The 59,685-nt window shown below is 41.4% G+C and overlaps 2 protein-coding genes across 5 annotated transcripts in view; one reads left to right on the top strand and one right to left on the bottom strand.

The window, feature by feature from the left end:
* The first annotated feature begins 596 nt into the window (after positions 1–596).
* Positions 597–46,743, top strand: MCM10 (minichromosome maintenance 10 replication initiation factor). Of its 4 annotated transcripts, XM_045793944.2 has the most exons (20): positions 597–735; positions 3,216–3,307; positions 4,991–5,332; positions 6,329–6,430; positions 6,572–6,709; positions 8,521–8,695; positions 10,764–10,929; positions 12,495–12,662; positions 14,467–14,583; positions 22,447–22,646; positions 24,309–24,409; positions 25,069–25,179; positions 25,265–25,385; positions 27,212–27,440; positions 28,521–28,662; positions 29,294–29,412; positions 31,148–31,261; positions 33,474–33,619; positions 44,905–44,947; positions 45,034–46,743. In XM_045793944.2, exons 2-20 carry the CDS (start codon positions 3,301–3,303, stop codon positions 45,115–45,117), a joined length of 2,625 nt encoding a protein of 874 aa, XP_045649900.2. In that variant the 5' UTR covers positions 597–735; positions 3,216–3,300; the 3' UTR covers positions 45,118–46,743. The 4 variants fall into 4 exon arrangements, with proteins under 4 accessions (XP_045649900.2, XP_045649901.2, XP_045649902.2 ...); XM_045793945.2 differs by lacking the exon at positions 14,467–14,583; XM_045793946.2 differs by lacking the exon at positions 33,474–33,619 and having other exon boundaries at positions 45,034–45,120.
* A 12,670-nt stretch (positions 46,744–59,413) lies between these two features.
* Positions 59,414–59,685, bottom strand: part of UCMA (upper zone of growth plate and cartilage matrix associated) — a 10,982-nt gene continuing 10,710 nt past the window's right edge. Inside the window, exon 5 of the mRNA XM_045793952.2 lies at positions 59,414–59,685. This exon is cut by the window's right edge and continues 479 nt beyond it. The gene's annotated coding sequence lies outside the window, so the exon portion shown is untranslated.

The following is a 59,685-nucleotide window of genomic DNA, read 5'->3' as shown; positions in this document are numbered from 1 at the left end:
GACCACAAATTCCTCTGTAAAGAGTGGTTTCTACTGCATCCAAGAATGTCATCTAGACTTCAAGTCTCATTTTACAGATGGTGAAGCAGAATCCCAAAGGGATAAGTTAGTTCGCCAAGGTCAGACAGAATTAAAAGTGAACCGGATTTTTGTTTTTGAGTCCAGTCATCTCAGTTGAACACAAAAGGTTGTGAAATAGCCAACCAGCTTTTTCAGACCTCTCTAGGCCAGTCCAACCACAGGACATTTGTGAGTGCAGGAGAAACATCTGGAACGTGCTCCCTGTTTAAGTGTGTTTGTGCAGGCTTCTTGGCCTCAGGCGTTACCCTCTACCTCGTAGAAAGATAATGAGGCTCAGAAGGATTGGATGACACAGTGCCAGAGAGCGTCAGGAATTCAGTTCCGACCTTCTCTAAAAATACCCTACAGGACGACTTAAACTTCCCGGCGCTGGGGGGCGCCAGAGCACTTCATTTTGTCTAAAGGAGCCCAAGGCTTCACCAACCGGAAATTCACTTGCCCCCAACAAAGAGGGCGCCCCGTCACGTGGGCCAATCAGATTGCTCTACGCAAGGTCGACATTTCGCCCTTTCTTCCAGGTAGTCCGCGCCAAGAACGCTGTCGTAGCTAGTCAGCGCAGCCTTACGTCGGCGTGCGTCTGGCGTCAGAGGCAGGGTGGAGTCAAGTTGGAATTTTGGCGGGTCTGGCTGTAGGACGGGAACCGGCTCGAGCAGGGTAAGAAGCCGGGCTCTGGGTGCGCGGGAGAGGGGCCGCCGCGCGGGTCTGCGGGAGAGTTTGGAGAGCTCCGAGGGCGAGAGGCGCGGAGCCCGGGGAGGTCCGGCGGGCGAGACTGGAATTGGGCGAGCGCGGTGCCTGAGCGGCCGGGTGGGCGCCTGGTGAGGAGCGACCGAAACGTAGGGGCGCCGCACAACTGCGCCGGGGAGCTTTCAGCCTTCGGGCCGTCCTCTCTACTTCAGGGGCCAGGTTTGGGGTTTTTCCCTAAAGGAACCTTTTAAGATGCCTGCCAAGCGCGTGCCGTGTAGACTTTTATTTGTTCGTTCATTTTTTTTAATTCACGATTTGCTAACAGTCATTGAATGTGTGCCCTATGCAGGCCTCCAAACCTCAATTATTTATGAATTACTTGTGCCCGCACGAAACTTAGAATCTAAAGAGAGTGACAACAAACAAGTACACCACAGTGGAAAGTGCAGCAGAGTCGCGAAAAAGATGAGGTGTGAGAGGGCGCCAACGGGCCGCTCAGATAGGGTGGTCCGGAAGGCTCAGAAAACTCGCTGCCCACGGGGAGCCTGAGGGGTGCGAACGAGCTGGGGGAGCGCGCTCTAAATGCCCGAGGCCCGAGAGCGCTCGGTGCGTTCCGGAAGTTGAAGGCAGGCTAGTCTGAGCCGAAGTAGTCGAGGGAGAGAGCATCCGTTTCCTCACAGACTTTTACATTTGGTTCAAGCAATGAAAAATCACTTCAGAGGTTTTTTTTTTAAACGTCTTATTCATTTATTTATTTGAGAGAGAGCGAGTGGGAGAGGGAAAAGCAGACTCCCCACTGAGCGGGGAGCCCCACATGGGGCTGCATCCCAGGATGACGAGATCATGACTGGAGCCAAGGCAGATGCTTAAGGAACTGAGCCACCCAGGCGCTCCCATTAAAGACTTTTTTTTTTTTTTTTTAAAGATTGTACCCATTCACTTGACAGAGAGAGATAGCAAGAGAGGGAACACAAGCAGGGGCAGTGGGAGAGGGAGAAGCAGGCTCCCCGCTGAGCAGGGAGCCTGAGGTAGGGCTCCATCCTGGGACCCTGGGATCACCACCCGAGCCAAAGGCAGACGCTTAATGACTGAGCCACTCAGGCGCCCCTAAAGACTTTTATTAAGGGAATGCCACAATCTGATTTACATCCCTAGAAGATTATTAAGGAAAGAAAAGGTTACTCTGGCAGCTGTATGGAGAAGAGAGAGACAAAAAGACCAATACCAGAATCTCATGGAGTTGTTAAGGCAAAAGATTAAGCAAAATTTTTGAGACCCAATAGCAGTTGTTGGGTGGTCCTGGAAGTGAGGGTGAGGTAGAGCACACAGCTTTGGGGGAGAGGGGCAGTTGGTTATAGAGACGGATACAACAGTTTGATAACCCTCAGGAAGCTTACAATCCAGCAGATTTCCCAGGAGACAACACAGTGTGGTGCACAAGGTAGTTCCATGGAAATATTTGTTGAATAAATAAAAAGAAAGCATCATAATTAATACTTGACATTGGACATACCAAGTTCAGCTGTAAAGCTCATATTAATTAAATAATAATGTAGAAAAATTTATACTTTTTTCTTGCAGTTATTAAAATCAAATGAGGGGCGCCTGGGTGGCACAGCGGTTAAGCGTCTGCCTTCGGCTCAGGACGTGATCCCGGCATTATGGGATCAAGCCCCACATCAGGCTCCTCTGCTATGAGCCTGCTTCTTCCTCTTCCACTCCCCCTGCTTGTGTTCCCTCTCTCGCTGGCTGTCTCTATCTCTGTCAAATAAATAAATAAAATCTTTAAAAAAAAATCAATTAAATGAGGGCGCCTGGGTCACTCAGTCGGTTAAGCATCTGCTTTTGGCTCAGGTCATTGATCTCAGGGTCCTGGGATGGAACCCCGCATTGGGCTCCCTGCTCTGAGAGGGAGTCTGCTTTTCCTTCTCCCTCTGCCCCTCCCTGCTTGTGCATACAAGTACTCTCTCTCTCAAGTAAATAAATAAAATCTTTTTTAAAAAATCAAATGAAAAAAAGGAAAGTGCACAAAATAATATGAACTTACCCTACTTAGCTCTGCCAACTCTGAATTTTGCTGAGTAGCATTGAACTGAAATCCTGATGTGACTAAGGCTGCAACTAAGTAGAACCACACACTAGACTGCTATAAGGTAGCTGTCACGTGTCACAGTGAATAAAATAGGATAATAGCCCTGATATTTAGACCATCCACAATGGTACTTGTTCAGTCTGTCCCGTCTATGTAATCTATACCTCAACTGAGTTTCTATGATCATAGTTTGAAGTCAAGATAAAGGGCGATGGTGTTGGTGGTGGGAATGAGAAATGGTCAGATTCTGGATGAATTCTGAGCTTCAAGCCCATATTTATGAGATGCTAGATTTGTTACGAATGCGATGTGAGAGAGGGAACAATCAAGGGTGACTTTTCTGATGTTGATTTCATAGGGTAGCCAAGATTCGACATTACTGCCATCTTCTAAGCACCTGATTCTCCTTCCAAGTTCTTGATCACAACTGTTCCCTTGACAGCATGGATGGTAAGTTCTTTTGGTTTTATGGAAAACCACCCTTTTGTCCCCAGACTTGTTATTTATTCTACTTGCAAAATATTGAAAATAGGTATACCTCACCCTCAATTATTGTGTTATGCAACTTGAGAAGAGAAGATCTCACTTCAATCAGTGAGTGTTACTTGTTGTAATCAGGTGGGATTTTATCTCCTGGCAGCTGTGATTGTCTTTCACAGTAATGATGGTTGGCATGTACTTATAGTGTGCCAAGCACTGTTCTAAGGTCCCTACTTATACTAACTATCTTAGTCCTCCAAGCAGCTGTATTTTTTAGACTGGAAGACAGATGTTTAGTAATTTGTCACAGGTGAGACTGCCAGAGCAGGGGTTTGAACCAGGCAGTTTGACTTCAGAGGTCACAATTAATATTGAAATCTGTTGAAATGGTTTTAGTCTAGCTCTGGATTAAACTCTTATAGTCCTTTCTGATTTTATACCCTGCCCTTTTCAAAAAAGTAGAACCAGGGACGCCTGGGTGGCTCAGTCATTGAGCGTCTGCCTTCATCTCAGGGCGTGATCCCAGGGTCCTGGGATTGAGCCCCACATTGGGCTCCCTGCTCTGCTGGGAGCCTGCTTCTTCCTCTCCCACTTCCCCTGCTTGTGTTCCCTCTCTCACTGCCTGTCTCTCTCTCTGTCAAATAAATAAATAAAATCTTTTAAAAAAAAAAATTTCAAGTGACGTATCAGGTATTGGTAAGGTGGTAGGAAGAAATGGTACTTGAATACAGTGCTATTGAGGGTTTAACCACTTTGGGAGCAGTTTGACAGTATCGGGGGAAGTTGGAAAATGTGCATACCCAACAGTCTTCCACTTCTGATAGGTATTCCCAGGAAACTCACACATATTGCAAGACACATTCATGGTTGCTGCATAGTTTGTGGTGGGAAAGAACTGGAAATAGCCCATATGTCCTTTATTGGATTAAAAATACGGGTTAACAAAATGTGATAGTCTTACTATGGAATGCCATCTAGCAACTGAAAGTAAACTAGAACTATATGTTTTGGTTTAGATCAATTGTACATGCGTTGTTGAATGAAAAAGTATGAGAAATAGAATAGAGTGATATACCAACATTATGATATTTATTGCAATGGGGCATGGAGGCAGTGCAAGGAATTGGGCTAAGATTTGGCACAATAAACTTAATAGACTTTTTTTTTTTTTAAGTTAATCTAACGTAAAGACAAGAACCAAGCATGACAAATGGCTAATTCTGGGTGATGAAATATAAGTACATTTTATGTAATTCTTTGTACGTTTTCTACACTTGTAATTTTTTTCCCTCAAACAATTAAAAAGAGCCTTCATGTATGTTTAGTGTGTTTTTGGGTTATTCCCTCTATGGGTTGGGTTTCTTGGGAGTTGGCATGCAGGCAGTTGCTCATCAGCTGAAGTAGCACAGGTAGAAAGATGCAGCCCCGTGCATGGCCCCCTGGGTTCACTGAGCAGATACCAGCCCCTTCCTCCTTAGCCCAGTGCCCTCTAAGCACCTGGGAAGAGGAAGATGGACACAAGAACAACAATTTTACCAGGCAAAATGAAAAGAGTCATTTCAGTTGCCTTATTAATGGTGACTGTTTTAATTCAGTGTGCTTGTCATTGTTGGCTTTTCTCAGGTAGGTTTACTTTCTGTCCTTTCTCCCCAGGGGAGGAAGATGATTTGTCTCTGCTGACTGCACTGCTGGAGGAGAATGAGTCTGCCTTGGACTGTAGTCCAGAAGAGAGTCACCCCTTGAGCCAGGAGGATGGCGAACCTGATGCATATGACGAGCTCTTTGATGCGGATGGTGACGGTGAATCTTACTCAGAGGAGACTCCTGATGGAGAGCTGGGAGAGACTGAAGAACGAAAGGAAAATTTGGCCACTCTCTTTGGAGATATGGAAGACTTAACAGATGAAGAAGAAGTTCCCACACAGCAATCACCTAAAAATAGAGTCCTCCCTGCTCCTGCTCCCAATCAGGGGAAAACTAATCAAGAGTTGCAAGGTGCCCTAACTACATGCTTTTCTAATTTCTTCAAAATAGACTGGAGAGCGCTGACAGTTTTCACCAAAATAGCTGCTAAGTCAGGGTGGAGATAAATGACTTGGCCAACCAAAAAAAAAAAAAAGTGGGAATTAGTAGATAAGACACTTAGGGCCAGCATTTCAGCATGCAGCGGCCCCCTGTCCCAGTGTCAGCCAGCTGTAATTGGTCCTTCCCAGAATGGCTCCTGCATCTTTTGTGCCTGTTACAGAAAAATCTTACTTAGAGATTTATATGCTTGTGGAGCCAGGGGTAGGATTGCAAGCTTCTCTTCATTCTATTTGGACAGGAGACCATTTCTTTTCTTTATTAAAGATTTTATATATTTGACAGAGAGAGACACCGCGAGAGAGGGAACGCAAGCAGGGGGAGTGGGAGAGGGAGAAGCAGGCTTCCCGCTGAGCAGGGAGCCCGATGCGGGGCCCGATCCCGGGATCATGGGATCGTGACCCGAGCCGAAGGCAGATGCCCAATGACTGAGCCACCCAGGCGCCCCAAGAGACCATTTCTGAACAGAAGCTTTGAGGAGTGCCCTTATTTGTGATATTGTCTCACATATTTTGAAATTCTAATCAAATTCAGTGGTTGGCTGTTTCTTCTAATAGGGAAGCCAGCATTTATTGTATTAATTATGGTATTCAGTTTATGAGATAACAAGTTTTTAGGTGTCAGGGAATGATTATTAACTGGGGATATGTATCTGATGTTTGTCAGTAGTACCAATTCATAACTAATTTAGGTATTAAAGGCTTGATTATTGAAAATGCAAATTTTATTTCTCTGAGGGACCTCTCTGAAGTGCAAAAGTTAATGGTAGTTCTCAGCATGTGATTATATTGTGGGTCTCAGGGTTTCAAGGTGGGGAGTGGACACCAAAAATAATTCCAACATTTTTATAATATTGTATAATATTTTTTTCTGCTGTGGATCTTAAATCAATATATTTTTCTTTCCTAGATGAATTAAGGAAGTTGCAAGAACAGATGAAATCCTTACAAGAACAGCTAAAAATAGCAACAATTAAGCAGCCTGCAAGTCCACCCCTTCTGCCTAAATCTGGTAATCAAACTGTAATTCTAGGAATAGTATGCAATTCCATTATTAAGAAATTATAGCATTATTTCTGCATCTAGCTGCTGGTAAAATAGCTTTTGAGCCCCTTTCTAAATTTTCTTTGTCAATTTCTTTTTCTTTTAATAGAGATGTCGCCACGCCCCCCTCTTAAAGAGAAGAAAGTTCAGAGAATTCAGGAGTCGACTTGCTTTTCTGCAGAGCTTGATGTCCCTGCTCTACCAAAAAACAAGCGGGTGGCTCGGACACCAAAGGTTTCACCAGCAGGTGTAGTACTCGAGGCCTTCCTGGTTTTTCACTACTCTTACTCTATTTAAAATTCAATTTGGCACTATCATATCTGTCTGCTGGGGGCACTGTCATATCTGTTGGTTGGGGAGGGCCAGGGGTCTGTCTTATCTGCCCATTGAGAAAAGTAAGTTTGTTGGGAATGAGAGCCATATGCTGTATTTTGTAATCTTGCTCTACATCTCAAGAGTGCTTAGAAAATCCTTAGGTAAAGAGAAACTGTATTTACTAAAACAATGAGTTGAATTTTTTAAAACTCTATAGCCTTATAGTTGACTTGAATTGTAGTAAGTATAACCACTGGATTGAGTTCTAAATGCTAATCCAGAGAATGAATCTTTGGGCCTCTGAGTTCGAGGCACAGATTCCTTTTAAAATGACCAAGTTTTATTTGAAGCCAGGTTGTATTAAAGCAGAGGGTCCATTCTTTAGAAAAGACTTCTTTGCCTGGAGTAGAGATGTATATTCAAATATAGTTCTAGTTCAGCGCTCAGTTAAAATGAAAAATATGTATGAGCCCTATGTATTGATTTTGTTGCATTGCCCCGGTTTGTGCATGGTAATAATGCTTTGGAAGATCTAAGACAAAATGGTTACTCAGAGTAAGCAGCATATTATTGACCACTCATGTTCAAAAAGGCCCTTTTGAATAGCAGTGGCACATGACACGAGAGCAGAAAATAACGGCGTCTCCATGTTCACATTTGACATAATTATATATTTCATGTATCCACTTATGAATGGCATCCTTCCCTTTAGGACCTTTGGCATTACCAAGGTATTTCATTAGGTAGTGTCCAAAGTTTAGTTTTGAGGGGGTGAGGCATGGGCAGGCTTTCTAGAGATTCTAAAGTTCTGGAGTTGTCCTGACTCCCAGCTTGGGAGCTGTGACCCAATGTCTCTTTGAAGGTAAACACCACAATGTTATTTCAGAGAAAGTGATATTTGTTAAGGATAATATCCAAGTTTTCCGACCTTTAGGAGCATTATCAAATACTTTTTTTTTTTTTAATGATTTTTTATTATATTATGTTAGTCACCATACAGTACATCCCCGGTTTCCGATGTAAGGCTCGATGATTCATTAGTTGTGTATAACACCCAGTGCACCATGCAATTCAAATACTTCTAAAGTAAGAAAACTAGCCACACTGGGGATGTTTAATGCAAGCAAGTCAGAATACCCTGGTCCCCCTAGTTACCCACCACCACCACCACAAATAAAATGAAATGGAACGGAATGGAATGAGATGAAACCAGACACAAACAAACAAAAGGGAGCTAACTTTGGGTTTTCTTTAGGTAGAAGTTGATCTGCACACAAATCACTAATCATTGGTTCCTGAAGGAGGGCCCTTACTTCCTCGTGGAGTCTACCACAGAGCTCTGTGTATGGGAAATACTCAGTAAATGTCATTGCACAAAGGAACTGTGTTTGAGAGCAGCACTGTAATACAGCTGCCCCCTGCTACATTTGGCTTTTTAAGTTTAAATTAGATTAAATAAAATTAGACATTCATTTCTTTGGAAACACTAATCCATTTTAAGTGGCTGGTGGCCCCCGTATCGGACAACATTGGTGTATAACCTTTCTGTTGTCACAGGAAGTTCTTTTGGGTTACACTGCAGAGGTTTGGAGGGTAGTACAGAAATGGTCTTGTGGGCTTCCTTTGTTCTCAAGATTTGGTTATTGCATATGTTGATTTAAAAAGAACCAATTCTATAAAAACAAATTTTGTAAGGATCAGTGTGATTTTTCCTTTCACTTAACTTTTATGATAATTTTCTAGAGTCCAAAAGCTCGTTTTCAAGGATGACAAGTACACTTCCCCAACCACTCCGAACTACTCCTGGAAACAAACCTAGTGGGTTGACCAGAGATCAGAGCGCAGGGACCCCCAGGAGTTCTGGAGAACCAGCTCAGACAATGGTCTCCGTGGAAGCCTTCTCGGGCCTGAGGCTCAGGTCAGTAAGTATAAAGACCTCTCACTCTGTTTTCATGGCCCACTTGTCATCCTTCCCAAGGATTGAGCCTTGTAGAAATAATGTGTCTGTACAGCAGATCTACTTAACACCACCAGCTCTTGAATTTGGCAAAACTTGGCAGTAAGACGAGCCATAGCATTCAGTACAGTTTGCATGTGAAGTGTTTACAGAAGCCTTTTTCTTGTTTACATGAGGAATAAAAGATAATGTATCTGTAAAAAGGAAGTGGACAAATAAATAAGAGTTATTTAATGAGAAACAGTGATAGAGACTATTTTTAAATCCATAAAGGTATATACAGTTTAGCCAGAATAGTAGTACCTTCTTGTAATACTAATGTTAAGAAAAGTATCTGTGCTCTTTTTCCTTCTCATAACTTTTAAGGCAAATTTATGCCCTTTACTTCAGTTATAACTGTGGGGAAATTAAGATACTCGGTTAAAATAGGAATAAATCCCAGGATCAGTTCAGTTAAAAGCCTTTTAAATCTTCTTTGCTGCATACTGCTACTCCATTGTATCTCTGTTAATCTGTCGAAGCCGCGGGCAGAGCAGTGATCCTTACTCTGAGACCAGATTGCTTTTCGTGCAGTCCCTCTGAGTAGCTAAGTGCAATCCCTCTAGGACAGCTAACCCTTGTCAATCTAAACTAAAACTGCTAGGGTCTTAAATTCTATATTATTGAGTAGGGGGAGAACGAGTAGGTGTCAGAGTCTATTGTAAAGACTCTGGACTCCAAAATCAGAAGAAAGTACTCAATTACATCTGAGACAATCTGTGGGATGAGATGCAGTAAAAGCTGTGGTTCCCACTGAGGGCACCCTGGGTTTTTGTTTTTTTTTTCCAAGGTAAACATCCCCCTACCAAGATGGTCCTGCCTGCCCCAGTGAGTTCGCAGTTGAAATTCCCCACAGAGAAAGATGGTGCTAATGGGAGTGCACTGCACACGTGGATTGAGTGGAGGTACACGAAAGTCAAAACTCCTCAGCCAGAGCTGCTGAGCGGCCTACAGACTTAGGGGACTGCACAATTGTTTGAGTCTCTTTGTAATTATTCTGGCCCTGAAAATACTCCAAAGGGCAGTAACATGAGAGTAACCTATTCACTCAGGAATCAGGTCACGAAAAGGATTTCTCCACCTGCATCAGTGTTTTTCTCCTGAATATTTTTCATTTCTTCAGAGTTAGCTTTATGACTTTCTCTTCCTAAAGACCTTTGAAATAGTTAAATGTCATGTTTTTTCTGTTTTTCTTTTGTCGTTGAACATATAATATGATCAAGTATGGAATAGGTATTAATATTCTCCTAGACAAAAACAACCTTTACAAATCCACAAGTGTTTGGCCAGTCATTAGGAGTAAGAATATATTAACTGAAGCTGGATTCGAAGCCTCTATTTATTGTTAAATAAAAATGTTGGGTTAAAAAAAAGCCCAATTAGAAATTGGAGACCCTGTGAAATTCTGGCAGAATTGGTGAAATTTAAATATCTTTTTTTTTTTAATTTTTAAGATTTTATTTATTTATTTGACAGAGATAGAGAGGGAACACAAGCAGGGGGGAGCTGGAGAGGGAGAAGCTGACTCCCTGCTGAGCAGGGAGCCCAACGTGAGACTCGATCCCAGGATGCTGAGATCATGACCTGAGCTGAAGGCAGATGCTTAATGACTGAGCCACCCAGGCGCCCCATAAATATTTTTAATATTAATTCATGTTTTGTATTAAAGTCAGAAGAGATTACTTTTAAAAGACAAGTGTAACATACATTATAATTTTTAAGACCTTAAAGAGTGTGCGATCTTTCTTATTTTCTGTATAAGCTCCAGTTCTCTATCCAAGGAAGCATAAACTAGCTTTAAAAATTATCTTATTTTTTTATCTGCCATAAAAATCTTTGCCTTATCCATACTACATAACAAAATCCCCCTTAGAACAGGTACTTCAGAGAAGATTTCTGCCCATAACATCTTTTCTAACCAACCTGCTACAGTGCCAGGTAATCTCTTATTAGAATTATAATCAAATCATTGCTGGTTTCTTGACCTCAGGCGGCCTCGAGTGTCCTCCACAGAAATGAACAAGAAAATGGTTGGCCGAAAACTGATCAGACTGTCTCAGCTCAAGGAAAAGATGGCAAGTGAGAAGCTAGAAGAAGTAGACTGGGTGACTTTTGGAGTTATATTGAAGAAAATCACTCCACAGAGTTGTAATAGTGTAAGCCATCTTACTGATTTCTTAGCTGCTCTATCACAAGCTGACTGTGGGTGCTTGTGTTCTTGATTTCTCTACCTTAAGCCCATCAGTATTTTATTTTGAAAAAGCTGCTAGTAAGTTCACAGATTGCCTCACCATCATTGGATTGCTATCTGGAGGTTAAATACATAAAGAATGTCCTACTTATGAAAGATCTGGTATACAGAGTCCTTGGACTTTTCACTGTATCATTCCTGCTGCATTTCACTTGTCATTGTTTTGGGGGTGCATGTGGTGACCCCTGTGACACTGTCATCCCGTTTGTGGGGGAGAGGCCAAGTTCCCAGATGCTCATGAGAGCATGCCTAGAAGGAAGAGGTCAATCTCAGAAGTTCTGAAATTGCCGACCTGTGCCAGCGCAGTGGATATTACAAAAGATCTAAAGGTTTTAAAATCGCACTTGGTAACGGGAGGTAACAGAAAGATGACTTTGTGGCCTGGCAAGTCAGAAAACCTGGGTCCTGAGCCTCAATTTCCCTAGCTATGTGAACTTAGGTTGACCTTTCATATTTAAGGACTTCTACTTCCTTCTTTGTAAAAGGAAGGAATTGGCTTTTGGTTATATCAGAATTCTCTCCCAGCTCTCAAATACTATGCTTAATCATGCTCAGTCTTGATTTCGTTCTCTAATTGAGATCTTGGTCAACCCAAGATTGTTCTGTGGATCCTGATCTAGCCCTCTGACTGTCAAGGTGAATGTGAACACATCTGGTTCATTTGATTAAGTTCTTAATTGTGTCACAAGTGGCTATAATGACATTGAAATAATAGGTGTGAAATCTTATCTGGACCCTTCCAAGAAAGGCATTGTACAAATCCATGGAAGCATAGTTATGTAACACTTGAATCCAGTCAATACCTCACCATAACCTATAACCACCCCTGTTCTGGGATCCCTGTGTGAAATAGCTTAATTCAATATTCAATTTATTTTGTTTAAAAAAAAAACTGTGAAAGTGGAAGTTTTTTATAAATGGTCGGCATTTTGAGTTGCATTTCTTCAGATATATAATACTTCTGAAATTTTACAATTAAACATAGATAGTTGTCTTTAAATGATGCTTTTGTTTTTCTTCTAGGCAAAGATTGAATAGCACAGAGCTGATACCTTTTTATTAATATTAATAATATAATAATCAGGGATAAATAATAGATTCACTAAATTTACATCAGTAAGTTATTAAATGCTAGTGCCAAAACTTCCACTAGTCCTTTTAATATTGTGTGTGTTTGTGTGCGTGCACAGTTAGAAGGCCGTGCTATCCCATTGACTATTTAGACCTGAGAATTAAAGACTTCACTAACATGTGTCCTACTGGCTTGCCTGACTTCACCTTCATTTCTAAAATGAGATAGGTAATAAATACTAAAGCCTAGAGAGAGGACTAATTTATAATGAATAGACATTCTCAAGATTATATAGTCAGGGTAGTTTATATGTTTCCACAGTAGAGCACTTGAACCATAAATGGAGACAGTATAACCCATTGTGCAAAATTTATTAAAAATAAAAATATTTGTTTCAGGGGAAAACATTTAGTATCTGGCGACTGAATGATCTCCGTGACCTGACACGGTATGTGTCATTGTTCTTGTTTGGAGAAGTTCACAAAGAACTCTGGAAGACTGAACAGGGTACTGTCATAGGGCTGCTCAACGCTAACCCCATGAAGCCCAAGGATGGTTCAGATGAGGTAAGAATTGTTTCCATGGTTTCTTTCTGTCTGTCTTTCCTTCCTTCCTTCTGTCTGTCTGTTCCTCTTTCCTTCTTTTTTTCCTTCTTTCTTTTCTTTTTTCTCTTTCTTTCTTTTCTTTTTTCTCTTTCTTTCTCTTTCTTTCTTTCTTTCTTTCTTTCTTTCTTTCTTTCTTTCTTTCTTTCTTTCTTTCTTTCTTTCTTGCCTTTGTTCCTTTGCTCTTTCTTTCTTCCTTCCATCCTTCTGTCCTTCCTTCCTTCCGTCCATCTTCCTTCCTTCCTTCCCTCCTTCCCTTCTTGTCTTTACAGCTTAGCCAAGTTCTATCAAAAACTGGTCTACCTCCAGATACTGAATCATGCTTTTATATATCTCCATTAATCTGATTTTTTGTTTGTTCCTCACCACCAATATTCTGAATTTCCATCTACTCTTAATGTTTCATAACAGCTTTTTTCATTAAATATTTTCACATTAGTTCCAAGTTTCCTGGAGTTTTTTGAACTGTTCTGCTCAGGTCTCCTTTTTTTTTTTTTTTTTTTTTTTTTTAAAGATTATTTATTTATTTATTTATTTGACAGAGACAGAGTCAGCCAGCGAGAGAGGGAACACAAGCAGGGGAAATGGGAGAGGAAGAAGCAGGCTCATAGCAGAGGAGCCTGATGTGGGGCTCGATGCCAGAACGCCAGGATCACGCCCTGAGCCGAAGGCAGATGCTTAACCGCTGTGCCACCCAGGCGCCCCACTGCTCAGGTCTCCTTACATCTCTTTCATAGATCTCCATTGGCGGCATCGAGCAGGCAGGATTTTATAGTTGGCAGGACTTTGCCCTGTTAGTTGTATAGCCATAGCTGCAACTTAGAATCAGAGTGATTTCATCTTCTCAAGCAGCAATAGAGTTTTCCCTGCTGTTGCAGACTGAGATCTGTGAGAGGCAAAGTTATTTCTTTTCTTCCTTTCACCAGAGAATGGCAACAAATCTTCATCTGTTGGTTCAAATGTGTTTGGCTACAAGTAACAGAAAAACTTCCCTACAGGTTTTTGTTTTGTTTTGTTTTTTTAAGATTTATTTATTTATTTTAGAGAGAGAGAGAGAGAGAGGGCACGAGCGGGAGGGGCAAAGGGAGAGGGAGAGAGAATCTTAACTGGAGCTGGATGCGGGGCGGGTGTCAATCACGACACTGAGATCACAACCTGAGCCAAAACCAAGAGTCAGATGCTTAACCGACACCACCACCCAGGTGCTCCACACTACAGTTTGTTTTAATGGTTAACATTGGGGTTTGTTTATCTTCTATAATAAATAATCCCAACAAGGCAATGTAGTGATGTCAGGGCCAGCGTCTGTGAGCCTCTCAGCCTTCTCCTCTTGGTCACTGGATGGCTTTGAAGCTCTTGCCCTCACATTACCATTCAGTGCAGGAGTGAGCCTGCCCCACCCTGTCTGCTTTGGTTGGGAACCCTTGTGTTAGTCTCGTTGGCCAGAACACAGCCCCATGACCATTACTAGCTTTAAGGGATGCTGGGAAAATGAACAGGATCTATCACCTGAGGCTGAGCATTGGCCAGCCCAAATGAAATCCAGATTCTACAGCAGAGACGCAGGAGAGAATGGATACTGGGTAGAGAATTGAACATGTCTTCTATACCTCCCATTCCTAAAGCTGTTTTGCAGGGTCCTGGCTTCTAATTCCTGTAGACTACTAACGCCTTGCTAACTCCCACCAACCAGCCTCGTACTCATTCTTGCTGATGAAAGGCCATACCTTTGCTGGCTTTTAACTCCTGCCCTGTGTCTTCTCTGCAGGTATGTTTGTCTATTGATCATCCTCAGAAGATCTTAATCATGGGTGAAGCTCTTGACCTGGGAACCTGTAAAGCAAAGAAGAAGAATGGACAGCCATGTACACAGACTGTTAATTTGGTTGGTTTCTGCTCTGTTGGGATGGTTCCTGCTGAAGACAGGATCTAATGGGAATAGAGCGTAGATAGCGTAGCGGTAACAATCAATTTGGAACAGAGTTTCCTACACAACAGGAAGCACCAAAGTAAGAAAATTCAGTGTGTGGTTAGTAACTGCCAGTTTAAAAAAGTGAGGACAAGGGAGGGATTTAACCTCTCAGGAAAGTGATCTTTTACTGCCAACTGATTAGGAGGTATAAGGAAGATGGAATTTTAGTTTCTCCTCATTCTGAACAGTGCCAGAGCTCAAACACTATGATGAAATGCACTAAAAACCTTATTTTAGTCTCTGAACGCCAACATATATTTTTTAGAACTTTTTAAAAAATAATAGTCATGATAACTTGAGATATGTCACATACCATGCTTCACCCTTTTAAAGTGTACAGTTCAGTAGGTTTTTTTTTTTTTTTTTATTAATAATGATTTTTTATTATATTATGTTAGTCACCATATAGTACATCCCCGGTTTTCGATGTAAGGCTCGATGATTCATTAGTTGTGTATAACACCCAGTGCACCATGCAATATGTGCCCTCCTTACTACCCATCACCGGTCTATCCCATTCCCCCACCCCCCTCCCCTCTGTAGCCCTCAGTTTGTTTCTCATAGTCCATAGTCTCTCATGTTTCATTCCCCCTTCTGATTACCCCCCCTTTCTTTATCCCTTTCTTCCCCTACTGATCATTCTAGTTCTTATGTTCCATAGATGAGAGAAATCATATGATAGTTGTCTTTCTCTGCTTGACTTATTTCACTAAGCATTATCTCCTCCAGTGCCGTCCATGTTGTAGCAAATGTTGAGAACTCATTCTTTCTGATTGCTGAGTAATATTCCATTGTATATATGGACCACAACTTCTTAATCCAGTCATCTGTTGCAGGGCATCTCGGCTCCTTCCACGATTTAGCTATTGTGGACATTGCTGCTATGAACATTGGGGTGCATATGGCCCTTCTCTTCACTACGTCTGTATCTTTGGGGTAAACACCCAGTAGTGCAATGGCTGGATCATAGGGTAGCTCAATTTTTAACTTTTTAAGGGACCTCCACACGGTTTTCCAGAGTGGCTGTACCAACTTGCATTCCCACCAACAATGTAGGAGGGATCCCCTTTCTCCACATCCTCTGCAACAATTGTTGTTTCTTGCCTTGTCTATTTTTGCCATTCTAACTGGCGTAAGGTGGTATCTCAGTGTGGTTTTGATTTGAATTTCCTTGATGGCTAATGATTTTGAACATTTTTTCATGTGTCTGTTAGCCATTTGTATGTCTTCATTGGAAAAGTGTCTGTTCATATCTTCTGCCCATTTTTTGATTTGTTTATTTGTTTCTCGTGTATTGAGTTTGAGAAGTTCTTTGTAGATCTTGGATACCAGTCCTTTATCTGTAGTGTCATTTGCAAATATATTCTCCCATTCCGTGGGCTGCCTCTTAGTTTTTCTGACTGTTTCCTTGGATGTGCAGAAGCTTTTAATCTTGATGAAGTCCCATAAATTCATTTTATCTTTTGTTTCTCTTGCCTTTGGGGATGTGTCATGAAAAAGGTTGCTTTGGCTGATGTCGTAGAGGTTGCTGCCTATGTTCTCCTCTAGAATTTTGATGGATTCCTGTCTCACATCGAGGTCTTTCATCCATTTGGAGTTTATTTTTGTGTATGGTGTGAGATAGTGGTCAAGTTTCATTCTTTTGCATGTAGCTGTCCAATTTTCCCAGCACCATTAATTGAAGAGACTGTCTTTTTCCCACCGGATGTTTTTTCCTTCTTTATCAAATATTAGTTGCCCAAAGAGCTGAGGGTCCATTTCTGGGCTCTCTATTCTGTTCCATTGGTCTATGTGTCTGTTTTTGTGCCAGTACCATGCTGTCTTTGTGATCACAGCTTTGTAGTACAGCTCGAAATCCGGCATTGTGATGCCCCCAGCTTTGTTTTTCCTTTTCAACAGTTCCTTGGAGATTCGGGGTCTTTTCTGTTTCCATACAAATTTAAGGACTATTTGTTCCAGTTCTTTGAAAAACGTTCTCGGTATTTTGATCGGGATAGCATTGAAAGTGTAGATTGCTCTGGGTACCATGGACATTTTAACTATGTTAATTCTTCCGATCCATGAGCATGGAATATCTTTCCATCTTTTTATGTCTTCCTCAATGTCTTTTAAGAGTGATTTATAGTTTCTAGAATAAAGGTCCTTTACGTCTCTGGTTAAGTTAATTCCAAGGTAACGTATGGTTTTTGGTGCTATTGTAAATGGGATGGATTCCCTGATTTCTCTTTCTTCATTCTCGTTATTCGTGTACAGAAATGCAACTGATTTCTGAGCATTGATTTTGTATCCCGCCACGTTACTGAATTGCTCTATAACTTCTAATAGTTTGGGAGTGGCTTCTTTTGGGTTTTCCATATAGAGTATCATGTCGTCTGCGAAGAGAGACATTTTGACTTCTTCTTTGCCGATTTGAATACCTTTGATCCCTTTTTGTTGTCTGATTGCTGTTGCAAGGACTTCTAGTACTATGTTGAATAATAGTGGCGAGAGTGGGCATCCTTGTCGTGTTCCTGATCTTAGGGGAAAGGCTTCCAGCTTTTCCCCATTGAGAATAATATTTGCAGTAGGCTTTTCATAGATGGCTTTTATGAGATTGAGAAATGTACCTTCTATTCCTACACTCTGAAGGGTTTTAATCAGGAAAGGATGCTGTATTTTGTCAAATGCTTTTTCAGCATCGATTGAGAGGATCATATGGTTCTTGAGTCTTTTCTTGTTGATATGATGTATCACGCTGATTGATTTGCGAATATTGAACCACGCTTGCATCCCAGGTATGAATCCCACTTGATCGTGGTGGATAATCCTTTTAATGAACTGTTGGATTCTATTAGCAAGTATCTTGTTGAGGATTTTGGCATCCATATTCATTAGGGAAATCGGTCTGTAATTCTCCTTTTTGAGGGGGTCTTTGCCTGGTTTGGGGATCAAGGTAATATTGGCCTCATAGAATGAGTTTGGTAGCTTTCCTTCTGTTTCTATTTTTTGAAATAGCTTTAGGAGAATAGGTATTATTTCTTCTTTGAATGTTTGGTAGAATTCCCCAGGAAAACCGTCCGGGCCTGGAGTTTTGTTATTTGGAAGGTTGTTTATCACTGACTCAATTTCTTCATAATTAATTGGCCTGTTTAAGAAATCAATTTCTTCCTTTTTCAATCTTGGTAGTTTATAGGTTTCCAGGAAAGATTCCATCTCTTCCAGATTGTTTAGTTTATTGGCATATAGCTGTTGATAAAAATTTCTAATAATCCTTCCAATTTCAATGGTGTTCGTCGTGACCTCTCCTTTTTCATTCATAATTTTAATAATCTGGGTCCTTTCTCTTTTCTTTTGGATAAGTCTTGCCAGTGGTCTGTCAATTTTATTGATTCTCTCCAAGAACCAGCTTCTAGTCCTGTTGATCTGCTCTACTGTACTTCTGGTTTCTGCTTGATTGATTTCAGCTTTAATTTTGGTCAACTGCTTACTTGTGCGTGGATTAGGCCTGTCCCTCTGTTGCTGTTCCAGCTTCTTGAGGTGAGAATATAAAAACTGCATTTTAGATTTTTCTATTCTTTTGAGTGAGGCTTGGATGGCTATGTATTTCCCCCTTAGGACTGCCTTTGCAGTATCCCATAGGTTTTGGACTGTTGTATTTTCATTCTCATTGGTCTCCATAAATTGTTTAATTTGATTTTTGATTTCCTGGTTTATCGAGTCATTCCTGAGCAGGATGGTTCTTAGTCTCCAAGTGTTTGAGTTTCTTCCAAATTTTTCCTTGTGGTTGAGTTCCAATTTCAGAGCGTTGTGGTCTGAGAATATGCAGGGGATAATTTCAATCTTTTGGTATCGGCTGAGACCTGTTTTGTGTCCCAGAACATGGTCTATTCTTGAAAATGTTCCATGGGCATTAGAATAGAATGAGTATTCTTTGGTTCTGGGGTGTAGTGTTCTATATATATCTAAGAGGTCCAACTCGTCGAGTATGGCATTCAAAGCCTTTGATTCTTTGCTTAGTTTTTGCCAGGGTGTTCTGTCTATTTCTGAGAGTGGAGTGTTGAGGTCCCCTACTATTAATGTATTTTTATCTATATGTCTCTTTATTCTGGTTAAGAGTTGGCTTGTGTATCTTGCTGCTCCCCTGTTGGGGGCATATATATTTATAATTGTCATATCCACTTGTTGAATACTTCCTTTAAGAATAATATAGTGCCCTTCTGCATCTCTAACTATAGTCTGTAGTTTAAAATCCAATTTATCTGATATGAGAATTGCTACCCCAGCTTTCTTTTGAGGTCCATTTGCGTGAAAGATGGTACTCCATCCCCTTACTCTCAGTCTGAATGCATCTTTGGGTTCGAAATGAGTCTCTTGTAGACAGCAAATGGATGGGTCATTTCTTTTTATCCAATCTGCAACCCTGTGGCGTTTGAAACCAGAATTTAAACCATTAATGTTCAGGCTGAGTACTGAGAGATATGCTTTTAATTCTGCCATGTTGTCAGTAAAGTCTTTGTTTGTATTGGCTGTGACTTTCTGTTTTGTATCACTCTTGGGGCCTTTTTACTTTTATAGAACCCCCCGTAATATCTCCTGTAGGGCTGGTTTCGTGGTTACGAAATTGGCTAGTGACTGTCGATTCTGAAATGTCTTTATTTCTCCATCAATTCTGAATGACAGCCTTGCTGGATAAAGGATCCTTGGCTGCATGTTTTTCTCTGAAAGAGCTTTAAAAATGCTCCCCCAACCCTTTCTCTCATTCCAGGTCTGTGTAGACAGGTCTGATGTAATTCTGATGCCTTTGCCTTGGTACGTGAGAAATTTCTTTGCCCTGGCCGCTTTCAATACTGTTTCCTTGGATCTCATATTTGCGAATTGTACTATGACGTGACGTGGTGTAGGTCTGTCATGGTTGAGCTTGGGAGGGGTCCTCTCTGCCTCTTGGACACGAATGTTTGTTTCCCTTGCTAGATTAGGGAAGTTTTCAGCTACAATTTGTTCAAATATCTCTTCTAGACCTCTGTTTTTCTCCACCCCCTCGGGGATGCCGATGATTCTAACATTGGATCGTTTCGTTGAGTCAGTAATCTCCCGTAGCCAACATTCGTGGGCGTGGATTTTTTTAAGACCATCTTCTATTTTTATTTTTTCCTCTATTAACCCATTCTCCAATTCACTAACCCTTTCCTCCGCTTCCGTGACCCTGGCCGTCAGAGCCTCTAGTTTTGCCTGCATTTGGCTCATAGAATTTTTAATTTCTGTCAAATTCGCTCTCATTTCCGCCCTTAGGGATTGTATATTCTCAGTAATATTTTCCTGAATACTTTTTTCAAGTCTACTCATTATCTTGACCATTGTTACTCTGAATTCCATTTCTGATAATTTGGTTACATCCATATCCGTTACTTCTGTGGCAGAGGCCACTGACTCACTGTCTTTTCTTTGCTGGGGGGGGCTTCTCCTTCTTGTCATTCTGATGAAGAGAGGTTGCGGGGTTTCCAGAGCCCAAAATTATTGACTGGGTCCCAGGCCGTGCCCCTTGTTTTATAGGGATCTTAGAGATGTGGGCTTCTTCTTTAAAGATTTTATTTATTTACTTATCTGAGAGAGGGAGACAGACAGTCAGCAAGAACGAAACAGAAGCAGGGGAGTGAGAGAGGAAGAAGCAGGCTCCCAGCGGAGGAGCCCGATGAGGGACTCCTTTCTGGAACGCCGGGATCACGCCCTAAGCGGAAGACAGGCGCTCAATGACTGCGCCACCCAGGCGCCCGGGTTGTGGGCTTCTTGATTTTTCAGCCTGCCTTCTGTGTTCTGGGGGAGGGGCCTGCCGCGCCGATACTCAGGCAACCCTGTTTGGTTAGAGTCTCTGTGTCCCCTGCGAGGGAGGATGGGGATGGGCACTCTCTGAGCCGGTATTTCCAGGCTTTTGTTCTCTGGCGGCTTTCCCTGGCGGCCGGCTATGCCTCTTCTGAGAGTCAGAGCAGCAGAGGCTGCATTGTTGCAGAACAGAGGGATTGCGGCCCGTTCTCCACTGATGTTCTGGCCACTTTAACTCTGTTACTGTTGGTGCTGCTCAACCCTGCAGCGTCCCGGGATGTGAGCCCCACACCCGGCGTCCCTGCCCTCACTTCCAGGGCCAGCACGTCTCTGTCCTTTGTGTTTCTAATGCCGCCAGCCACCGGCCGCCCCGCGCGCTCCCGGGGTCTCCCGGTCTCAGTCTATGCCCGGTGAGCACACCTCGATTCCGGAGTTTCGTGAGAAGCCTGGTGGCGCGCGCACCCGGTTCAGGGTCTCAGCCTGCTGTTTCGCGGGTGCCGACCGCGAGTCCGCCCGCTCCCCCGTGCAGGTGGCCCGCCAGCCGCCAGCCGCCCCGCGCGCACTCCGGGAGTTCCCGGTCTCAGTCTGGATCCCGTGAGCACACCGGGATTCCGGTGTTCCGGGAGATGCCTGGTGGCGCGCGCGTTCACGGCTCACCGGTCTCAGTCCGCTCTCTCGCGGGTGCCCTCCGTGAGTCCGCCCGCTCCCCCGTGCAGGTGGCTGCCGCTTCCCGGCGCCCAAACGCGGCGGCTCCCTCCCCCTTCCGTTTATCTTCCGATATCCGTGCACGGTTTACAGCTCCCCTCTTGGTACCTCAATACTCAGCGCTGGAGATGTTCATTTGTAGAGATCCAGATGCATCATCCTGCGTCTCAGGCTGATTCCGTGGTTATATAGGCTGGTCTGGTACCTATCCAGCCCGACTCAGGGGACCGGCTGAAAAAGGGGTCCCCTACTCCTCCGCCATCTTAACTCCCCTCCCAGTTCAGTAGTTTTAATACTGAGGTGTGCAGCCATCACCACTATGTAATTTTAGACCCCCTCTCACTCCCTCCCCAAAAAACCCATACTCATTAGCAGTCATCCCCTATTACCCTCTTCCCCCAGCCCCTGGTAAGCACTGCTTTGCTTTCTGTCTGTCTGGATTTGCCATCTCTGGACATTTTATATAATGGAATTGTACAATATGTGGCCTTTTGTGTCTGGCTTTCTCTTAGCATGATGTTTTCGAGATTTGTTCATGTTGTTGCATGCATCAGTACTTCATTCCTTTTTGTGGTTGAATAATATTCCATTGTATGGATAGACCAGTTTTGTTTATTCATTAGGCAGTGGACGTATTATGAATACTGCTGCTATAAGCATTCTTGTACAGGTTATTATGCGGATGGATGGATGTTTTTAGTTTCCTTGGGTATATAACCTGGAATTTCTGGGTTGCACGGTAACCCCATGTTTCAGCTTTTGAGGAACTGCCAGACTGGCTTCCAAAGTGGCTTTTATATTCTCACCAGCAGAAAGGAGGCTTCCATTTTTTTCCACATCCCGGCCAGCACTTGTTTTGTCTGTCACCGACGACAGCCATCCTAGTACATGTGAAGTGATGCTACTTCGAGCTCGCTGAACAGATTAAAGGGCAAGTTTTGGTTTCATGTCCTTTTAGTTCCCTCATTCCTGCCTAACAGATGAGCTAGTTGAGCAGGAAATAGCAGGAGGGAAATAGCTGGAAATAGAGGTCTCAGCGGGAAGTGCCTGACAGATTTCCACATAGCAGTGTGATCATTAAAACCTCGTTGTTGCCACATCTAGGGGAATTTCAGGGAAATTGCTGTGGTGCTGCACTTGACGAATGGCCTTGGAGGTCAGTAGGGGGGGCTCTACACTCAATAGTGCCCCATGAAGCTGGGAGAAAGCAACAGTATTGATGCTGTGCCCTGGTGTGTCACCCTAGTCCTGATGCAGCTGCTCTTCCTTTTGCAGAATGACTGTGAGTACTGTCAGTACCACATCCAGGCCCAGTACAAGAAGCTCAGTGCCAGGCGAGCCGACTTGCAGTCCACCTTCTCCGGAGGACGAATTCCGAAGAGGTTTGCCCGCAAAGGCACCAGCCTAAGAGAGCGGCTGTGTCAGGATGGTTTTTACTATGGAGGGGTTTCTTCTGCATCATATGCAGCCTCAATGTAAGTCCGGGGCTTCTTTCGGGACAGGGATCTTGCTTATCTCCTTATGAGAAAAAACCCAATGGTTGTACTTTTCTGTAATGGTCCTAGAAGACCTGTACAGGTTTTATCTTTCATAAATTCATGGCCTGGAACAAGGTAGACAAGAACCGCCTTTATTCCCAGGTAGAGGAAAACATAGGAGCGGGAAAATTAGGTAAGTTGTGTAATGATGGTCTTTAACACGGAGCCCACACTTCTTTGGCTTCTAGTGTAAATAGTGCAACGTTGTCAGGGCTGATTCTATGGCCGTTAAAAGTATGTTAATCCCAGGGGCGCCTGGGTGGCGCAGTCGTTGGGCGTCTGCCTTCGGCTCAGGGCGTGATCCCGGCGTTCTGGGATCGAGCCCCACATCGGGCTTCTCCTCTGGGAGCCTGCTTCTTCCTCTCCCACTCCCCCTGCTTGTGTTTCCTCTCTCGCTGGCTGTCTCTCTCTGTCAAATAAATAAATAAAATCTTTAAAAAAAAAAAAAAGTATGTTAATCCCAGTGTTGGCATCCTGTAAGTCATTTCCCTCCCGAATATGACAGTGAGGTGGCAGACCGCTTGGAACCCACATTTAACTCCATGAATTAATAGCAGTTAAGCCTTACACAGGAGTGGGGTATTGCTGAGGCAGACATCCGTGACCTCTCTTCTGGGGATCCCAGGCCCTCCAGAGAGTCCCTGAAGTAGGTGATTGATGGCCTTTTCACCATTGGGAAGAAAGTACATCTGTAGACGTGGCCGGTTTGGGACCTGTCAACAAAGGAGCTACCGCTCGTCCAAGAACAAAACATTTTGTTCCCAGGCTAACAGAAATTGAGCAAGAGGACTCTCACCTCCTGCCTAACTTGTCATATTGAACACATTTTAAGATTTAAAATAATGCCTGTATTTTTTGAAACTGCAAAAAGCAATACTCCTGCATTATAAAAATATTTCTGTATATATACAGTTCAGTCAAAAGGAAACAATAAAAACCAGGTGTAATCCCACCACCAAGATAATCGTTAGTTCCTTGCTGTCTACGAACACATGCGCGCGCGCGCACACACACACACACGCAGCTGTATATGCTTTTAGATGGTTTTTTTTTCCATATGTATAAATTTCCAGTAATATAAAATGAGATCATACTGGACCTATACTTTGCAACTCTCCCCTCCCCTTAAAATAATTAATGCTTTCCTTATCGAATATGCACTTACGGCATTATTTTTAGTGGCCACATCGTCTTCTTTTACATGGCTCTCTGATAAAACCATTCCCTGTGAATAAACATTAATGGTGTTTCTAACTTTTAACATTGCAAACGATGTTTTAGCCCATTAATATCCTGTTTCTGCCTAGTTCTTAATTTCTTTAAGATAAATTCCTAGACTGCTTGATTGAAGTGGTGGCATATTTTTTATTTCTTTTGCCATATTGCTTTTCCAGAATGGCCTCCACCAAATTTGCAGGTTGCCTGACATAATGTATTCAACAGCTATGCTGTAGAATCATGGTATTAAGAAAGTTTCCTTATACAGTGCTTTGAGAAACATTGACAATTTGTAATAAAGGAATACTTCTGTGCCCGTACCTCATCAGAGCATTGAATTTTAGTGATTTTCCTTTTGCGGGGGGTGACTTGTCATTTCAGTGCAGCTGCTGTTGCTCCTAAAAAGAAGATTCAAACCACTCTGACTAATCTGGTCGTTAAGGGGACAGACTTGATCATTCAGGAAACCCAACAAAAACTTGGTAACTGTTTTTCAATACTGTATTTCTTTCTGCAGCTTAAATATGTAGTCTTTAGGATTGAAAATGGTCACAGTTGTTCATGCCCTAAGTTATAAATATCCACTTGTCACTATAGTTAGTGAGTGATGTGGCCTAAGCTGAAGCAATCAGGTTTGCTTGGCAGCATCTTAAGGAAAAACAGCATATTAATCATGGCCGAGTCTTTGAGTAGATGCTTTATAAATTTTCTTGGTGTATTTGGTCTAACTCTTAATGTCCAGCATTAGAATCGGTAGTATCAGGTTCCTGGTGAAACCCATCAGTTACCTTCTTATTAAAACAGGTCTAAGTCAAAGAGTGGCACCTCTGCCCTTTTCACTTGGGGCTTTATTCCTAGCAGTGGTGAGGGCCTAGCACAGACCCTACCCATAGCGAACACCCCAGACATAGTGTAGGAAATGACCCTACAGACACTGGCTTGAAATAAGATCTTTGTCATGCCTTCACAGTCCTACCAATCTACTAGAGGCTAAGGATTCTTTTTTTCTCTTGGCATTCCATCTACTTCATTTACAAATGAAGTGAACTCTGTGAACGCACAGAGTTTTAAAAGTGACGTCGCATAATCTCAAACTGCCAGAGCTTTTGAGTCCTCTAAAGCTGATGTTTGTATATTCCAGGAATACCCCAGAAGAGCTTGTCTTGCTCTGAGGAATTCAGGGAACTGATGGACTTGCCTACGTTTGGAGCCAGAAACTTAAAACAACATTTAGCCAAAGCCAGGTTATCAGGTAGAGTCAGCCTGCCCTTGCTCTAGCCTCATGTCTGTGCTCCCCAGGCCCCTCGGAGCCCCTCAGTCTGCGGTTTATGTTTCAGGGGTGACGGGGAGCCCGAAACCTGCTTTCCAGGTTTCTGTCTCGGCATCAGCCCTCTTGAAGCAGCAGAAGCAGCACATGCTGGAGATGAGGAGGAAGAGATCAGAAGAAATACAGAAACGGTAAGAATAGCTGCTTTAATATTCCCTATTTAGATAGCTCCTCTCAGGGATCCTCAGAATGTTATAATGGATTTCCAAAATGTGGCTTTAGATTTGGCTGGTTGGCTACCTTTTTAACTTTGGAAGTTCAAAAGTGATTTTAACAGAACCTAAGAAGATAGCCTTTCGAGTTCTGTATTTCTGACTCACGCTAATGAATTTGAGACCAGGTGGGACAGGTTACAGTAATTAACACCCCAGGGAAGAAGAGAAAGAAGGAACACTTGAAGAGGGTTTTGCGAAAAGGGGAAGGCACCTGTTGACCTGTTTGCTCTCATTTCTTAGTTCTACCACAATTGGTTTTTAAATTACAGGCTAAGCCAGTGAGTAGATTTTGCAGTTGTTCGGGTAAATAGTAAAAATGAGGCATTGAAAGTGGAGAGTCATTTTAGCGGCAAAAACAAGTGGAAAATGGTGCAGTAGGCGGATGAATCAAAGATTCATAACTCAAGTTATCAGAATAGTGGTCAGATGCTTAACATGTACGGAGCATGCTGTGCACGACATAAATACAGTGTCTCACTTGGGCCTTACCATAATCTGTGAGGTGCTGTTATCCTTGTTTTATGAGTCAGGTAACAGAGTGCCAGAGAGCTGGTTGGTGGTGGAGTCAGGTTTGTACTCACACGTGTTCTGCCCCCCTTGAAACAGTTACACTGTCCTAAATCTGGGCCACTGAAGGGTACATGGTTCAATAAACAGGAAGTCAACTTTAAGTCACTAGGAAATTCTTTGGAAAAATCCAGAGATAGATTTGGCCTCAGGCAGGTGAGTTTGAGGTGCTGGTAGACTATCTGTGGAGGTGTTCTTCATGTGGCTACAGGTGATGTAAATAGATACATGGAGTTGTGGCCCTATGTGAAGTAGGGGGCACCTGCCCATTTAAAGGTCTTACAGTTGGGGTGCCTGGGTGGCTCAGTCGTTAAGCAGCTGCCTTCGGCCCAGGGCGTGATCCCAGGGTCCTGGGATCAAGCCCCACTTCAGGCTCCCTGCTCCACTGGGAGCCTGCTTCTTCCTCTCCTACTCCTCCTGCTTGTGTTTCCTCTCTCGCTGGCTGTCTCTCTTTGTCAAATAAATAAATAAAATCTTTAAAAAAAAATAAATAAATAAAGGTCTTACGGTTGGAAGTTTTTCAGAATTTTGCTGGCCAAACAAAACATATCTTTGGGTAGGTTTCACAGGCAGGTTACAGGAGAGGACATGTGGTAGTGCAAAGAATCCTGGCCTGGGGTTACCTGGTACTAGTCCTCAGCCTGTCATTTATGAGCAGTAGGGTCTTGGGCCTCAATTTCTTCATCTATAAAATAAGAGTTCTGGACAACATAGTTTGTGGCAACTGTTGTTTTTCAATAGCCTTTAAGTTTCCAAAAGAAATTATCATGTGAATTATAGCATCTTTCTGTGAAGGACTTTCAGATGTATTTTTGTGTTATCTCTTTCCAATAAACTAAAATATAGAGAAATTCCGTGAGTTCCTGCAAGTCCCAGCTAACCAGAGAGCTAGGAATACAGCCCACATCTCACCTTCAGGACTGTGTTCTATAGAGAGGGACCCACTAGAAAGCCAGTTGGCAAAAATAGTAATCAGTTCTAAATTGGTAAAATGATGAGAGCTTATCAGTGAATAATCAGTTAACCAGACGTAGCAAAGCCAGCATGTTCTCAGTGCTAATCTGAATTCTTGTCCGAGGAGGGGCAGCTATTTTACTAATGACTACTTGTCAGCTTGGTGGCCTAGCCTACAGTGTCCCAGTCTGCATATTTTGTAACTGCCTATTTCTTTAAAGATTTCTCCAAAGCTCGGGTGGGGTTGAAAGCCCAGCTGTGCCTTCCTCTTCTCAACGGGCCCCTTCTCAGTCTCTGAAAACGGGGGCTGCGTTGCCCAGCCTGGAAGGAACGCCAGCCACACAGATGCCCAAGCTTGGGCGAGGCATCTCAGAAGGTGATGATGTTCTCTTTTTTGATGAGTCACCACCACCAAGACCAAAACTGAGTGCTTTAGCAGAAGCCAAAAAGGTAAGTGACATCTATTTTTAACCTTTGAATTTGCATTCTGTAAGACATAGCTGGAGTTGCAAACTTTGTATGTCTATGATCAGGAAAGACAGACCGTAATAGCTATTTATTGATCATGATAATTAGAGTCCAAGGAATTTCAAGGAATAATGGTATCAACATAATGCCAGTGATTTAATCCAAGAACATTACCCATTCTCCACACTGTTCCGCCTGAGGCTGGCCCGAGGGAAACAGATTCTGGAAATTGTTAAGGCAAGACTGTAAAATGGTGGTTTAAAGAATCCTTCTTTAAAAGAACTCTTACAAAGGAGCTAGGTTGCTCTGATTGACGTAGGAGTTGGGAGTGCTCAGAAACCCCCCTCTCCCCTTCCTGAGTCACCCTGAGCCCCGAGGAGAGCCTGACTTCTCTTTGTTCTAGTTAGCCGCTGTCACCACACAAAGGGCAAAGGCTAGTCATAAGTCACTGCTGCACCTGCAGTAACGATAGTGATAACAATTGCACGTGTGATCTCGGGGTCATGAGTTTGAGCGCCACGTCGGGTGTAGAGCTTACTGAAAAAATAAACTGTAAAACAATACAGTTGCACGTGTACCCGTGATGTATACACACATGCTGTTTGTTCTGTGTAGGTTCATGCTTTGCACGCATTCTCTCATTTCATCTGCACAGCCTAGTAAACGCTGTCATCTCCATTTTATAGATGTAGAACCTGAGGCTGAAAAATTAAGTAATTTGTGTAAGGTTACAAACTAGTAAGTGGCAGAGCTAGAATCCTGTCCTCATTCTGTCTGGTTGCAAAACAAACTTCCACAGTGTTTGTGTGGTTCCTTTGTAGGTCCTGAAGCCCAGAGTGTAACTGATGTTTAACTTGATATTTAAGCCGAAACTTTATTAGCTTAGAGACCTGTCTCCATGCTTTAAAATTTTAATAACTGGGTTAATAATGCGAAGCAAAGAGAAGATCTTTTTTGCTGATTTATATTTGAGAATTCAGTGGTTAAAAACTAAAAAAGGGACATAGAGCTATAGATAACTGTGTCGTCTTTAAGATTTTTATCTCCGTTTTTATTTTCTAGTTAGCGGCTATAACCAAATTAAGAGCAAAAGGCCAGATTCTTACAAAAACAGACCCAAACAACATTAAAAAGAAGCAAAAGGACCCCCAGGATGTTCTGGAAGTGAAGGAACGTGTAGAAAAGAACACCTTTTCTCCTCAAGGTACTGTGGATTTCAGAGTTAGCAGTGGGAAGGCTGCCATCTGTGAGATGTTCTAAACCATAACTACCATCCCTGAGGCCAAAAGTCGTTGTTTTACTTAAACTGGCCTCTCTGTACAAAACCTAAATAGGATCTCTACAGCTGGAACTGACTGCTTTGCTATAATCACATTAAATTGAAATGAAATTATGCACAATCTAAAAACTTAAGAAAAAGATTACTCATTGGATCTTTGTACAGATATATTAGTACAAAGGTTTACTTTCAAAGAAGTAGAATTTCTTTGTTTGCAAATTGCCGTTTTTACTTTGAAGACTCTGAAGTTGACAGTCACATTTTACCATTAATTTGTAAAAAGGATTTTTGTAGATGTTACCTATCGTCATAGTCCGCTCCTGTCTAAAGGTGGAAGAGATTCTAATCCAGGGTCAAATCTGCCATCCCCCATATTCTACACCCTACTTCCTCTGCTCACTCCTAAGGAGTTTTCCTCTGCTGGTACCTAGTGGAGTAAATGAAGTGTGAAGGGCTTGGTTGGCAGGGACGGAGATAACTTGAGGAAGCTGAGTCCATGAGGTTCATTGCTTCCTGGAATTCCTCTGACAGCTGCTGTGTTTCCTTTCTGCTCTAGCTGAAGATGAATTGGAGCCTGCCAGGAAAAAAAGGAGAGAACAACTTACGTACCTGGAATCTGAGGAATTTCAGAAAATCCTAAAAGCAAAATCAAAGCACACGGGACTGCTCAAAGAGGTAAGAGCTCAAAAGGTCAGAAATGATAGAGATGCCCTCCAGATGCCAGGCACTTTGTCATGGGACTAAGAATCTATTTCTTCTACCTCAACCAAGATGTAGTTATATGTCTGAGTTGACTTTGAAGAACAGGAATACTTCTGATGGAATTTAGCTTTGCCCCTGTCCTTGAATTGAAGAATATCATTTATCATTATTTTAATGGACCTCAGTGTTATAAAAATGTTACCTTGTAGTTATGGCTTTGAATTGATGTTTAAGTGGTTCACCGCTATAGCTGTTCTTTTCTGTTCTGCTATATGGGAAGGAATTTTTATTCCATTCAAGTATTTTTATATTGGTATTTCAAATACTGTAAATCAGTAGTTACCAACCCATTGGGGGTAGTTGCTCTCAATCCTGTGTATTTTGAATTGCTCCCTTATTATCCTGAAATAAAATTCTTGGATAATATAAATTACCTAACTACAATTTTTAAGAATATCAATATGATATCCTACGTGTGATATAAATAAGAAAAAAAGAAAATATTTATATTAAAAATATATATTTGATTATGTTACTATGTAGGCACAACTGTCCCAGAAGAAATAATGAAGTTTTTAGAGGGTTGGATTATAAATGTAAATGAGACAAGTAGAAATGAAGGCTCCTTTAGGTGTGTGTTTTTGGTGACTTAAATACCATGGGTCTGTTTCTTTGACAGTGTATTTTTTTTTTAAACCGTGAATAATCTAGGGAACCTTTGAAGACACCGAACTACAGTTGTCCCTCTGTATACACAGGAGTTACCTAGTTGTACTCTTGGCATATTCAATATATATTTGAACTATGCACAAATATTATAGGGTTGTACGTAAAGCAGTTAGGTTTGAGGGTTATAATTGGGTTTTTCATCCACATGGGTACCTTCTAGGATAGTCAGAAGAATCCTTTCATATGGAGAGACTGTTCCGTGCATTGTAGGTGCAGCCTCCCCGGTCGCTGCGAGTAGCAGGGGTAGCAATCACTGGGATGACCAAAACACAAAGTGCTCCCACCAATTTTCACAATGTCTCCATGGGGGCGGTACTGTTCCCATTTAGTGCCAGTACTCTGAATGCTCTGCTCTTTCGATTACTGACTAATGAGATAGTTGTATATTTTACTATTCTACCAGCCTGAAACTTGGCCAGGAGAGAAGCTGGGGCTGACCCTGAGAGGCTGTAGAGCTGAGCTCCTGGCCTCTGTGGCCACCAGAGGTCTCGGGCCTTGTGCAGCTGCACTAACTCCCGAGCTGTGACCACCTTCTGCTGTCAGCCTCTCTCTGCCCTCACACCTACTCCCTGTTGTTCCAAACAACTAGGAACTGCTCCTGGCAAACAGTATCGAATAGACTGGACTGTCCTAAGTGGGGAGGCACTGAATACCTTCCATAGCTTGAGTCTGTATGTGCCCAGGAGAAAAAAATGCCTTCTGGTGCACACACTTGACGCGGTGACGATGTTAATGATGTTAGTATTTTCAGTTTGTATCTGGTGTTTTAAAAATCACCAGATGCTTTCATATTAGTTTTTGGAAAAATAAGAGCTTATGTCTACTTCTGATCATCTTTTGGTTTGCAGTTCTTTGAGCTCTTATCAGGTATCCTACATATAGTTAGCTTGTCTCTTTGGCTGTGTTTATTATTATTGAATTGGTGCCTGAGTACGTGTTGGATTTAGTGCAAGGTCTCTTGTATGCCTTGTCATTCCAGGCTGAGGCTGAACTGCAGGAACGCTATTTTGAGCCATTGGTGAAAAAGGAACAAATGGAAGAAAAGATGAGAAGCATCAGAGAAGTGAAATGTCGAGTAGTGACATGCAAGACGGTGAGTGGAGAGATGCTTCTAACCCTGGGCCCTGTTTGGAGCTGTTGTGACCTCTTGTGACTCAGCAGAACGTGGAGATATATGGGATATGGGGCCATGTCTTGTGATTGGAGTCCTGCACAGGTCATTTAGTTAGGCTGGAAAGCAAGCTGCTCACGACAGCCAAGAACCTGGCTGCCTGTCTACTTGGCCTCCAAGCTCTGGTGGCGGAGCATTGGTGGTGAGATTTTCCTTTTATCTAACCACAGGTCCTGGTTCTGCAGGCAAGCCTTGTCCATTAGACCCAAGTTATTCTTACCCATCCTTCTCAAGTTTCTAGCACACCTTCAGTTTACGGTTCACAGTCCTGGGACATTGGGTGAATGATTTCCTTTGGCATCACATGTTAGGAGCAACTACTATTGTCCCTTTCTACTCAGGGCTTAGCCAGCTAAACTGAATCTCAAGGCAAAGTGTAAATTGTATCATTTTCTATGTTTGCAGAATTTTTACACTAAGTCTATTAGAAGATGATAAACCCCCTGTCCTTCAACACTGATAAAATAGGACCAAGAAATAGTTCTTGCAGAACTGTATCCTTCCATTACCATTCATTTTATCCTGCTTGGCTAATCCTCCTCGTAAGCATATGTAAGAGGAGGAAGAGACTTAGCTTACCAAGTACAGTTTTCTCTGTCTTTATTCCTTTTAAACCTTAACACCCTCCTTTACATTTAGGGGACAGCCCTAAACCGGCTATCACCAAAAGGCAGGGCTTCCTTGGGAAAGTTCAGAATAAATAAAGGTTTTACTTCAGATAATAGCTTGTACTCTGACAAAACAGCAAACCTAAGGACGTAGCTGGTGTGTTAGTTTCCCATTGCTGCTCAAACAAATAACCACCACCTTGATAGTTTAAATGACACAACTTTATTATAATCTTGCACTTCTGTAGGCCAGAAGTCTCTTTGTCTCATGGGGCTAAAATCCAGGTCTGGCAGGACTGCGTTCCTTCTGGATGCTCTAAGGGAGAATCCATTTCCTTGCCTTTCCCAGCTTCTTGATCCCACCCGTATTCTTTGGCTTGCAACTCCTTTCTCCATCTTCAGAGCCAGCCATAGCAGGCCGAGCCCTCTTACATCCTCCGGCCTCCTCCCTGTGGAGTCCCGCTTCCACTTTTAAGGGCCCTTATGATTCCATTGAGCCCACCCAATAATCCAGGATCATCTCCCAATTTTAAGATCAATTAACTAACAACCCTGGTCCCCCTTTGCCATGTAACCTAACATGCTTTTGGGTTCTAGGGAGTAGGGTGTGTATGTCTTGGGCAGGGGGTGGCTGTTCTGCCTACCACAGCTGGTGTACCATTCTGTTCTGTATTTCTGAGGCTGCCAAAACCAAAAGTTACTTGTCTAGACTCTGATTACCAGAAACCACAGTGCTGTGTCCTAGCAGCTGTTTCAGCGTTCACCCATCATTTTCCTTCCTTCCTTCCTTCCTTCCTTCCTTCCTTCCTTCCTTCCTTCCTTCCTTCCTTCCTTTTTCTTTCTTTTTTGTTTAAATGTATCATACAATTCTAATTATGCAAAATTCAAAACCAGGTAAATGAATCTCTGCTGTTAGAAAGCAGGATAGTGATTACCCTTGGGGTGTAGGGGGAGCAGTGCCTGGAAGGGGGCACGGGAAGGGCTTCAGGAGAGCTGGGGAGGTTCTGTTTCTTAGTCTGGATGCTGCTTATTGTTTCCTATTCTATTCAGTCCTTGTGAGGATCAAAATTACAAGTGAATTATTAATATCTCTGCTTGGTTTTGCTGCTTATGAAATAGGAGTAATAAGCTTACATCCTTTTCTGAGGCTTTTTAAGAGGAAATAAAAGGGCTACTGAATAGGCCCTAGTGTCAGTGTCCTATCACCAAGTGACAGCAGTGAATTTAGGACAGACCTGATGAAGCTATCGAGAGGTTACCAGTGCTTTTGTCTTGATGTTACGGAAGGTTATTGTGTACTTCATGCCTGACCAAAAATTGTGGCAAATACAAGAAACAGTGGCGTCAGTCTGCGGGACTCTAGAAATCACCGCAGCTCTTAGATAAGGTGGTTGCTTTGCTCACACCTGCCTGGGTGCTGGTGAGAAAACAGAAGTTCTCATGGAACAGATTGCCTTCTTAGCAGCTAGCCAGTTTCTCCTGCAAAGCTCTTGACAGACGTATGCCCTCCTGTTGATTTTATGCAGTGTGCCTACACCCACTTCAAGCCTTTGGAGACCTGCGTCAGTGAGCAGCACGACTACCACTGGCATGATGGCCTAAAGAGGTTTTTCAAGTGTCCCTGTGGAAACAGAAGCATCTCCCTGGATAGGCTCCCCAAAAAGCACTGCAGGTAGGAGAATTGCTTGTCATTCTTGAACCCTCTTTCCAGTTCCCATGTGATGCCGTTCTACTGGAACATTGTTTTGAGGGTCAGGCCTTGTTTCCATGCCTCTTACAGCTTCAGGCCATCCCTAAAAGCTCATGGAGGGAAGGGGTCCTGCCCTCTTCACTGCTTTACCCCCAATACTTAGTATAATGCCCAGCCCATAGTGGGTCCTCAAAAATGTTTGTTGAATGAAAGAAGTCATTTCTCTGAAGTTCCTGGAGTTGCTGGGACAAAAACTAGGGAACCAGAAAGGATAGAATTGTGGAGTGATGAGCTAACTGCTGTGGCCATTTTTGCCCTGGGAGTGTTGGTGGACTCTGGGCCCAGCGGGGAGCTGACAGTCTGGGTCTTATCCTGGTGGAGGACCACCCACAGAACTGTTGATGGAGATTGGGGTTCTCCCACAGTGGTTCATACTTCCTTTAGGGTATTTAGTTCATTCAGGTTTTCTAGTTGTTCTCAGAGCACTGGTCTAAGGACCACCCCACTCAGAAGCAGAATTAGGGTCACATTAAATGAATAAAACAATTTTGTGGGGACTAATGTCTTTTATGTATGAAATCATCCCTTTTTAAGATCATGGAGTAGCTTCCCATTTATTCATCCCATCCTCTATGGCTTTTATTAATTTTTAAAATTATCTCCACTGAAATGTTGAGTATTCTTAATTCTTAGGTGTGTCATCGTTTTTATTGATATTCTGAATGGCAGTTTATGTTCTAATATATTTTAGTTGTTTATTGTTGGTGTGGAGAAAAGTTATTGATTTTTTATGTAGTGATCTTGCCTCTGGCAAGCTTATTAGACTCTTATGCCAGTAATTTGTTGATTTCTCTATATAGTTGATCATCTGCAAGTAAAGTAAATTTTACCTGTTTTGTTCCCATTCTTACACCCTCTATTTCTTTGTCTTTTCTGAAAGGGTTGGGCAGACCTCCAAAACTATGTTAAATAACAGTGATGATAGTGGGCTTCTATTTCTTGATCTTTATCTTAAAGTGAATATATATCCTTCACAAATTTCTCCTCCAAGTATAATCTTTACCAACTTAAGGAAAATCCTTTTTATTTCCAGTTTACTATGACTGTGAGTAGATATCTTTTCTTCATTGTACGATCTTATCCTTTAGCTTACTAATGTGTTGTTATTAAGTTGACTGACTTCTTTATATATTTTGGATATTAACCCCTTGTCTGATAGATGGCTGATGAATATTTTCTCCTGTTCTGTAGGTTGTTTTTTCACTTTGTTACTTGTTAATTTTGATGTGCAGAAGTTTTGATTTGATGTGATCCTATTTGTTGATTTTTGCTTTTGTTCCCTGAGTTTTTTTGTTTTTTTTTATTATTATGTTAGGTTAGTCACCATACAGTACATCATTAATTTTTGATGTAGTGTTCCATGATTCATTGTTTGCATATAACACCCAGTGCTCCATGTAATACGTGCCCTCCTTAATACCCATCACCAGGCTAGCCCATCCCCCCACCCCTCTCCCCTCTGAAACCCTCAGTTTGTTTCCCGGAGTCCATAGTCTCTCATGGTTCGTCTCCCCCTCTGTTTTCCTTGCCCTTTGTTTTTCCCTTCCTTCTCCTAATGTCCTCCCTGCTATTCCTTATGTTCCACAAATAAGTGAAACCATATGATAATTGTCTTTCTCTGCTTGACTTATTTCACTTAGCATAATACCCTCCAGTTCCATCCATGTTGATGCAAATGGTGGGTATTCATCTTTTCTGATGGCTGAGTAATATTCCATTGTATATATTGACCGCATCTTCTTTATCCATTCATCTGTTGAAGGGCAATCTGGGCTCCTTCCACAGTTTGGCTATTGTGGACACTGCTGCTATGAACACTGGGGTGCATATGGCCCTTCTTTTCACTACATCTGTATCTTTGGGGTAAATACCCAGTAGTGCAATTGCTGGATCATAAGGTAGCTCTGTTTTTGATGGATCAAAATTTTGATCACTTTTTGAGGAGCCTCCACACTGTTTTCCAAAGTGGCTGTACCAACTTGAATTCCCACCAACAGTGTAAGAGGGTTCCGCTTTCTCTACATCCTCTCTAACATTTGTTGTTTCTTGCCTTGTCAATTTGTGCCATTCTTACTGGTGTAAGATGGTATCTCAATGTGGTTTTGATTTGAATTTCTCTGATGGCTAATGATGTTCAACATTTTTTCATGTCTATTAGCCATTTGTATGTCTTCATTGGAAAAGTGTCTGTTCATATCTCCTGCCCATTTTTTGACATGATTATTTGTTTGGACGAGAACATACGCTGTAACCTCTTCGACATTGGCCACAGCAACTTCTTTCATGACACGTCTCCAAAGACAAGAGAAACAAAAGCAAAAATAAACTTTTGGGACTTCATCAAGATAAAAACCTTCTGCACAGCAAAGGAAACAGCCAACAAAACCAAGAGGCAACCCATGGAAGGGGAGAAAATATTTGCAAATGATACTACAGATAAAGGGCTGGGATCCAAGATCTATAAAGAACTTATCAAGCTCAACACCAAAAAACAAATGATCAAGTCAAAAAATGTTCCCTGAGCTTTTGGCATTGTGTTAAAAAAATCAGTGCCAAGACCAAATCAATGAGCTTTTTCCCTACATTTCCTTCTAGGATTTTTATGGTTTCAGGTCTTACATTTAAGTGTTTCATCCATTTCAGGTTAATTTTTGTGAGGGATGTGAAATAATGGTCCAATTTCCTTGTTCTGTGGGTGTTTTTCCAGTTTTCCCAGCACTGTTTGTTGAAGAGACTGTCCTTTCCCCATTGGGTATTCTTGGCTCCCTTGTTGAATATTAGTTAAAATATTAGTTGACCGTATATACTGGGATTTAAATCTGGGCCTTCTATTCTGTTTTACTGGTCAATGTATCTACTTTTGTGCCAGTATCATACTGTTTTTATTACTTCGGCTTTGTAGTATAGTTTGAAATCTGGAAGCATCATGCCTCCAGCTTTGTTCTTTTTTCTCAGCATTTCTTTGGCTATTCAGGGTCTTCTCTGGGTCCACACAAATTTTAAGGTTGTTTCTTCTTTTTTCTTTTCTTTTTTTTTTTTTTAAGAATTTCTTTGGTATTTTGATAGGGATTGCTTTGAATCTCTGCAGATTGCTTTGGGTAGTTTGGCCATTATAACAATATCAGTTTTTTCAGATCCATGAACTGAGGTATCTTTCCATTCATTTGTGTCTTCAGTTTCTTTCAGGAAAGTCTCATAGATTTCCATTCACTTCCTTGATTAGATTTATTAGTAAGCTTTTTGTTGTTTTTGAGTGTATCCTGAGTGTAAAGGAACATAATTGATTTCTGTTTGTTGATTTTATATACTGCTGTTCTACTGAAATTGTTGATTAACTACGATGATTTTTTGATTGACTCTTTGGGATTTTCTATGTATAAGATATGTCATAAGCAAATAGCAATAGTTTTACTTCCTCCTTTCCAGTTTGGATGCTTTTTATTTCTTTGTCTTGCCTAATTGCTCTAGCTATGACTTCCAGTACTATACTGAATAAGAGTCCTTGTCTTATTCCTGATCTTAGAGGAAATGCTTTCATTTTTTCTCTTTTGAGTATAATGTTACCTGTGAGTTTGTCATATGTGACTTTTATTATATTGAGGTACGTTCCTTCTATACCCAATCTGTTAAGGGTTTTATCATGAAAGGGTGCTGTATTTTGTGCTTTCTCTGTTATCTATTGAGATGATCATGTGATTTTTATCTTTTATTTTATTGATGTTGTGGTGTATTAAATTTATTGATTTGTGTACGTTGAACTCTCCTTACCTCCCAGGAATAAATCCTATGGTTGGTCATGGTGTATAATCCTTTAAGTGTGTTCTTGAATTTGATTCACTAATGTTTTATTGAAAATTTTTGCATCTATATTCATCAGAGATATCATCTACCTTTTTATTTTTTTGTGGTATCCTTCTCTGGTTTTGGCATCAAAGTGATGCTGGTTTATTCATTTCGGTCTATTTAAATTTTTGGTTTCTTTTTGATTTAGTCTTAGGTTGTAGGTTTCTAGAAATGTATCCATTTCTTCTAGGTTATGTAATTTGTTGGCATATAATCTTTCACAGTCATCTCTTATGATTCTGTGTATTTCTGTAGTATCAGTTGTCTCCTCTTTGATTTCTAATTTTGAGGCTTCTCTTTTTCTTAGTCTAACTAAAGGTTCGTCAATTTTGTTTATCTTTTCAAAGACTCAGCTCTTAGTGTCAATCTTTTGTTTTACTCGTCTCTATTTTTTCTGTTCTTTATTATTTCCTTCCTTCTGCTAAATTTGGGCTTAATTCTTTTTTTTCTAGTTCCTTGAGGTATAAAATTATATTATTTGAGATGTGTCTAATTTATTAATATATGTTCCATCCCTTCACTTTGAGCCTGTGTGTGTCATTAGAGCTGAGACGTGACCCGTGTAGGCAGCATATGGTTGGGTCGTTTTCTGTCCATCCAGTCATTCTGTGCCTTTGGACTGATGGATTCAATCCATTTAAATTTAGGGTAACTATTGATGGGTAAGGATTTACTACTGCCATTTTATCTTTTGTCTTCTGGTTCTTAGGTCTCCCCATTGTTTCTTTTTCCTTGTTTCTGTCTACTTTTTAAGTTGGTGGTTTTTCAGTCAGAAAAACTAAGAGGCAACCCATGGAATGGGAGAATATACTTGCAAATGACACTACAGATAAAGGACTGGTATCCAAGATCTACAAAGAACTTCTCAAACTCAATACGTGAGAAACAAATAAACAAATCAAAAAATGGGCAGAAGATATGAACAGACACTTTTCCAATGAAGACATACAAATGGCTAACAGACACATGAAAAAATGTTCAAAATCATTAGCCATCAAGGAAATTCAAATCAAAACCACACTGAGATATACCACCTTACGCCAGTTAGAATGGCAAAAATAGACAAGGCAAGAAACAACAATTGTTGGAGAGGATGTGGAGAAAGGGGATCCCTCCTACATTGTTGGTGGGAATGCAAGTTGGTACAGCCACTCTGGAAACAGTGGGGAGGTCCCTTAAAAAGTTAAAAATTGAGCTACCCTATGACCCAGCCATTGCACTACTGGGTGTTTACCCCAAAGATACAGACGTAGTGAAGAGAAGGGCCATATGCACCCCGCTGTTCATAGCAGCATTATCCACAATAGCTAAATCGTGGAAGGAAACGAGATGCCCTTCAACAGATGACTGGATTAAGAAGTTGTGGTCCATATATACAATGGAATATTACTCAGCTATCAGAAAGAACGAGTTCTCAACATTTGCTACAACATGGACGGCACTGGAGGAGATAATGCTAAGTGAAATAAGTCAAGCAGAGAAAGACAACTATCATATGATTTCTCTCATCTATGGAACATAAGAACTAGGATGATCGGTAGGGGAAGAAAGGGATAAAGAAAGGGAGGGTAATCAGAAGAGGGAATGAAGCATGAGAGACTATGGACTATGAGAAACAAACTGAGGGCCTCAGAGGGGAGGGGATGGGGGAATGGGATAGGCTGGTGATGGGTAGTAAGGAGGGCACGTATTGCATGGTGCACTGGGTGTTATACACAACTAATGAATCATCGAGCCTTATATCGGAAACCGGGGATGTACTGTATGGTGACTAACATAATATAATAAAAAATCATTAAAAAAAAAAAAGACAAATAAGTTGGTGGTTTTTCATGGTGATTTGCTCAGTCAGTTCCCCCTCCCCTTTTATGTTTATGTCTGTGCTCTACATCTTTACCTTGTGGTGACCATGAGGTTCACATAAAATATCTCTTTGGTAAAATAATCCTTTCTCTGCTATCAGCAATTTATCTTCACCTATAAAGGGTCCATCCTTTTTCTCTTCCCCTTTTATATTTTGTGTCACAAATTATTTCCTTTGTGCTGCGATGTCATCACCAAGTAGTAGCCATAGTTACTTTTAATGCTCTTTTCCTTGAACCTTTATACTATAATTAAGAGTTTAATATACTAGTCTAGAAAAGAGTTAACAATTTTCTAATTTTATTTATCACTTTAATCGGAGTTTTGTGTATTTCTTTTTGTTTCAGCTCTAAGAGCTTTTAGCATTTCTTATTATAAGGCAGGTCTAGTGGTGGTAAACTCCTCAGCTTTTGTTTGTCTGGGAAGGTCTTCATTTCTCCTTCCCACCTAAAGGATAACTTTGCAGAATAGAGTATTGTTGGCTGGTAGTTTTTAATCTTTGAATATTTTTCATATGTCATCCTACTCTCTTCTGACCTGTAGAGTGTCAGCTGAGAAATCTGATAGCCTGATCCTTTGTAGGTTGCTGTCGTCATCCGCCCCCCCCACCCCCCGACCCCCAGTTGCCTTTCACATTTTTTCTTTATCATTGACTTTTAACAGCTTTGATATAATTGTGCCTTGGAGAGGTCTTCTTGCATCGAGATAAGAAGGTATTCTACTAGCTTCATAGATTTGTGTATCCAGTTCCTTCACCAGGTTTGGAAAGTTCTCAGCTATTACTTCTTTATAAACTCTCTGTTCTTGTCCTCCTCTCTTCCCCTTCTGGAATACCCATCTTTCTTACATCGGCTTTTCTAATGGAATCTGTTTCTACATGGAATCTCCGAGGACTTCTTTTCTTTTTTAAAAATCTTCATTCTCTCACCTCTTCCACCTGAGTCATTTTTAGGTTCCTGTCTTCTAGCTCACCAATTCTCTCTTCCATCTGATTTGCTGTATTTTCAATGCATTCTGTTGCATTCTTCATCTTATTTAGTAAGTTCTGCTCCAGAATTTGTTTGGCTCTTTTTTACAATTTCTTCTGTGAAGTTCTTCTGTTCATTAATCCTGAGGCCGTGGTGTTGCCTTTCTAAGTTTTCTTGCAGCTCGCTGAATTTCTTCATAAAAGCTGTTTTAAATTCTTTATCAGTTAGATTGCAATATCCTTTGGACTCCTTTCCTGCAAAATTTTCAGGTTGTTTTTGTTTTTATTTATAATACGGTATTACTGTGATTTTTCATGGTGTCTGATGAAAAGTGTCTCTGCCATTGCATTTGAAGTAATGAACACCTTTCTCAGGCAAGGTTTTGTTCACTTTGATTCTGACAATTCAACCTGTAATTAGGAGCCTTTCTTTTGTTTTCCAGAAGGTGGCACTATAGCACATGTTTTTGGTTTCTCTAGGCAGCGTGCATTTAAAAAAAGGGGGTGGGGGTTGGTGGCCAACTCAGGGTAGGTGTATACTTAGCATTTGGGGCTTTGGGTGAGCCTAGAAGTCCCTGGGCCGAATCCCTGGGCAGGCAGGCAGGCAGGAGGCACTTTCATGCGGTCCTTGTAGAAGCTGCAGAATGGGTGGCTGACCCCCACTTGGCACCTTCACCCACCACCTCCTGCCAGAAGGGTGCTGCTGACCCGCCATTTGCATTACTGCTCCCCTCCTTCACTGCCCTCCCTGTTCGCATCCACCCTTGGTGACCTGGATGCTGTGCACAGGTGCTTCTTTTTTTCTTTCTTTTTTTTTTTTTTTTGGTCATAGATGTCCAATTACTTGTAAATCAAAGAGGAGAGGAAAAAGGAATGGCTCACCTTGTGATGGTGACATCACTCTCAGAAGTTTCCTTTCACTCTTTGAGTAGACCCTACTTAATTTTTTTTTTTTTAATCTGAAATCCCCTTTATCTGTTCCACCCATCTCCCCACCAACCTCCCCTCTGACAACCACCAGTTCTCTGTATTTAAGAGTATGGTTTTTTGTTTGTCTTTTTTTTCTTCGTTCATTGTTTTGTTTCTTAAATTCTGTATATGGCATTTACCCTTCTCCAACTGACTTACTTCACTTATCGTTCTACCCTCTGGCACAGTCTTACTCCTTTTTATGGCTGAGTAATATTCCATTGTGTGTGTGTGTGTGAGTGGGTAGGTGTGTGTTTCCATAATTTGGTTATTGTAAATAATGGTGCAGTAAACAGGGGTGCATATATCTTTTCCAATTAGTGTTTTCATTTTCTTTGGGTAAATACCCAGTAGAGGGTTTACTAGGTCATAGGGTAGATTTATTTTTTGAGGAACCTCCACACTGTTTTCCACAGCGGCTGCACCTGTTTGCATTCCCACCAACAGTGCACGAGGGTTCTTCTTTCTCTACATCCTCGCCAACACTTGTTATTTCTTGTCTTTTTTATTTTAGCCATTCTGACAGTGTGAGGTGTATCTCATTCATTGTGGTTTTGATTTGCATTTCCCTGATGATCAGTGATGTTGAGCATCTTTTCATGTGTCTGTTGGCCATCTGTGTGTCATCGGAAAAATGTCTATTCATGTTTTCTGTCCATCTTAATCAGATTATTAGTGGTTTTGATGTGTTGAGGATTTTTTATTTTGGTATACAGTTATATTCAATTAGCTCATATTTTATATAGTGTTTTTACATCTATAGTTAACCCTTCAACTGCACAGCTCCACTTCTATGCACATTTTTTCAATGAATACGGTACCTAAATGTATTTTCTCTTTCTCGTGATTTTCTTAATAATATTTTCTTTTCTCTAGTTTACTTTATTGTGGGAACACTGTATAAAATACATATACAAAATACGTGTTAATTGACTTCGGTAAGGCTTTGGTCAGCAGTAGTTAAGTTGTAGGGAGTCAAAAGTTATGTGCGGATTTTCAACTGCACAGGGGGCGGCACCCACCCCCATCTTTTTCAGGGGTCCACTGTATATTCATAAGTGAATTACACCTGTTTTTGTTTGTTTTTTTTATATAGGCCTTACCTAGTTTTAGAACAAAGATTATATGAGCCTCATAAAATGAACTGGGCAGCTTCTGGAAATAATTTATATTAAATAGCAATTAATTATTCTTAAGCTTCTAATAAATCTCAGCTGTAAAATTATTTAGGCTTAGGCCCAGGCCCAGGTTTTAGGGCCTGTGGTGGCTTGATAACCATTTCAATTTCATGGTCTCTTCTGCCAATTTCAGCATTTTTTTTTCTTTTTGTTCATTTCATTTAGGTTTTCAAATGTATTGACGTATGGTTGTTCCTAATAAACTTTCATTGTTTTTAATGTGTTACTTGCTATTTTTTATTAATAAACATTTACTGTATTTTGTGCTATTATTTTTCTTCTCTTTTTTAAGATCAATCTTGACAGAAGTCTTTTATTCTGATTCTCTTTTCAGAAAATCATCTTTTAGCTTTCTTAATATTTATTGGTTTTCTCTCTCTTTTACTGAAGTCTGTCCTTATTTTTCTGCCCTTCTTGTTTCTTTGGGTTTGGTCTGTATCCTTTTGCCAACGTCAGTTAATTGCTTACACTCAGCTTACTCGTTTTTAACTTTTCTCGTTTCTTCATCAGTGTGTTTAAAGCTACATGTTTCCCTCTAAGCAGTCCTGCTTTAGGGTCTCCCACAACGTTTGGCCTGAAGTTAAAAGTATTTCTTGGGGTGGCTGGCTGGCTCAGTTGGAGGAACATACAACCTTGGGTTGTGAATTCAGGCCCCACATTAGGTATAGAGATTCCTTAAATAAATCTTTTTTTCAGTAAAGGATTTCTTAATGCCTTCGATGACTTCCTGTATGACCCAAGGGTTAGTAATATTGTTTAATTTTCAAATATATAGGGTTGGTTTTTACTTTTTTTTTTTTTTTTAATTTTTGACTTTATTGGCTTATTCAAGGACAAAATTTGTATGGTAAGTCTTTGGAATTTGAGGCAATTTCAAGATCACCTTCCGTCTTCCCAAGAATGTCTCACCAGAATAGTCTTACCACCTCTTTGCTTGCTTATTTTTTGGGTTTTGTTTACTTCCTGGAACCCATACTTCACTCCAAGTTTCTCCAGGGTTGACTGGGGTTGATGAGGGGACCTGGACGCCATGCTAGTTCATTACCTCATCAAGAGCTGATTTGTGAAATTGCTATGATCTGGATTATTATCTTTTTGAAGTATCTATCTGTATATTGATACTTGACTTCTCTGACATATTTTAAAAGAAAGAGCTTATGTAAAACATTTGAGTATCAGAAAAATTCCACTAATAAGCAGTAAGTACAACTCACAGACGGAAGAGCAGGATGCTTTTTCATCCTCCAGGTAGTGCTGTTATTTTTGTAACAACTGCTTTTCTAGACTTTTTCTTGTCAATTCTTGATCTAGAGCAGAATAGGGCAAACTTTTTCTGTCAAAGCCCAGATAGTAAATATATTATGCTTCATGAACCAGATAGTCTATTTCGTAACTACTCAGCTTTGGTGTTACAGCTCAAAAGCAGCCATAGGTAATACAGAAACAAGTGGACATGGCTGTGTTTAAATGAAACTTTATTTACAAAAGCAGGTGGCAGGCTGGATTTGGCTCATGGGTAGTAATTTGTCAAGCCCTGACTAGAATTTTTGTTATATATAAATTCTTCATTGATCTAGTAGTCTAGAAAATTTCTCTCAAGAGATACTGAGCTAGTCTCTAGACAGGGAAGGTAATGGAGAGGCTTAGGGCCAGGGCCACTGGTATGCTGACTCTCAGGGCAGGAGTAGTCTAGACTTTCAGGAGGAAAGTTGAGGCAGGTAGGGTAATCCCCATGCCCCGGAGCCTCTCAAATCCAAGAGTGCCGGCAGCCATATTTCCATGAGCTGATTGTGTTTCTTTTGTTTGTTTCAGCAGCGTGAACGTTGTGGAAAATAAGCTTTCTCTGTAGTAGCCACATCTCTGCTCAGGGTTGGACTCAAATACCATGTTAAAAAATGAGAACAAGAGTCTCTTGGCCCTTTGAACAATCAGAAAGTAAACATCTTTAGGTTTGAAAAGGGGGGAAGGATTGGGCAGACCAGGAGGAAGAATAATCCTCCCTCATCACAAGCTTTTAGTTCCAGAAAAGGGAAAAGGGGGAAGCCATCGACTGCATGGCTACCTTCCTTTTCTGAGTCACTTCCAGATGCCCAGCAGTAGAAACCAAGTTTGTGTTCATCACCCGCTGTGTGCATACCCTGTTACACTATCCTTGGGTATTTCATTTCTGAAGTATCTAGCTTTTTACAGATTTGAAGATCATTTCTCAAATCACTGGAGTGTGTATTTTCAGTAGCATTAGAGTGAAGCCTGTAATATGAGTGTTACCTTGATCATCTTCTGTTTGAATGGCAGATATTCTTCCTGCGAGTGCAGTGAGCCCAGTTGACTTTATGTATGTCAGCCCATACCTCACCACTGAGTAAATCCCTTCTTTTCTGTTTCAGTAACTGTGGCCTCTTCAAATGGGAACGAGATGGAATGCTAAAGGTAGGTCATTTGCGAGGTGACCAATTTTAGTGATCCATGCAAATAATGTTGATCCATTTCTCACTAAACTATTTTCATTTTTCTAGGAAAAAACAGGCCCAAAGATAGGAGGAGAAACCCTGTTACCACGAGGAGAAGAACATGCCAAATTTCTGAATAGCCTTAAATAGCCCTGACTTCAAACAGGTACCCACGACCTACATTGCTTCTTATGGCTCCAGAAAAGCAAGGGTGTTGGCTCCGTTTGCTCGCGTTCCTGATCGTTGCAGTCCAAACAAATACTCGTTAAGCCTACACGTTTTGCCTACTGATTTTCTGTTGTGTTGGCTTGGTACCAAATTTAACATTGACCTTTAAGTGGTAAATCAAAATACTGTCATCTTCCATATTCTTGCTACTGATGGCTTCATTCGTGTAGATTTTTTGCTCAGAAACTGGAAGGTAAATTGAGAGCTGTGTTTCTGTATGTTTTGGGTTATAGAGTGCTCAGTGTTCCTTCTTGATCAGATAAAGTTCTAGTATTTATGTGGGTACCAAAAGGCAAACTTAGCTCACCCTGGGTAGGTTGCATAACTTCTGGGCTTCAGTTTTCTTACCTAGAAAATGAGGAGGCTTGGGGTAAATGATGTTGAAGTGTATCTTTCAGTGCTCAAATTCTACAAATAATACGACTTTCCCCATATAACTAATTAACACTCATCAACTTTAACATAATCTTGATATATTGACATCAAAGCCAACTTCCTTCTTTCATTTCTATTCTTACCTCTCTTTTGTTTTGCAAATTGAGTAATTCACTGACTCATGTGGCATTTAATTCACATCTGTATGGTTCTCTGTGCCCTTACAATATTGTGGAGATCTTTAATAGAAACACCTAAATTCTCATTGTTTTAAAATATAGCTTTGTTTAAATATGGCTTAAAGAAACTTCAAAAGCTCTAACTAAAATGAATGCAGAGTTTAAGAAGCTGTGAACGATGACTGAAAAACATCTCAGAAAGACAGAACTCAGGGAGCTTGAGATTTGCAGATACACTTTATCATACACATCAAGAATTCGAGGTCAAACCCTGTTGCAAATTAGCACCCCAAAAATGCTGTTGAGGAGATTCCTCTGCCAGGCAACCTGATTTTCCAAAGTGAATGCTGATATTATCCTAAGATTGAGTAAATTGGTAGGCATATTATTACATTGGGATTTAAACTCTAGCTAGAAAAAGATCAGGTTTCCCCCAAGATAGTAGTATGGTAGGACGTAACGCTTACAGGAGCTGGTTGTGGGAGGTGTTCGATTTATATTTTCAAGAGCCAGAAAAAACATGTACATGCCTTAGATTTCATCAAACTCTGCTCAATATGAGTAGAAGGTGCTGTGTCTGACCCTGGTGTTCCTCCTAAGGTTATATTGCAAAAGCTATCTTTTTAGGAGGATTTCACTTCCCAGAAGGTGTTTGTTTTAATTTTTAACTAATGAAGAAAAGAATAGTGTTTAATTTTTAATAAGGACCGAAGGCACTAGAAAATGTGATATTTTTAATAGCTCATTTAGAGTAGGTTTGTTTATTCCATAAGCTTAAAATAGAGCTATGTATTTGAAGAAGGTCGCAACTGAGTGGCTGCCAAGGACTTGAACTCCAGGCTACTCCTTGAGCAATCCCCTTCCCATGAAAGAAACACATTCCTGTTTGAACCAAGGGCGCCATTAGAGTCCCCGTTCACTTGTGTATCATATATAAGTATTGTAAGGTACTGTAATAATTTAAAAATCATTGAATTACTTCTCAGTGACTCTACATCTTGGGGGGCTTTTGTTTGAGGTCTTTCTGTGTGTGCATTCACAGATCAGTGATGAGAAGGGATAGGTGGGCCAAAAGGGGGACTTATTGTTTGCATTGAAATTATGGTTCATCAATGAGATCAGTCTTTTAATACTCTTCTCTTTATCAGTGTATTAAATGCTTTTATATAAATCTAAAACGTGTGTTTAATTTTTCCTTACCCTGTCATTGGCAATGTAGGGCTTATTGTGTAATCATAGGCCATCCAAACAGGGTAAGTACACAGTGATCTATTTTAGCAAAGAGAAACTTTGTATTTCATGGGGAAGTAGTTGATCTGGATGTTCTGATTAATTGTCACAGCAGATTTTGTTTTTGCTGTGCTTTTTTTTTTTTTTAGAGAGAGAGAGCGCACGAGCTGGGGGGAGGCGCAGAGGGAGAGGGGGAGAATCTAAAGCCCCACTGAGTGTGATGTGGGGCTCGATTTCATGACCCTGAGATCATGACCTGAGCCAAAGTCAAGATTCAGACACTTAGCCCACTGAGCCACCCAGGTGCCCCTGCCTTTTTTTATTTAGAGGAAACAAGTGGCTTTTTTTTTTTTTAAATCACCTTTCTCTTGAGTTTTGTTTAAATATATTTTCTCTTCCAAACAACAGAAGGAAGACTGAAGTAAGTTAGGTAACAGTGATGCAGAGTAGCAAATAAGGAGCTTCTGGGTGATTGGTGTGGAATGTTTCTCAGAGGCAACTTAGAAAGTTTAAAAGTTTTAAAGTTTTCAACTTTTAAAAACATTACAAGTTGACCGATCCATAACAAAGTTGACAGGAAGAGATTTCATGAATTGGGTTGTATAAAAGTTGATGAGGACACAAGGGAAGCTTGATGTTTATAGCAGATTAAATGTGTCTGACAGAATGGATTTTTTAAAAGTCAAAAGAGTAAATCTGTTTGTATTAAGTAGATCACTCATAGCAGCCCATCAGAGCTCTACGTAACAAGTAAAATAGACATCTCTGATCCCATAGGTAGAAATTTGGAAACAATACAGCTCTAAAGGATGGATGGCTCAAAAAATGAAATTCTATATTCACCAATATTGAAGAAAGAAACGGTGATATATATAAAGAAAATAATAGAGAGGCACAAAATGGAAGAAATCAGTTGACTTAATAGCAGTTTATGGAAAAGCAGTGAAATTTTTGAAAATTAAAAGAAGCTGAGGGGCACCTGGATGGCTCAGTTGGTTAAGACACTGGATCTTGATTTCAGCTCAGGTTATGATCTCAGGGTCCTGGAATCAAGCCCCGCATCATGCTCTTCGCTCTGCTGGGAGTCTGCTTGAAGATTCTTTCTCTCCCTCTCCCTCTCCCCCTCGACCCTCTCCCACAATGCTGAGAGTATAGCCACAATGCCAAACTGTGTAGATCAAAATGGGAATGCGCCCTGCTGTGTCCTGCACAGGTCAGACCGTATCGACTTACATTTTGGAGAAAAGCCAAATGACAGTAATCAAGATGGTAACAATTCAAAACTGTTTCACCCAGGAAAGGTCAGAAAGAATTAATAATATATGTACAGTTTATTTTTGTTATGCACAGTAATTATATTTTGTAAAGCCATCACTAAGGTGAATTAGTAGATCCTGGGTCACTGTGCCAAGGGGGGAGTACAAGGGTAGGTTTCTGAGTACAAGGGTAGCCTCTGGTCAGATTTTTGTCAGTGATCCATATATAACCTTGTTTTATGTAGGTTTCTGTTTAAACACCATATTTAATATATATTGTTGATACATTAACATGGAACTCACAGCCAGTAGCACTATACATCACGATTGAACGAAGCTTATCTTAACACACATATCTTCTCCAGATAGCACACCATGTGGCCTTCTTGTACTGAAGAACACGAGACAGCACTTCAAGCATTATGTTTGGGCCATTTTTAACAGCAAGATCATCAACCAAAAGCACACAATGTGAAAAGCATGACATAAAAAGGACATTTGCTTACAATATCAGGGCTGAAACAAGCAAGAAGTTCACTTTGTTTGACCCCGCTGGGAATGTGTGCATTGGGCAATTCATATTTGTCATTGCTCGTCACATCCATAAATGACCGAAAGGCACCCCACGTATTGATTTTGGAGTTACTAATAAATTTCAGCAATTAGGGGAGTCCACAAATAATGAGCAACTGTATAATTTTTAAAACAAGACCAGATAGAGAGTGTTCCCATTTTGAAGATTAGGAAATTGATTAAGGGATTTGAAAATGTGAGTTGAAACTCAGATTGGAACAAAGGCTGTGGTAATGTTGCTTAAGCAAAGACTTCTCTGTTGGTATTTTTCTTTCCAGTTTTAGTATATGTGCTGCCAAAGCAAGCAAATATTGGCCTCGTCTTAATCAACTTTGTTAAGGCCTAAATTTCACACAGTAAAAGGCACACATTTTAACTGTATGATACAATAAATTTTGATGAACACGGACACCCACAAAAGCACCACCACAAGCAAGATGTAGGACATTTCCATCCCGTCAGTGGCTTGTGCGATTTCCCTGTCCTCCCCCACCCATTGCAGATCTGTTTTCTGTCCTTGTAATTTCCGCCTGTCTTTCGAGTCTCACTTAAATAGAGTCATGCAGAATACACTCTTGTATCTGGCTTCCTTCATTCAGCATATTTTGAAATGCATCTGTGTTGTTGCATATATCAGTAGTTCATTATTTTTTTATTGTTGAGTATTTTGCTGGATGGATATGCCCCACGATTTATTTATTCATCTGTTGATGGACATCTGAATTGGATTATTTCCAGTTTGGGGCTGTTATGAATAAAGCATCTACCAATATTCAGGTAGAAGTCTTTCTGTGGATATGTGTTTTTGTTTCTCAGGGAAATATCTAGGAATGGTATTTCCAGGTCAAATGTAAGTGTATGTTTAGCTTTATAAGAAACTGCTAAACTAGGGGCGCCTGGGTGCTCAGTTGGTTAAGCGTCTGCCTATGGCTCAGGTCATGATCCCACTTTGGGCTCCCTACTCAGCAGAGAGTCTTCTTCTCTCTCTCCCTCTGCCCCTTCCTCCAGCCCCTCACTCATACTCTCTCTCAAATGAATAAATAAAAATCTTGAAAGAAAGAAAAGAAAAGCAAGGAAGGAAGGAAGGAAAGGAAAGAAGAAAAGGAAGGAAGGAAAGAAAGAAAGAAAAAGAAAAGGAAAGGAAAGAAAGAAACTGCCAAAATATTTTCTAAAGGGGTTGCACTGGGGCACCTAGGTGGCTCAGTCAGTTATGTGTCTGACTCTTGATTTCGGCTCAGGTCCTGATCCTGGTGTTCCATGCTCAGCGGGGAGTCTGCTTGGGATTCTCACTCTCCCTCTGCCCTTCTCCCCCATGCGTGTGCACTCTCTCTCTCTAAAAATAAATCTTTAAAAAAATAAAGGGGTTGCACCATTTTACATACCCACTAATAATGTGTGAGTATTTGTGCCTGTCTCACCAGTATTTGATACTGTCTGTCTTTTTTAAGTTTTAACCGCTGTAATAGGTGTGTGGTGGAATCTCATTGCAGTATGAATTTGTATTTTTCTCACGACTGTTGATATTGAGCATCTTTTCATATGCTGTTGGCATTCCTGTATCTTCTTTGGTGAAATATCTGTTTATTGATCAGGTTGAGTAAGAATTCTTCCATATATTCATGTGTGGAATTTAAGAAACAAAACAGATTAACATAGAGGAAGGGAAGGAAAAATAGAATAAGTGTTAATTGAGAGGGAGGCAAACCATAAGTAGTGCTGAACCCTAGGAAACAAACTGAGGGTTGCTGGAGGGGAAGTGGGTAGGGGGATGGGGTAACTGAAAGATGGGCATTAAGGAGGGCACTTGATGCAGTGAGCACTGGGTGTTCTATGCAACTGATGAATCACTGAATTCTCCCTCTAAACTAATAAAAAATAATTTTTTCTTTAAAAAAAGTTCTTCCTATATTCTGGATACAAGTGTTTTACAGATATATGTGTGATGAATATCTACTCCTCGTGTGAGACTTGCCTTTTCATTTTTTCTTAACAGTGTCTCAAAGAGCAGGTTTCTACTTTCTTGTAGTCCATTTTATCAGTTGATTCACTTTAGGTTCATGCATTTTGTCTTTTTTTTTTTTTTTAAGATTTTATTTATTTATTTGACAGAGAGAGACAGCCAGCGAGAGAGGGAACACAAGCAGGGGGAGTGGGAGAGGAAGAGCAGGCTCCCAGCAGAGCAGGGAGCCCAGTGCAGGGCTCGATCCCAGGTGCCCCCTGCATTTTGTCTTCTAACTGAGAAATTTTACTTGCCTTAAAAGTCACAAAGATGTTCTTATAGAATATTTTATATAGTTCTAGCTTTTACTCTTTCATCTGTGGTCCACTTCAAGTTAATTGTCGTATAAGTCATGGGGTATAAGGTCTGAGGTTCCTTGTTTTACAAATGGACACTCATTTACAGCATCACTCAGTGAAAAGATGAGCGCTTCCCTCATTATATTATTTTGCCGCCTTTGTGGAAAATCAGTTGATCATGTATTTTGGGGTCTACTTCTAGACTCAGTTTTGTTGCAGTAATGACATATTCATATGGTATATGTCAATCCTTATGCCATTACCATGCTGTCTTAGTGACTATAGCTGTAACAAGTGTTAGAATCAGGTAGTGTTTGTCCTCCACCGTTGTTCTTTTTAAAATTTGTTTTGGCAGTTCTTGGTCCTTTGCATTTCAGTGTAAATTTTAGAAGCAGGATGTTGATTTCTACTGAGAAACAAACAAACAAACAAACCCTACTGGAATTTGAAGATTGTGTTTAAGGGGCATGGTGGCTCAGTCAGTTAAGCATCCGCCTCTTGGTTTCACCTCAGGTCAAGATCTCAGGGTTGTGAGATGGAGCCCTGCGTCAGGCTCCACGCTCAGCATGGAGTCTGCTTGAGATTCTCTCCGCATGTGTGCGCACTCTTTCGCTCTCTCAAATAAATAAATAAAATATTTAATTAAAAAAAGATTGTGTTTAATCTGTGGATCAATTTGGGGGGATTGATATCTTAAGACTTTCTATCTGTGAATATAATACATCTCTCCATTTATTTAGGTCTTTAATTCTTCCCAGCAACATTTAGTAGTATTTGTGCCTGTCTCAGCATATGAATAGCCAGTGTTGTGGCCCTTGTGAGTCCTATTATGATTGCAAGATGCCCTTCAACAGTAACCATTAGTAAACTTTGAAGAAATAAAGGTTTATTAATTATAGGGCCTGGAAATTACATAGCACACCAGATAGCAAGGTCTCAGGCCAAACAGCAAGGTCTCAGGTAGAAGGAGTGCACGTGGGCCTGGGGCTCTGCTTTCACTGGGGTCGAGGGTAGGGGCCTACTATTTTGTGGGCTCATGCTTAATTGGTGAATTTAAACACAAGAGTGGGATTTTAAAGTCCCTGAAGAGGAAAAACAAGTGGTCAGTTATAGAAATCAACTGAAATCTCAGACTGTCAGAAGGAGGTGGTGGCCTGGCCCTTCAATCTAGTGGTGTAGCTGGCGATGTGTATATGCACGAAAGCCATCTTTCAAGTGTATAGATTGTATATATATTTTGTCATTTTTTTTCTAAATGTCTTACAGTTTTGATGATATTGTAAGGGGTACTTTTTGCATTGCAATTCCCAGTTATTACTTGCTCGTATATAGAGATACAACGCATTTTTGTCAGTTGACCTTGTATCCTGGGACCATGTTAAACTTACATATTAGTTTAGCAGCTTTTTTGTAGATTCCATGGGATTTGCCTGAGAAGTTTTAACACTGCAGTTCCTGTCTATGACTGACGTTGTTGTTCCCATTCTAAAAAGGAAAGCATTTTCTTTCACCATTAAGTATCAAGAAAGTATTCTGAGTAAGGTTCAGCAAGAAGATCTATAAATAATAGTGTGGGGTTTGTTTGTCTTCACATGCATTCCCTAGTGATGTTATTAGTTGAGCACCAGTGGGCTTGACCTTGAGAGGGGGAAGTCATGTCAAGTCCTGGGTTGAGTACATTTTCAGGTTGTGCTGAATTTTATCTTCACATAATCATCAATTATGCCAGAACAACAATGGTGTCTGTGTCATTCGGGCATTTAGGGTTAAGGGTGCAGGAAGAGTGTCCTCGGTGATTTAATAAAGGAACGAACTGTTTTCTTTTTGAACAGTGACTTCAGGATACCAATCTAAGAGTATTTAGAGGGGTTATCATCTTACAAAATATAAAACGTCTTTCCCCTTGGTATCATAATTCTGTGCTGGGTGTGTGATAAACAATCAAACATGAGCTAATAAAATCATAAGCTAGTGCACCCTGACCTCACTGGCTCATATTAATGAGGCTACCATTTTTATTTAGGAAAGTTTTACATTTGGGGGCCTATTCCCTAAATGATTCACGCTCACCAGTGTGTCATTTGAGATTCATTATTACTGCTCTAAATTAATGAGAAATTATGTGGAAAACAATTTTCCATATTAAGTGAATGTTCTTTTCAGGCATACCTCCTCAAACATTGTCATTCCCATAGGAAGCTTTCTTTTTATGAAGCTTTCTCTTCAAGAAAGCTTTGTGAAAACTTTTCAACTCTAACTGCAGATTTTTTTATGGTAGAAAGTTGCCTTAATGAATAAAGTGAGCATGATTGGTCAAAAATGAATTTTAAAGTTAAAACATAAACATGGAAAAAATAAAACATAAACATGAAAAAAATATAGCTAGGTACTTATATGTGCACAGATCACTTGAAGGATACTCAAGACTTGGGTATAATGGTTTTCTTTGGGAGACAGAAGGACACTGTATTCTTTTCTGGCGTTTAAAATTTTTTAACCATATGTATATATTACCTAATCAAAGTATTCTTAATTTTAAAAATCAAAATAATATGTAATCTCCCTCTGTACTCTCTCGCTTTCTGTTTCTCATGAATAAATAAAATTTTTTAAGTGTTAGTACATTGTAAGATCACAGGCTATACCGAAGTTACCAGTTGTCAACTAGAATATCCATATTTTTTTTAAGAATTTATTTATTTGTCAGAGAACACAAGCAGAGGAGCGGCAGGCAGAGAGAGTAGACACCCCCCACCCCCCGCTGAGCAGGGAACCCGATGCACGACTTGATCCCAGAACCCTGGGATCATGACCCCTGCCGAAGGCAGACGCTTAACAACTGAGCTACCCAGGCATCCCTAGAATATCCATATTTTTAACCAATTTGCTTTTGAATAAATCCCTTAAGAATTTTTAAATTATAAAACACTTGTCAAAGAATTGGAACATAATTGGTTGAAAATGAATTAGAAATGAGCTACCCAAATTAAACTGATAAAAGAAAAAAAAGCAGGTACCACGTTTTTTTAAATTTTAAAAAATCATTCTGAGATTCACAAAAATGACCACTTCCAACCCAAAAAAAAAAAAAAGGTAAAGGCACATGATAATAATTTGTAAACTCTCCCCTGGAGTGCATGCACACATTTCCCCCCCTCCCCAAAAGAAAGCAGGAAAAAGCAAATGGCAACATAAAAAACCAATGAATTAAAAATAATGAGTTTTTGGGGCACCTGGCTGGCTCAGTTGGTTAAGTAGCCGACTCTTGATTTCAATTCAGGTCATAATCTCAGAGTCTTGAGATCGAGCCTGCCTCGGGCTCCATGTTGGTCGTAGAGCCTGCTTAGGATAGTCCCTCTCCCTCTCCCTCTGCCCCTACCCCACCCCATTCACTCTTGCTGTCTTTCTCTTAAACAATAAAAAAATAAAATAAAAACAATGTTTTCAGGACACCAGGCTGGCTCAGTCAGTGGCACATGCAACTCTTGGTCTTGGGGTTGTGAGTTTGAGCCCCATGTTGGGTATAAAGATTACTAAAAAATAAAATAAAGTAAATAAATAAAAATAATGGATTTTCACCAATTCATCCTTTGACAAATTTGTTTTCAACCACTTACCTGGAATCCCTAAAGGACTAGGAGAGAGTAATGAAAGAACAGAGAAGGGCCGTGCATTTGACAAGGCCAGTCTCTAAAAATACAGATTGCTCCATTACTAATTTCCTAGTAAATGTGGCTGCCCAGATTCGCACTCATGTTACCTTTGGCATGTTTCTTCCTGCCCAGGAAAAATGACTGTGATTGGTTTTTAGTGAAGGAATTCTGGGTGGAATTTGAAAATGCTGAGTTATAATGGGACCCTTGTTAAGGATGGAGGTAAAATGAGGTAATAAATTTCTTTTTTCTGCCAGAGGTCTTTATCTTGAGCCAACATGCCAAGCATAGCCATCGAAGAGGCAAGGACAGGCTGTTTTATTGTTTTAAAACTGGCTACTCACCCACCTGCAATCATCTGGATTTGATTCTTGACATCTGTCTGGCCTCAGTGTCCCTTCCTGTAGGTGTGGGTGGCTGCGGGTATCCGTCCATCAGCTGCCCTCTACCTGGTTCCTGGACCTCTTACCAGAAGGCATTTGGGTGTGTTATGACCAAGATGACCCAAAATGTGGTTCCTCCATTTTCATGGCTAAGGCGGAGAGCAGTGCTTTGCTTTTTTTTTTTTTTTTTTCTATTGCACGATTGGGTGTGTAAACACACATGTTGCCCCTTGTAAAGTAGGGTTACCAACTGAAAGCCTCAGGGGACTGGATCTGGCCAACCAAGAGGGCAGTTGGGTAAAGCGCCAGCTCACCTGTCCTCCTGGGCCAGCAGCCTGCAGTCCTGCCTTGGGATCGGAGCTAGCGGTCAGCCAAGCTTACACTGCTTGTGCCCAACTAAAAACCGCAGCTGGTTGGCTTGCCATGTCTTCTCTCACTTAGTAACCAGCTAAGGACAGGAATGTGTTGTTCCTGTGCACCTCTTAGCGAGAATTTCTCATCTAGGTGTGGGATGAGGTGCTGTGAGGAGCCCCACCCACAAGAGCAAGACCGAGGCAAGACTGGCCAGTTCTCTAAGGCTCCCTTTCAGGGGTGCAGTAGGAAGCAGATGGGGCCCATGCTCTCAACTCCTGCCCAGTAATCCAGAGAGGAACACCTCTGACCTTCATTCTGCTCAAGCTGACTGATTTCCCCAGTTAAGATCAGAGATGGGAGATAGCAGGTAAACAGCAGAACTCCATTACTTTCTGTTGAGATTTACGTTTTGAAACTTGGAAATACTCATTCTCAAATAATTTGTCTCATCAGGTAATAAGTAAAAATAGTAATGAAATTTCAGGCATCTGCAGGGTTTTTCCTTGGTGCCAATTTCTTCCAGCGTGATAACGTTCTCGTTTAAAGCTGCTGGTCCTTTCAGTGAAGGCTGCGGAGAAGAGCAGATTTCCTAAAGGGCCTTTCTGTTGAAAACAGGCCCAAAGGCTGTGGGGTAGGTCGTGGAAATGTGTGGCTCCTGCAGATGGGATGTGATTTGGAGACTAGAGCTGAAGATGACATTTTCTGTCTGAGGAAACACCATGGACAATGTATCTTGAAAGAGTTCCCTCTTCCCGACCTTTCTGCCAATATTCTCAGTTTGCTGGGTTTAAGAAAGGATTGGCAAAGGGGTGCCTGGGTGGCTCAGTCGTTAAGCGTCTGCCTTCGGCTCAGGGCGTGATCCCGGCGTTCTGGGATCGAGCCCCACATCAGGCTCCTACGCTGGGAGCCTGCTTCTTCCTCTCCCACTCCCCCTGCTTGTGTTCCCTCTCTCGCTGGCTGTCTCTCTGTCAAATAAATAAACAAAATCTTAAAAAAAAAAAAAAGAAAGAAAGAAAAAGAAAGGATTGGCAAAGGTGTCCAGTGACAGGAAGCACATATAAATCTTCGAAGAGAAGTCTGATTTATCCAGCTTAACGTGTGTAAGTTATGATCCCATCATTTCATTTCCAGAAACCTATCTTACTAATAAAGGAATGGGTAAGTAAAGTCTAGCATATTCACTGACATGCAAAGGGAGCAAGACACACACAAACACACTCCCCACTAGAGCCATGTGATGTAAATACACAGTAGGGCTTATTGAGGGAAAGCTTAGGAGCACAGACAATTCCCTGAGCACCCATGTCCTCACAGAGAAGTGTGCTTAAGCTGGGGAGAGCTGCACCAGCTCCACCATGAAAAGGATTACAGTGAAAGGACCCAACTCCGTGGTGCTCCACTTGCTTATGGAAAGAAGCAAGGAACATGCCTGTGACAATATAACAATGAGCTACTTGGTCGAGGCAAATACTCTTGTTAGACCTTGTTAGAAAGAGGGAGTTTTCAGAGCTCAACTTTGGTATCAGCCAGTTCTGTGTGGCCAACTCAGATCTGCACTGGATGTGGGGCTATCTGGATTTGCATAATTACGTGTCATTTTGCCTTTATAAAGAATGAAGTATGTGTGTGAGAATAGACAGGAAAAGTGGAAGGATACATACCAAGCCACTGACAGGGCATACCTCAGAGTAGAATTAAGCAAAAAGGAAGAACTCTCCTTATGTGTGATGGATTTCCTTTTTTTTTTTTTTTTTTTTAAGATTTTATTTTTAAATAATGTCTATACCCGACATGGGGCTCAAACTCACAACCCCAAGATCAAGAGTTGCATGCTCTACTGACTGAGCCAGCCAGACACAGCCGGGCGCCCCGTGTGTAATGGATTTCTGCGTTGCTTGAATTCGCTACATTGAGCACATATTGTAAATGAAATAATTTTACGGTGGAAATGTTAAAAAAAAAAAAGATTGGGTAAGGATGAGTAAATGTATAAAAAACATTTTAAGTGGTGAAATAGCAGTTTTCCGTTAAATATTTTGTGCATGTTTTTCCAATTCTGAGGAAAGTTTTCATTACTCTGCTGGTTTTCTTTTGGAAGCATTCTAATTTGATCCAGTTTAGACAGACCCACAGACGGCGAACGTGTAGGTCGGTAGCGCGACTTCGGAGGACACACTTGGAGGGTCATCAGAGTATTCCGGAGGCTCCGCTGCCAGTCTTCCAGCTTAAGGCACATTGAACACAAGCACATCATGCAGTGGAAAAATTGGGCACTGCTTTGGCTTTTGTTGTGCTGGGACTTGGGCCCCAAGCCTGAATCTCTGAAGTGTGAATCCCAGGACTCCTGAGAAGAGAACGGCTCCTCTATTCCACCTGCCCAGGTGACAGCGTTTAATGATAGAGTTTGCCCCGTGCCCCTCTTGCCTTCCCAAGGCCGGTTCAGCTCCTGCTTGGAGTTCGTGTGAGAAAATACAGTGCTGACTGTAGATGAGGCGACTTGGAATATGCATGATTGCTTAATCATTAGGATCTTATCAGCCTTTTAAAAGATTACTTAAAAATACATGCATTCGTTACAAAATGGCCTGCTCTAATAAATCGTCCCGCCTCTGGTGGAGTATTTTACCCCAGCTGAGCAGCTTTGCCTTAAAGCAAAGTCCCCCTACGCTGCCCTGGGATCCCAACCTCAGAAGCAGACTGGACTAGCCGGCCAGGGACCCAGGTCTCAGGGGAAGTAGTGGCCCCATGGTGGGGGACAGGGAGGTCGCTAAGAGGGGATGCTTGTACTTCCTCTAGACTCCTCTATATCTTCTCATATAGTGTGTCCCCCACGGAGGTGCCTGCTGCAGCTGTTCTTGATTGTTCTTCGTTCTTAGTAGGGAATTCCCGAGGGTAGTTGAGAGCAAGGGTAAAGTAGGATAGATGGTGAGTCTGGGGCAGGAAGTGGGGTGGTTGGGAGAGAAGAAAGGGGCACTGTTAGAAGCTGAGTTGGGTCCCCCCCTTCATTCAATATGACTGGGGTCTTTATAAGAAGGTAGAGCACGTGACTCTTTTTTTTTTTTTTAAGATTTTATTTATTTGACAGAGATAGAGACAGCCAGCGAGAGAGGGAACACAAGTAGTGGGAGTGGGAGGGGAAGAAGCAGGCTCACAGCGGAGGAGCCTGATGTGGGGCTCGATCCCATAATGCTGGGATCACGCCCTGAGCCGAAGGCAGACGCTTAACCGCTGTGCCACTCAGGCGCCCCAGAGCACGTGACTCTTGATCTCGAGTTTGTGAGTTCAAGCCCCACGTTGGGTGTAGAGTTGACTTAAAAATAAAGTGATATCAAGAAGAACAGAGACAGAGGGGGCGCCTGAGTGGCGCAGTCATTAAGCGTCTGCCTTCGGCTCAGGGCGTGATCCCAGCATTATGGGATCGAGCCCCACATCAGGCTCCTCTGCTATGAGCCTGCTTCTTCCTCTCCCACTCCCCCTGCTTGTGTTCCCTCTCTCGCTGGCTGTCTCTATCTCTGTCAAATAAATAAACAAAATCTTTAAAAAAAAAAAAAAAGAGCAGAGACATAGACAAACAGTGGGAAGACGATGTGAAGACACAAAGGAAAAGGCCTGTGACAACAGACGTGGAGATCAGAGTGCTGCTGCCACCAGGCAGGGAGTCCTGGAGCCACCAGAAGCTGCAGCAGGCAAGGCAGGATCCTCCCCTAGAGAGAGGGAGCACACATGGCTCCGCTGACACCTTGAATTCGGACTTCCAGCCTCCAGAACTGTAAGAGAATCCATTTTTATTGTGTCAAGCTACCCAGTTTGTTACACGATGCTATGGCAGCTTTATGTTAAGGCCTACAGGCACTAGGAAGAAAACTGAGGTAACACCAAAGCTAAATTTCTGCTTTATAGTTTTGGTTATACCTGGCCTTGCTATAATCCTGGCTTCTGATTTGATGCAGTTAAGAAACCACAGTTGAACCTTGAAACTCTTCAGAGACGTGAGGAAACATCTGGTCTCAGTATCCATCCCAGAGAATGGTCTTAACCTAAACAGTTGTGTTAACATTTCTCTTTCACTTGTGTGACTTACTGAGACAGACTAAGAAAATTATGAGCAATACACCTTGAGTTCAGGGTTTCAAATGCCTAAGTTAGTGAGAGTAACGTGTCAGTCAGGCTCAGGGAGACAAGTTGGCAT

Source organism: Ursus americanus, chromosome 31 (assembly GCF_024610735.1).
Source record: "Ursus americanus isolate L20-20 chromosome 31, mUrsAme1.1.p, whole genome shotgun sequence".
NCBI lineage: Eukaryota > Metazoa > Chordata > Mammalia > Carnivora > Ursidae > Ursus > Ursus americanus.
Note: the sequence above shows the minus strand (reverse complement) of the source record. Positions and strands in the feature narration are given on the sequence as shown.

Excerpts from the sequence above, each read along its gene's own strand:
- MCM10 (XM_045793944.2), top strand. Across the intron at positions 29,413-31,147 it reads ACACGGGACTGCTCAAAGAG|GCTGAGGCTGAACTGCAGGA; the intron begins GTAAGAGCTCAA and ends TTGTCATTCCAG. Across the intron at positions 33,620-44,904 it reads CTCCCCAAAAAGCACTGCAG|TAACTGTGGCCTCTTCAAAT; the intron begins GTAGGAGAATTG and ends TTTCTGTTTCAG.